At 48.3% G+C, this 69985-nt stretch overlaps 3 protein-coding genes across 11 annotated transcripts in view; 2 read left to right on the forward strand and 1 right to left on the reverse strand.

Moving 5' to 3' along the window:
• The first annotated feature begins 1185 nt into the window (after positions 1 to 1185).
• Positions 1186 to 16208, forward strand: IL23R (interleukin 23 receptor). The gene is made up of 15 exons (XM_050901398.1): positions 1186 to 1243; positions 2038 to 2331; positions 2494 to 2617; positions 2684 to 2690; positions 3586 to 3745; positions 3925 to 4070; positions 4977 to 5136; positions 6119 to 6201; positions 6490 to 6697; positions 7680 to 7877; positions 8617 to 8700; positions 12773 to 12823; positions 13667 to 13763; positions 15038 to 15128; positions 15588 to 16208. Exons 1-15 carry the CDS (start codon positions 1186 to 1188, stop codon positions 16206 to 16208), a joined length of 2382 nt encoding a protein of 793 aa, XP_050757355.1.
• A 14618-nt stretch (positions 16209 to 30826) lies between these two features.
• On the forward strand, positions 30827 to 49137 carry IL12RB2 (interleukin 12 receptor subunit beta 2). Its single transcript, XM_050901317.1, has 15 exons — positions 30827 to 30884; positions 31949 to 32275; positions 32954 to 33068; positions 34817 to 34992; positions 35197 to 35336; positions 36016 to 36160; positions 38782 to 38861; positions 42097 to 42316; positions 43595 to 43795; positions 44817 to 44918; positions 44999 to 45154; positions 45991 to 46128; positions 47481 to 47568; positions 48208 to 48307; positions 48616 to 49137. Exons 1-15 carry the CDS (start codon positions 30827 to 30829, stop codon positions 49135 to 49137), a joined length of 2568 nt encoding a protein of 855 aa, XP_050757274.1.
• A 4736-nt stretch (positions 49138 to 53873) lies between these two features.
• Positions 53874 to 69985, reverse strand: part of SERBP1 (SERPINE1 mRNA binding protein 1) — a 19771-nt gene continuing 3659 nt past the window's right edge. Inside the window, exons 2-10 of one of the 9 annotated variants that reach the window (XM_050900508.1) lie at positions 69711 to 69873; positions 68625 to 68762; positions 68412 to 68507; positions 67741 to 67815; positions 65224 to 65401; positions 61928 to 61975; positions 59205 to 59378; positions 58148 to 58186; positions 53874 to 56898 (exon numbers count right to left, since the gene is read on the reverse strand). In XM_050900508.1, coding sequence (XP_050756465.1) covers positions 56842 to 56898; positions 58148 to 58186; positions 59205 to 59378; positions 61928 to 61975; positions 65224 to 65401; positions 67741 to 67815; positions 68412 to 68507; positions 68625 to 68762; positions 69711 to 69873 — 968 coding nt within the window. In that variant the 3' untranslated portion in view covers positions 53874 to 56841. Of the gene's footprint in view, positions 56899 to 58147; positions 58187 to 59204; positions 59379 to 61927; positions 61976 to 65223; positions 65402 to 67740; positions 67816 to 68378; positions 68508 to 68624; positions 68763 to 69710; positions 69874 to 69985 lie in introns of all 9 variants that reach the window. The other 8 variants (XM_050900509.1, XM_050900513.1, XM_050900510.1 and 5 more) reach the window with 8 other exon arrangements.

Consider the following 69985-nt stretch of genomic DNA (forward strand, 5'->3'; position numbering starts at 1 on the left):
TGGGGGCTGTTTCGGGGCGGGGGGGGGGATAGCGCTGCCAGGAAGAGGCATTGCTTGGCTCGGGCGGGACCCGCCACAGCAAGGGGGTGAGAAAGATGTTACGGAAACAGGGGAAGTTTCTGTCCCGCGAAACCGTGTCTGGTCGGGTCTGAGCATCTCCAGGGATGGAGACTGCAGGGCAAGCCCTCAGGGCAGCCGGCCCCGTGCACGGTCACCCTTAAGGTGCTTTTTCTTATGTTTAACTGGAATTTCCTGATTGTCAGTGTGAGCCCATTGCCTCCTGTCCTGTCCCTGGGCAGCGCTGAGATGGGTCTGGCTCCCTCATCTCTACCCCCTCCATCGGACATCAGACCCCCCCCCTCCCAAACCCCCTCCTCTCCAGGCTGCACAGCCCCAGCTCTCCCAGCCCTTCCTCACATCTCGGGTGCTCCAGACCCTCAGGCATCTTTGCAGCCTTTGCCGGACTCAGTCCAGTCGGTCCCTGTCTCTCTTGTCTCCGGGGGGAGCCCAGCCCTGGACCCAGCGCTCCAGATGTGCCTCCCCAGGGCTGAGCAGAGGGGCAGGATGAAAACAAGCAGCATCCCCTGCATCCCCCTCACCCACCGTGCCAGTCTTCCTCGAGGAAGGCTCTCGAGCTGCTCAAGCAGGATTTCTCTTTTGTAAATCCACGCTGGCAGCTCCCATCGCTTCCCAGTCCTCCCGCATGTACTGGGAGTTGGTTTCCAGGAGGGTTTGCCCCGTCACCTGCCCGGGGGTGGAGGTGAGGCTGTCCAGCCTGTGGGTTACCAAAAACTGCACGCACGTCCATATAAGGAAAGGATTGGAGAAAATTCATGGATATGAAAACTAAGAGAAACGTCACCAGAGGTGGAAGCTTGGGGAAAGTGGCCTCAGGGCTGCTCACCTGGGGCTGGACACTGAGCTTTGCTGATGGGGTGCCTGTTACCCCAAAATGCTGAGTCCCGTGTGCCCGCGGGCCTGTCCCCCTGTGCTCCCACTGCTGGCACGATCCGGCCTGACCCCAAATCCCCAGCGAAACCCTCGCCGTGCATCCCTATTGCCACCCCCCCCGGGGCGGTCCCCGAGCATCCCCGGGGCGAGGGCGGCGGTGCGGCCGGTGGGACAACTCACACCTTTCCTCCCCGCAGACTATGCCACGCGCGGGCAGCGACCGCAACCCACGCCATGGCGGGGTCCGGCGAGGCTTTGGTGCTCCATGTCCTGCTCTGCTGCCTGTGCAGAGGTAAGCGGCAGCGCGGCGCGGCTCGGCACGGCGTGGCATGGCCGCCACGGCATCACCCTTGCTGACCACCGGAGCAAACACCTTGGCCCTGCCAGGGAATCGGAGTGGGAGTAGGGAAATTATAGGGCTACAGCTATGGATTTTGGGGGGAGCGCTTCGTTAGCGTCGCAGGGGGCTCCCACACCCCGCGGCACCCTCTCCTCCCTGCTTGCTTCCTTGGACCGGGGCTGTATCCAGCTGCGTTGAAGCACGCTGGCATTTCGGCAGCCGTGACAAGCAGTGTGATCCTGCCTCCGCACAGACGAAGCCGGAGCGCAGCTGCACCCTTTCCAGGAAGGCCAGATCGAGCCCGATACCGATTGCGAGCCGGGTTTGCTGGGGCTGGTGCAGAGCCCTCATCCATCTGATAGCGAAGGGCAGCGCGCACGCCTCTGCGCGGGGGCTGCCGCCCTAATCTCGGGGGATCAGCGCTCTCAAGACTAGGGGTTATTTCCCCGCAGTCATTTAAGCATTAGAGCAAAACCTAAAATTGATGAAACTAGCTGTTTCCGATCTGAGGGGATGAGTCACCGGGTGCCAGGTCGCTGCTGAAGGCAGGGGAGTTTATCCCTGTCCTTGGGGGGGAGCAAGGGGGCCGGGAGGCACCGGCAGCCCCTCGCCGCGGGGTCCTGCCACGCTGCTGCCCGCATCCCGGCAAAGCAGCCGCCCGTGCGGAGCGGTGCAGCCCACGGGCATCATCTCCTCCCGTGGGACACCCACCCGGAGCCGCCCTGACCCGACGGGTGTTGGCGCAGGTGTTGCAAACATCACGTGCTCGGGGCACGTCTGGATCGAGCCCGCGCCGGTGGTGCGGATGGGTTCCAACATCTCCATCAACTGCCTCTCCACCCTCGGCTGCCCCTGGGCCAAGTTCTCCATCCTCCTCAACTACAGCCTCGCTGAGGCTCCCCTGCACCCCCTCAACAGCAGCACCGTCCAGCTCCAGCTGCGCGATTTTCGGATACCCTTCCGCACCGTCACTTGCTTCGCCCGCTGCCCCGACAGCGAAAGCGACCGGCTGGTGTGCGGCACCCAAGTCCTGGCCGGCTGTGAGTAACCCCCCCCATGGCTGTGGGGTTTCGGTGATTTTTGTTAAGCCGCCAGCACCGAGGAGGTCGGGGGCAGGAGAGGGGGGAGGTTGCAGCAGCCTGGGTTTGGCACTGCTCGGGGAGGGGGGTGTCTGCACGCTCTGCCTGACCTTACCTCCGCAGACCCTCCGGACCCCCCCAGCAACCTGACCTGCACCATCCACGAGCACTCAGGGCGCCTGGCGTGCACGTGGGACTCGGGGCGGTCGACCCACCTGTACACCCGCTACACCCTCCACCTGCGCAGGTAAGGCCCCGCGGGACACGGGGGCTGCGGGGTGGGTGATGCGACGAGCCGGATGGGGCCGGGAAGGAGCGCGGTAACCGGCAAAGCTGGGGCACGGCGGTGCGGTCAGGGCACGGCGGCCACAAATCCGGGTGACACGAGGGCTGCTCTGCTGCCAGCGGCTGTGGAGCGGGCGCTGTGCCCTAGTTACGCTTTCTAAAGCTCACGTCTTCCTGGTCTCCGGCTTGCAAACCGCACGTTAAACCACGGGTTTAATTCTGCAGGGTGGATCTTAACGTGCTCGGTGCTACTAGTGGCCCAGCAAACATTGCATCACGTTGCAACACATTGCAGCAATGCATTTTTTGCAGATGCATTGACTCTCTCGAAGTTGAAGGGCGTGCAGAGAGGGTGCAGCCAGCGGTGTGCACCTAACGCTGCCCAAACCCCGAAACTGAAACTCCAGCAGGGTACAAAAGCTTGAACCTGAAGCGAGCATGCTGGCTGCCGTGCAGCGTGCCACAGCCCTTCCTACTCAGCCCGGGATGCTTTCTGCCACATGTGACACCGAAGCCCCTGTGACACAAGACTGGCAGGCTTTAAAAGTTAATCTGACTCAATTATTAAAGTAAATGCATTAAATCCTGTCATACATAGGCTTTGTGAAGAGACGTGATTAACCGCCTGCCTAAATTTGCTTGGGTTCAAACTTTGAACCGTGCAGCCAGGAAGAATTAAGTTCCCTTCCTACAGCAAAAATGCAAATGCCCTGCAGAAATGTCAAGAACCGAAGGCAATTACTTTCTAGTTCGCTTTAGGAGTGACAAACTCAGGTTTCGGAGATGGCTGTGCCCCAGTCGCGAGCTGTGACCCCTCGAGAGCTGGCATCGCCTTTCCAGCGGGTGCATGATGCCAGGACGGGCTCTGACTGGGGCTGCCTTCTGCTTCCCAGTGTGGGGCCGGCGGCGGTGGAGGATGCTAAGGAGGAGGATGCTGAGGAGGAGGAGGAGGAAGACGTCTTCCCCGCGGGCTCGCCGGTGCCGCTGAGCGCGCTGCGCGGCAGGAGCCACTACTCGGCGTGGGTGCAGGCCAGCAACTCGCTGGGCGCTGCCTGCTCAGCCCCTCAGCGCCTCAACCTGCAGGAGCTTGGTATGTCCGTCCGTCTGTCCGTCCGTGAGCTGCACTGCGTGCAGGGCGTGCACGGCCCTACGCGCTGCCCTGAGATGTCGCGTTAGGGACACGCGTGAGCAGCGCAGCCCACGTATGCGAGGGCAGCCCCCCGTGACGTGCCAGCCCCCCGACCCACGCTTGCCCGGCTCTCCCCGCAGTGGTGCCCGCTCTACCCCTGGTCGCCGGCGCCGAGACGACGGAGACATCGCCTCCCACCACCACCATCCACTGGAGGAGGCGGACGCTGCTGGAGAACGTGTGCTGTGAGGAGCGACACAAAGCCACGGATGCCCCGGCGTGGCATGTGAGATGGCCCGGGACCCCCCAAAACCTCCCCCAAGCAGACCCCATGTGCACAAGCTGCACCCCCAGTTAGGAGATGCTCCGGTCCTGGTCCTGCTGCAGACCCCTAAGCACCCACGGGCAATGGGAGCATTTGGGGTCATTCAAAACCCACCCCTTTGCTTCGGCGCCGGTGGGGGGCATGCACCCCCGGCCGCGGGCAGCCCCCCCGCCTTTTGGGGGGCAGGATAGCTGATGGCCTCCGAGAGGGCAGGCAGCCTGTCGGGCAGGGTTATCTCTGCTTTTTAAGCAAAAGGGCAAAATTCAAAATATTTCCAAACGTCATCTAGCTCTGCAAGGACAAGGCAAAAAAAGCCTCTAGGGACGCTCGGCGCGCGCGAGCTTCGTCGGCCGCCCCTGCACACTCGCAGACACAACTACACTTGGGGCAGCTCCACCCGGGTCCCTGTCGGAAACCTCCCTGGGTGCTGGCAGGGGCTGAGGCTGGATCCCAGCACCCACCAGAGCCCCCCAAATTGCCATGGTGTCAGAAACCCAGTGTGGCAGCGGGCCGGGGGCTCTCGCTGCACACTCCCCCCCCCCCTCAGCTTGCCCGGTGCATTAGCAGAGGGGACTGTGTGTGCACCGTCTCTTGCAACAGCACCAGTCTCAAAAACACATGCTGGAGCACCGTGGGAGGCACAGCAGCGATGGGGACCCCCTTGGCAGGCAGTCCCCCGGGGTGGGCTGTGTCCCAAGGCTTAGCCAGCCCCATGTGCTTGGGGAGGACCTTCCCCGTCCCCATCCATGCAGGCAAGGAAGGCAGCGACCGCCGCGTGCTCCCGCTCCGTGCGGGGGGCTGGCGGCGGTGGCGGGGGGCTGGCTGGGTCCCGCTCCCAACCTCCCCAGCACCCTGCTTCCCTTGCAGGTGGAGGCATGGGATGGTGCGGCGCAGCCCGGGCCCCGCTCGCGGCACGACCTGCAGAGTAATACCCAGTACGTGTTTCAGGTGAGGTGCCGGCTCAGCTCTGCTGCCAGCCCCTGGAGCACCTGGAGCCCCCCCTTTCTCTACAGCACCCCCGAAGCAGGTAAGCTCAGCCTCGGCACTGCTCTCGCTGCGTTTTCCCAAGCAGCCTCTCGGCTCCTGGAGATGCTCTGTGGGGACCCGGCCCGAGCTCCGGCTGCTGGGCAGCTCGAGTTAGCCAGCGACACGCGTGTGTGTGGCACGCACATGGCACGTGCGTGGCATGCACACGGCATGGGAGCCTGCACGTCCCCGCGCTGCCGGAGACCGCTGCTGGCAGACATCGGGCATGATGCTGTGGCCCGGGAGGCACTGCCACCACGCCACCATCCCCATGCTGCAGCCGAGGGCTGAGCACTGTCGCAAGCTGGCAACTCATCTCATGTCCCCACGGCAGGTTGCGGGTCGTGGTGATTTTGGCAGGCTGCTGCAGTATGGTGGGAGCTGGAGAGAAACCAAGGGGGCTTTGCGGGCACATGGTTTTCCATAAAGAAAGAGGGAAGGGATATGCTTATCCATCTTTGGTAGCTTGCTTGCTCCCCGGCAGCAGGGAGCACCTCTTGCCCTAGGTGGAAAAGCCATATCAGCCAAGGTGTCCCACCTTGGCCAGAAATACCTGTCATCTTGGGTCAGCTTCCCCTCTTTGCATCCCGGTTGCTAACACCAGGATGAGCTTAGACACAGCCGGCTCCGTTATCTCAGCCGGCAGCGGGCCGAGACGCCCGAGGAGCGATGCCCTCGCTTACGTCCCGGTTGCAGTGAGGAAGTCGGGGACGCGCTTGCCCTAAAAAGCAGCACCGTCTGCTGTTTGAAGTCTGGGCCGTTTCCTCTCGGCAGCGGCAGAGCCGCGCAGCAGCGAGCCTGCCCGCCGGGCTTCGGCGCTGCCGCCGGCTGCATGGGAACCAGCCCGCTGCCCCGCATGGAGCCGCCGGCCAAGCGGGGCTTTCTGCAAAGGCTGCGTGTGGGTGGGAGCCACGTGCGTGGGTGGGAGGCCCGGCCGGTTCCCCTTTGGGAGCTCATGCCACATCCCACGCTTCCTCCCGCAGCCCCCGCCGCGGCGCCCGACGTCTGGCGGCGCCTGGGCCCGGCGTTCCCGAACGGCAGCCGCGAGGTGACGGTCTTGATCAAGGTAAAGTCTTTTTTGGCAGCTCCTGTGAAATTTTTGCACGGTCTGCTCCTCCCCGAGAACAGCCCCTGCCGAGAGGCAGTGGAAGGTGATGCCCTTCCTAAAGAGCCCTTTCACCAAAGAGATGGGGAGAAGATGAGACCCCAAGGTGTCCTTGGGGCAAAATCTCTTCATCCTTGCAAAATCCATCCATGTGTCGCCCAGCCAAGGGGACGTCTGTCCCGCACTGGGGCTGCTCAGTGTCGGACCCTGCGCCCGTCCCCACGGGGCTGTCTGTCTCACCGTTCGCAGCCCCTGCCACCCCGGGATGCCCGCGGGAGGATCCTGGGCTATGCCGTGGCCACCGAGAGCTCCGAGGGAGCGCTGGTCCTTTGCAACACCTCCAGCACGGCGTGCAGCATCCTGGTGCCCCCGGGAACCCGCGCCCTCCACGTCACTGCTTACAACTCCAGGGGGGCTTCCAGCCCTGCCAACATCACCCTCGGCCGGGACACCGGTGGCCGGAAGGTAGGATCTCGCATGCATCAATTGCAGCTTTAACGGAGACTGGCTTTTATCAGGATTGCAGGGGAAAAATGCTAGCTTGTGCATGCATGGCTGTAAAGCAAGGGAAAAGCCCCGGCGGAGCTCTGCCCGCTCTGCCAAGGGAACACAACGTCCTCCAGACAAGGCCAGCGTCCCCCGGAGATGGAGATGCTCCGCAGCCGCCTATCTCAGCCCTTGGCCTCTGAAGGCTGCAGCGACAAGCTGAAAAATAAGTTTGTCCTGCCTGCGTTGGCTGGCAGGGCCGTGCTGTGCAGCGGGCTCGGGGCAAGGGTGCGCTTCTGCTCCGTGCTCCCAAAAATAGCTCCCGCTGCCTCTGGCAGGGAGACAGCCCCAGCTGCGAGCTGGCTCCTTGCAAACAGAAAGGGAGGGGAAGAAAAAAAAAAAATCCTTTCTGGGCCACCTTAGGTTCCCTGCGCCACAGGTTGTGGTTTTCCCCACAACCACACTTTCCTATTTTTGAAAAATGTCTCTTTTAGTGAGCAATGGGAGGGGAAAGTCCCGTTCAAATTGAGGACAAATATATGACTAAAAAGAAACTGAAGAGAAATAAGGTGGAAAAAATTCTCTAATCTCTCATACTTATCAGAATCACGCGCCTTTCTTGTAAGAAATGACAGGTAAAGCATTTCAGACGAGACATGACAAAGCTGAAGATGTGCTTTTGTGATACGTGTGTGTGAGTACAGATATATAGATAAAAATTCATATATCAAAATCTGTATTTATATATATAAATATAGATTTCAATATATAAATATTTGTGTGCATATATATATAAAAAACCCCACCACATTCTAGAATTTCTTGTTCCCTCTTCAGTCCTTAAACACTTTCAGGAAAGACACATTTTGCCTGGGCTTAGCTGACCCTTCCAAGTCTCCCGCTCTTCGAAGATGAGGTTGGGGTGACAGCTCCCTTGCCATCTCTTTCCACAGAATTCCCGGCGCCGGCGGCTGTGGAGGTCAAGCCGGAGAACCGGAGCAGGGTCTCGGTGGCCTGGCAGCCCCCCCGCCGTAGCGGCGGGTCCCCGCTCTGGTTCATAGTGGAGTGGGTTTCCACCGCCCGGTATAGCCAAGAGGAACAGTATTTTTGGAAGAAAGTCCCGTACCAGGAAACACGCACGTACATCAGAGGTAAGATTTTCCAGGAGTCCTTTTGCTATTTGGTCCAGTTCATCAGGATATTAGAAAGCCAAAATATGTTATAAAGGCAGAGTTTCCTTTGAAACCGAGCCCCTGCCCACTTGTTTTTGGAGAGTGGGACCATGAAGAGCCCTTAGGGAGCAAGGAGGAGTGAAGCAATAGGAGACAGGAGGGCAGTCAGTGGGATTCGGTCCCCCAGGTGAAGGGAAAGAAGGGACAGGGAAAGAGAATGAAGTGACAAGTGAGCTGGCAGGCAGGGGAGCCACGCTAGACCTCTGGAGGCCTGTCCAAGCGCAGGAGATGCACGTGTGTATTTAAAGGATGCTGAGAGAGAAGGCACAACACTTGATGCACCAAGGCTGGTGCCTTAGCACCTCTCCTCCCGCCGTGCCCAGAGAGACAAGCCTGCGGGTCCTTACCGATGCAGCCTGAGCCCAGCAGCATGAACATCTCAGGACCCGTCCCACTCCATTCCTGCTTCCCACATTAATTCTGGTGTTTTGGGTTCTTCCTAGCCAGTTACCTGACCAAGCTTTTGCTCCTCCACGTGTGTTTTTGGGAACGGCTCGTGCAGTGGCTTTCCCCAGGGGAGGGAAGGTGTGCAGCGGGCTTAGAGCTGGGGACCCCCCCCACACACACCTCCGTCTACTTTCACTGCTCAGTAACAAGCCCTAGAGCTTTCATGGCAGCTTACAAATACATTTTAAAGGCAAATCTTGCTACTTTCCAGAAGAGGCCGTAACAGGAGGTCGCATCAACGTGTCGGTATACGCAGTTTACCCCGATGGAGTCAGCAAACCAAGCTCCGGCCAAGGTAAGCCCAGTTGGGTGGAGAAGTTGCTGCTTGCTGCAATGGAGCTGCGGAGCTCGGCTTGCTGTTTCATTCTTGATGTTCCCACCATCTGCCAGTTTTATAGAATTACTTAGTTTTAGAAAGCAGATGTAAAAACCTCCCATTGACCAGAGGAAAGCAGGGCTCTAGATGGAAACCTCTCGGCTGCAGGACATGAAAACAGAGATTTTTATCAATGCATCTGCATGAAAGCCTTCTCTAGTCGATCTTTGCTCCTGTGCACAGATCTAATGCACATGAGAACCGCATCTTACTTCACAAGATACACCAATGGAGTCATTCTCCCTTTTTGTGAAAGATGAGGTTGCTGCTTTGCACATTTGACAACAAAATGTTATCGATAAAACATAGAAAACAACTTTTACAGAGACCAACTGGCTGAGCTGCAGCCTGCCCTTTCTTACCTGGAGTGGGAAGCAGGCAGGCTTCAGTTCTGGAAACTGTTTTAATTAAGAGCATGGGCCAATTTACAAAGGAAAGTAAGGACAGTTGTCGTCTCCAGCACTGTGTGCGTTGGCTTTGGTTGTCCTCAAGAGCTGGGCATACTGAGCTCCCCGAGCTGTTCCATCCTGCTGCTGGTCCTCACCCAGGTGAACCAGGATAACCCATGCACAGCTCCCCATCTGAGCACTGAGGACACCTCCCAGCACCACCATACCTGCTTCGTGGACACCACAGCGCAGCCAAAACCTCTGCCTTTATGGATGCTGCATCCAGTGGTGGCTGGGCAGGTCCGTGGAGACGAGGGAAGGCTGAGGGTCAAGTCATGAAGTCAACCCATGGGTCAGGGTTTGGACCTCCAGAGCTCCTCCAGCATAGCCCAGGTAGGGGCTGAGGGCCCAGGGCTGAGCTTAAATAGAGCCCCCGGGCAGGGGGTGTGGGTGGAGGCCCCAAGTGAGGCCGGTCAGGGCCATTAAGACCTGTTAGTGCCCTCCGTGCCCTGACAGAGCTGGCTGTAGCCGCAGGCAACGGTAACACCTGAGGATGTCACCAGTTCACCGTCCCGTGCTGTGATGCCATTTTAGGTGGGTTATTTGAAGCCGCTCAGATACTTTCCCTATGACAAACCGGCTCTGTGTTTCTGGTTGGCACCCCTCGGGGCTTTGAGAAGGGCAGTTATTCAATTTTTTCCCAAGAAATGGAAACAAATATTCCTGATCGGTTCATCCCGGGCTGTTCACGGCTGTTAGCCCTGGCTATTACGTGTTATCCTCACGGACACCCTGACAGCCTTCGGCTGTGGGCAGGTCGGGATCTGGGCACCCCCAGCTCTGGTGACATGAATTTCCAGGGTCCTGATCCTCAAGTGGGCTTAAACCTCGGCAGCAGGTCTCCGTCTGTGCAGAAGCGGGAAGAGCTGGATGACAAAAGGAGGATGCTCTAACCTTTGCACTAGCAAATGGCTTAGAAATGTGTTAAATGCTTAAAAATAGAGACTGCATCCTTAGTCGTCGCACAGACTCCTTTAACAAAGCTTGGGGGTTCATGTGGGGAAGTACCAACGTGAGGCAGCAGTGAAACTCGTGTCTGTGACAAGGTTTGCTTCCAAAGCACCAACACAACCCGCAGCTGACACCCACAGTAAAGTCCTCCAGCTTGACCCCAGCTCGTTCTTCATCTTCTTTATGCAGATTAAGCCTGTCCATCGTCAGTAAGGCATCACTGTAATCATATGAATTTTTCTTAATTTATACAAGTTCAATGTGCCCCCCAAAACTGCTGAATTCCCGGGCTGCAGAATAATGTGCTCCCTCACTTGCCTTCCACAGTCCCATGTGTTCGAGAGGTGCTTTGCAGTGCCTGCAGCGCACTCCAGCTGAGTGGGCTTGTACTGCAAACGCACTCTACTTACTTAGGGAACTGAAATACTTGAACTCCAGGAGCTCTGCTAGGAGACGCGTATGCTTCAAATGCACAAAATCAAAGACAGTACCTTTTCTGGGACTTTTTTTTTTTTTTTTTTTTTGGCCCTTTGAAGAGGAAGAAATTGCATTTGGCCTTGGGTTTGCGTTGGTCTTTGCAAAGCAAGTACCAAACAGAAGTGGAACGGGGCTTGCTCCACCAGGCTTGGATAAGCTCCGTCCTTTGACTGCTGCTGTTTCATTCATTAAAGGCTGTGAATTCCAAAAGGTTTTCACTCATTTTCATCTGACCCAGTCTCAACTGACGGGTTACTAACTCTGTTGCAGAAGTCACTGGCTGAAATCAGGTGGCCCATGTTGTTTAGGATATTATAATATATATTATATATATATATATAGGATATATTATGCTGGGTATCCTTAATTGTCTCAGCCAGTTGAAGCTCTGTGATTGTAGATAAGGATGCTAGCTGCTATTCTTATTAATGCTGATCCTCTGCTGAAATGCATTCAGCCCTGTGCTGCCCTGAGCAGAGGTTTGCCTTCAGGCAGGCGATGGCCCCACTCTGCAGAGGAGGTGGCTTCTCGTCCCTGCCCCGCTGGGACAGCCGGCTCTCGGGGACACAGAGGCAAACATGGGGAGCAGCAGGATTTTTCCTAAAGCAGTCAGCCAACTGAAGAGTACGGAGGCGTTTTCAGACGTGCAAATGAGGGGGTTCATAAAGCACCGGGATCCTTGTACTTCTAAAGATGCTCTTGCGAGTCTGCCCTTCCCAAATTTCCCAGTATTGGCAATTTGCTGTCTTGGGAAAATCCTGCTGCCAGCATGAGCTGTGCTTGCACGGATGACTCTGCAAAAGGGGCCCTTTATGTTGCCAGCCGCTTTGGGGGCATTTCCCTTTCTTCAAACACAACACGGACCCACAACCACATCATCAGCAACATTCACCGCCATTGAAAGACACAGGAGAATCATAGGGAACAGGGGTGGAAAGGAGGATTACCCCATCCCAAGGGAAGATGAGCTGTATTGCTTTCATTCCTGACAGATGTTTGCTGAAACTGCTCTTGGATTCCCAGGAAAAGGCAACCTACCCCCAGTGCTCCTCATCCTTGCTGCTAGAGCGGTTGTCCTCTTTCATGACCCGTGCTTTAACTGCTGCAGTCCAAGACGACGATTCTCGTCCTGCCCTCAGTGAAAGGGGACCGACTACTTTCCTTGTCCTTGCAGCAGCGCTGGCTTGCCACCCCGGCACGTCTCCCCCCTGCATGCTCTGCCCGGGATGCTCCGGCGGGACACGTTCTCCCGAGGGCGAGCGTGCACACCGTGCACGTCCCAGCAGAGCCCCTTTTTCTTGCAGGGTGGCCCCGACCCCAGCAGATCACTCGAGCTGAGGTCTCACTGCAGGGCACGGTGGTTCCTTCCCTCTCTGGTCGGCCGTGCTGCTCAAGCCTGGCCCGGGGTGATGGCCCCGGTCCCCGTGCAAGGAGGTGACCCCGAGGAGATGCGGTGGGTGGCTTGTCCTGACCGCAGAGCTGTGGTTCTGGTCCAGGCTACAGGTTCAGTCCAACACCCAGCCCAGCGGTGGGATCACCCTTGGCCTGGACCCTCACCCCTTTTCTGTAGCAGCAACGGCACCACGTATTTGTTTAGGAGAAGAGATCCCACGGGAATTGCTGAATTTGGCCGGGAAGAAAGCTTGCTGCTTATTTTAGCAAAAATACACCTCTTGCCATGGCAGGCTCTTTAGCTGCAGATCTTCCCTCACCGCACAGCCCATCACACAAACAGATCTTATCAGAAAATTCTGGGGTTCAGGCACTTTGGGAAATAATCTGTAGGGGCTCATGAAAAATGAGGTACAATTCCTCAGAAGGACTAAATTCTTGTTTCAGGTGCTGAGGGGAGCAGTGTGTATAGAAGGGGTTTTGTAATTGGTGTTATGTGTTCATCATCATCTCGTTTAATCGCATCTCTGAGAAACTGGAGATTGTGTAGAGTCTGGCCAGAGCTGGAGTTACTAATTACTTTAGGGGGCTTTATTTTTCTCGTTATACCATTATTTATTTTTCTAAATAATATTAACAAAATAAAAATAAGCCATAGCTTCTGTGTCACCCGCTGTCCTCTAAATGAAATTATGGACATTTTTTTCCTCTCTCTGTTTAAGTCCCTTCAGAGGACCAGCTCCTGAGCAGCACCTACAGCGAGATCTCCCATGGTAAGAAGATAGTAGCTCAGACTTGGTAAGCCAGACTTTCTCCTTAATGAGAAGTGGAAGTTTAAGCCCGAGCAGCGCCTACAGCATCTAGTGATGGGGAAGCGAAAGCTCCCTTACACTTTGGAGAGGTCAGGGCCAGAAAAGCAACTTTTCACTTGATGGGGACAGGAGCCACGTGGCAGGAAAGGCTGCAGTGCTCTCACGGATGAATAGCACCCGCATAATGCATGCCTTAAGTTTTGCTTTCTTATGAGACTTATAATATAATGTACATTACAACAAGTAGGAGATAAGAAAACAAGGAAAATACAAGGTAATGTTAACATATAGCATAACAGTGATAGACTGTTTCGACCTTGCAGTTTGAACCGAAGACTCATTGAAACGTTTCCCATCCATTTTTCTAACTTCGGTTATGCTCTGGTTTGCACATCTTCTGGTAAAGGTTACGTTATGGTCTGTTGCGGTACTTAAACCAAAAGCAAAACCAATGTAAGCTGAAGAATTCACTTCAGTGTTTCTGGATGGTAAGGCTGCGTAGGAAATGGTTAAATACAGTGACCCCACTTCTTCGAATTACTTGGCTGAACCCCCCACCCCGGCCCGGGCACGGCGATTGCGAGGGGCGATGCTCTGATCACGGCACGGCGCGGATGGGACAGCGGTTTCGGTTTTGCTTTTGTTAACGGTTTTGCTTCGTTCATCGAGGAGCAAAAGGGCAAGTGAAAGGCTGGAGGCTGTTTTAGCAAAAAGATCTGCCCTTTACATCAACGCACGTCATGGCAGGTGGGGCGGCGGAGCAGGGCCGCCCGATCGACCTTTTTCCTCTCTGTCCTTTTTCAGATGATGACATCGGAGTTTTCCTGGGACTGGGCGTCAGCATGGTCATATTATCCGTTGTTTTTGTAATTCTGATGTTTAAAAAATCAGCCAGAAAAAGGTATTACTTTCTCCCCCACAATTTTTTCCTTATTTCCAACTCATCCTTTTCTTCCAGGGTATTTGAAAATTAACTACAGAAACCAGTCCTTTTCCCTGCAGCCTGCTCTTACTGAGGGTAACTTCACCCATTAATCAGACGCCTGTCTGAAAAGACATTTGTGTGCTCTGCAGTAAGGCAGAGACCAACAAAAAAACTAAAAAATCGTTCCTCTGTAAAGGCCAGCCTTAGGGACACACGATATTATTACAGAGATATAAGGGCGGGGGTAGAAAAAGAGAGGAAAAACATAACCTCTGTAGGTAAGTTGTATCCTAGGACTTGTTAGTCCCAGTTTTGACTGAGGAGGGGATGCTGAAGCCCCTCACGCCTGGACCCTGAGGGAGAGGCAGAGACCGGAGAGCGGAGCAGCTGGAAAACTCCACGGGGAGGATCTTAATACCGGTTTTTAACACCGACTGCTGTTCGCTAGGCACCCTCGCAAACCAGTGCTCGTCTATCCCAGTTTGCCATTTAACTGGAATGGGGATGTCCAGGAGTCCGGGCACTGCTGTCCCCGACACAAATCCAGGGGAACGAGTGACCTCTGTGGCACAGAGCTACTGGTTGGATCTTCCCGACAAAACAAGAAATAGGGGAGAGGAGACGTGGGGCAGAGGGTGTCGAGGGGCTGCCTCTTTCAGTTCCTGAACCCAGCCTAATTCTTCTGCTCTCGATGTAATTGTGAAAGATGGGCATTTCAGCAACAGCAGGGACTCTGTGTTTTCCCAGAAACACAGCAGCACACCAGAACATCAGTGAAGCTCAGCGAAATGAAAATCTCTTGCAAATGATTTTCATTTCTGCAGCAGCTTTGGCTGTAGGAAAATCAACTTTCATTACTGCTGCGTATTTGATTTCATCAGTTCAGGGCACACTTGCCTCCTCTGGTTCATACACATAGCTTGGTCCTTCCCCACCCCCCAGTTTAGCAACATTTTCACATACGGACAAGGTTTATGTAAGGGATTTACCTAGAGTGATTTAGCTTCCAGGCTTGCACCGCCACGAATCAAACCTGGGGGAACAAGGCTGAAAGATGAAGAGCTAGAGTTCAGACGGGGAAACCCACCCGTACGGGTAAACCATGGAGTTTCCAAGCCATCCTTGAAGGATGGATGCACTTTGTGTGCCCCTCCCGCCAAGGGACAGTTTCATCCTGCATGAAGAATAAGTGACTGATAAAATGGACTAACATCTTGGGTTGTTTTGGGTTTTTTTTCTTTTTGGGAAAGAATTAACGCCACCGTTGTGTCGGTCTTGCCAAAATGGCTGTTTGAAGACTTTCCCCACATGGAAAACAGCAACGTGGTCAAGTCACTCCAGGTAATTGCACCGTTATCTCCCAGCTTTTCTTCACGTGTCTCCCCTTAGATTAAAGCTTGCTCCAGAGCTGTGAGAAACACGGATGGGAAGAGGATTAAGCTCTAAGGGACCAGGAACTGATCAGGAATCATTTCCCAGGCATTTGCAAGGTGCATGGGAGCCCAGCTTAGCTGAGGTCTTTAAACTTTGCCTCAATATACTCTTTATTCAGTGGCCACAGTTGACTCAAGCTGCCCTTGAAGTGCGTGCAGAAGCATGGAGACAGGCATAGCTGCTCCCCGTCTTCTCTTGTCCACCTCGCTTCAGTCTATTTGACCGGGGGGATTGGATGAGAGAGGTGGGAAGGAAAACGAGATGAAGACAAGTCATTGCCCCATTTCTTCCTTGGGATGCTCTAATGATAGCTCACCCGTTGGTAAAATTTGCCAGTTTGTTACTACACTCGTCTTTTTTTTCCAGGAAAAGAGTGATTTCACGAGTAACACTTTCCGTGAGCCGTTCTTGGACACCAGTGACCCCACAGTTATGGAAATCGAGGAGGTGCCGGTGCACGAGGAGTACAAGCACGTGGCCACCAGAAAGAAGCCCAGCAGAGAGGTCCCCAAGGACGGGGAGCGCCTGGGGAGCACGGTGCCCGCCAGCATCACGACCCCCAAGCAGATCAGTGACTACAAACCTCAGGTGTCCGATGGGAACCCACTGGGCTACGTAGCTGCCAATATTTACCAAACTCAGCCCCCCGTGCCCCTCCCAGAACCGGAGATGAACGTCTTCTTCAGAGACTACACGAGCCCCGTTCCCCACTTGTGGGATGGGGAGGGAGGGGGGCACCCCGTCTGTCTGCTGGAGAAGATCAACCTCATCTTAAACAACAGCCGGAGCGGGCAAAGCCACGCGTTCGGCTCAGCCCAGGGGGGACACGGTTCCCTCCTGGAGAACCAGTGGGGACCAGTGCTGGCCAGCGATGTTCAAGAGCAAACGCTGGTCCCCGATGAGCTGGTCTCCTGCCTGAAAGCCATGAATGGGGAGTCGGTGGAGATAAAGACCTGCTTTCCGCAAAGCGTCGGCAGATTATTTTGAGAGAAATTGTGGCTGTGATGGATTAAAAACACCGAAGCGATGACCACGGCACATATCAGCCTTTGAGATTGCAAACAGCAGAACTGGAGCAAAACTCCAAATCTGAAATTTGCCCTCTTAATCGACTACAAATTCTTGTGGCTGCCTGGAACGCTTTGGCCCGTAAATCACAATTTTAAACTTACCTCATATTGCCACAAGCATAAAAACCATAAAACTTGGATTCCTGTAAGAACTGAAATACAGAGCAGGTGATTTTTGCAGGATGCAATATGCTTCAATTATTATTCAAAATCATTCTCTTGTTAAATGCTTGGAGCATTTCATCCCTGGCGCTGATTGCAGTTAAGATGGATAAAACGAACCCTTAAACATCCTGACAGAAGTGTGTAAAATATCTTGGGATCACTCCTAATGAAGAGACACTACACCGAGGAGGATTTATATATCATACAGCATACCTGGGTACCAAGAACATGGAATTTTTCTGTATGACAGAATAACCCAATTTCATTTTCCCTCCCATTCAATAATAAAAACCACATCAGGTAAGAACAAGCCTTCATCGTCTGCCAGGCTGATTTAAAATCTCTCTAAATTGGTCACTGGACAGATTCTTCGCTTTGGGTGAGGGATTTATCATCTCGCAGCAGCTTGTCGGCGCCTCAGCCTTGCTGGGTAAAGCACAATGTGGCACAGCGAAATGGCATTTATTAGGCACGTGACAGGGAATTTGGGTCTTCTGACACCCAGAAAATGAAATACAGGAGTCTCCTTCCTGCTGAGCAGTCGCGAAATCATTTACCAGTGTTCCCGGGACTTACAAAATGTTCCAAAGCAACCAGAAGCTCCCTGGAAATGTGAGAGGTTGGATTACGTATCTATTCACTGATCGCCCACACCTTTTCAAGGAAACACTCCAAATGCTTTTAAGGAATACAAGCATGAAAGAAGTTTACGATACTCTGTAAAATGCCTGAGCACTCAACGCTCTCCGCGAGGTTTGCTCTGCCGGTCCTTTTCTCCTACCTCTTGTGTCCCAGCAGAGACTGGTTTTGGTCTGGAGCTGCAGGCGGCGGAGGTGACACTGCGTGTGGCTGGGTGGGGAGGGGTGCTGGTGCCAGAGCCGCACGCCCGTGCACACCCATGCACGCCCGTGCACACCCGTGCACGCCCGTGCACGCCCACGGCTGCGTGGGAGCGCTGCAGAGCTCCCCACCGAGCGGCTGGGGAGGGCAGGAGGGCTCTGCGCTCGCTGCCGTGGGTCGCTGGGGGGCCAGCTCTTTCACCAGCCCCTCAAGCCTCCGCAGGCCAGCAAAGCCGTGTTCCTCCAGCTCATACCCGTGCTGTTTTGGGGCTGTCTACAGCAGCACATGGGAACTCTGCGTGTAAAACTCCCGTTAGAGACAGCCCGGAGCGGCCTGCTGCAGGCGGTGCCTTCCCCACCTCGCATCCAGCCGAAAAAGCAAAGAGCACACGGCTCCCGTCATCGCTAACAGGAGGGACCAGGGGCTTCGTGTACCCTGCTAGCAGCTCGGCGTGCTCGCAAGAAGCCCATCATATTTGCTTGTAGCTTTGAGTCTCCATTTACAATAAGTAGCACAAAGAGGCTCTGAACTATATAGCCGTACGTGTGAATTCTGCTCACTGAGGAGCCTGGGTGGCTCACAGGGTGCTGGGTGACGGAGCTGGCCATGCATAGCGCTGGGAATATTTGCAGGGAACGTGTCTCGTAAGAATGACGTTAACACCAGCACATTAAACGGCGAAAGGATCGTCTGACTGTGCATTACCAAACCAAACTCTGTAAAATAGTGAGAGCAAGACTTGACAAATTTTTGTAAGACTTAAAAGTTACAAAGCTAATGTAAATGCTAACGTAGCTATAATTACCTATCTAGGGTTACCCACTTTATTATTATGAAATCACTTTTTGCAGTAGGACTGCTAAACCTGGAGATTATAATCTTTCTTTCAATTTTTGCTAGGCACTGCATGCGTTTCTCTAAAAGCTGTTGCACAAATGGATCGATTTTGTTGTTTGCTCCTGGATACCTTCAAACCAGCACTGTTGTGCACTGTACTTGTTTCCTTTTAACAACCCAAGAGATCTGTCACTTAAATGTACGGAGTAGCAGTTACCTGGCAAGATGGGGTAGGATTCTTCTTTAGAAGCAGCAAACTGTTTCCAAGCCAGAAATGTGACTTCTACGTGTAAGCGAGTCTAAAATTAGTGATTGCTGCCTGTGCAGGAAGGAAATTGTAAAAGAACAGCCACATACTATCAGCAGCCCAAATGTGAGATGGGGAAGGTTTTTTTTTTTTTCAATGTCCACATCCTGAGACTCATGCTGGCTGTATCACCTGAACTGCCAAACCCCGTGGGTGAAAATGCTCGTCTTGTCAGAAAACAAGGCTGAAAGCCTGGTCTTACGTTTCAGGTACCTGCTGGTTGAGTTTCCAGCCCTGCTAACTCACTCCAGGACGGATACCTGCAAATATACCTGTGGCCAGAGGAGCACAGCTCCTCTCCTGCTCAGCAGCTCTCAGCACGCCGCGGTGCAGGGATGAAACGTTGTCCTGCTCTCACCGTGCACGCGTGCTTCATCAGTGGCAAAGCTCCCCACTGATTTCTCGGGGGCCGAAGGAAATATTTCTCCTTTACATGGGTGCGTGGATGCATCTGGTAAATACGGACTGGTTACTGGAGAAAATGGAAAGAGATGGGCACAAATATATGTGTATATATATGTGTGTGTATATATACTTTCCAACTGAACTATTCTATTCTAATATACAATACAGCTCCCCCTCTCCCTCCCTTCTAACCCATTTGGACAGTGCTTTTATCTACCAATGGTTTAAAAGAGGTGACAGGCTTGATCTGGGATGGCTACCCGTGATGCTCACCTCTGGCAATGAATGCACCGGTGGGTAAATTGACGGGTGCATGAAGACAGCAGGAATTTTGATACTAGTCCAATACCCCGATGCCACATCGTGTCCTCGGTTTCAGATTTTTACTTGTCGGATGTGCTCTTTGCTCTGCTGCTTGTCTTCGCCTGCTTTGCCCTTCGCATCCCGCCTGTGCCTTCTTTCCACCAAGTGCGGTGTTTAGGGATGTAAACCGGCATTCTGAGTGACGGGGATCGAACTATAGGCGTGCAAGCCCAACAACGAGACCCTCATAGGGAGGATATATGGATATATGTCCTCCTCATAGGGAGGATATAGGGGAACATATGGATGGCCCAGTGTTTTGAATCAAATCATGATGTCGTTTTAGTCTCCCTCCCTCAAATATTACACGCTTTCTAATTCTTGATATTGGTATTTTCTAAACTTTTTCTAAGTTTGGTTACATTCTTGGCAGCCATATCGTGTGCTAGCGACTTCAACAGGTTATTTATCGGTTTGGCAATGAGTTTCATGGGCTGTTCAGCTTCATTGTAACATGGGGTTATATAACCTTGGAGGCACGTAAAGGAAGTATACGCTGAGTAATGTCTCTACCCACAGACAGCATGCACCAAAAAGCGTTGATCTCTTGAGTAACTCTCACTCAGCCTGCGCGAGATTGCGAACTCATCCGCGCGTTATCCCATGCGAGTGAAATCTGTACGTAATTATTTTATGACAAGACATCTTCTTTTCGTGCCGAACGAGTAACATGGAGAAAGCGGCTGCTGCCGAAGTTGGGGGGGGGGGGGGGCGCTTTGCACAAGGCAGGCTTTTTTGGCGTGCAGAAGTGGTGACCCCGTGTCCTTGATGTAAAGGAGTGGTGACCCCACGTCCCTTGATCACGGTGTCCCAGTCCCTCAAGAGCCTGGGGAAGAGCTCAGCGAGAGGAGTATTGGTACAAGGCAGCAGCTGCCCGCTCATCTAAGCGTAACGTAATTAAATATCAAAGCAGAACAGCTCATGACCCACGGAGATGCGCCACGACGCTGTGTCTCATTGCTATTCACAGGTCTAACACAACCTCAGTAAAAAGGACCTTTTTCTGTAAATGGAAGGAGAGAACAAGTTAAAAAGAAATAAGAAATTGGGTGTAGTCTCTTCAAAGCTTCAGCGGGCTCAGAGAACATCAGAGCCATCCACTGCCTGCTCTTATCTCCATCCCGTCGCATCAGTACAGGGTGTATCAGGTGTGAGCTTGTGATCTTGCTCGGGCATGGGCCCTCAGCTCAGCCGGCGGAGTTACCAACAGCATGATGCAGATCAGCCAGACACTTTCCCTTTGGGACTTGTTTACCACCCTTCTTCGAAAAGTATGCTTGAAAATTAATTAAACAAAATGCATAATAAAGAAATAATAAATAAACTTAACACATAGTAAATGACGCATTAGATATGCATCAATAGCTACAGTCTTAAATCATTTACGCTGCTGCGCTGCCACCGTTACCATGCTTTCTGCAGGAGGACATAGCATTCATTCCGGTTTAGTGTTTGACGCACAGGAAAGCTGGGTTTTAGTCTCAGCTCAGTCACCAGCTGGCTGCGTGACCTTCACCAAGTCTCTTTGCCTCCGTTTCTTATCCACAGAGTCTGGATAGTAACAATTACTACCAATTACTATCCTGGCAAAGCCTCAGGATCTAAAGTCCGAAAGCACCCTGTAGCGTTTGGTAACAGGAACAGTACAAGACTATGAAGATAATAGAAACGTTTTCTGAGTAATCTTGCGCTGCTCGGTTTTATTCTGCATATGCATTTGCCAGACTACTCCATGCTGAAATGTTTGTAAGCGTTTGGTTGTCAGTAAATTGTGGAAGAGATTTAGTGGCAGATAAACATGCTGCAGAGACTAAAATCGGATTTAAAACTTTAATGTTTCACAAAGCTAAATAACAACAGTAGACCTCTGGGGATGCCTAAACGCACAGACAAAAGATCAAAGCCCAGATTGCGACCAACACTTGTGAGCAAAGCTGCAAATAAATGCCTGGATCGGCAAAAGCCTTCTGGAAATGCGGCAATGGAAAAATGACAGCAGATGAAACGGCCACACAACGAAAGCAGGAATATTCATTAAAAATTATGCTATTTATTTGGTATAGCCTCTTACATTCCTTAGCCTTCAGGAGGATTAATTCTTTAAGAGGGAAGATGAGGAGTTACTCACAGGGTAGAAAGGCTGAGCACAACAGCAGAGACTGAAACCAAACCTGCATTTCGTAGAAGAGGATGTGAGAAGTGAGGCTGTGGTTTGTGTCTTGACTGGCTGCACTGCATGTCAGCTTCACAGAGTCCAATCCCATGAACATATCACTTGTGAAGCAATGGGAGCAGGATTCGGATAAAAGATCAAAGCAAGCATTGAACACAATGAATAGAAAACAAACTATAGAAGGGATTTATTAAAGGAGATTTCAGGATTGCTGCTTACCAAACCAGCCAAGCCTTTCCTTAACAGAGAGGAATTAATCTTGCCACCAGAATATTAGAAAAACCCACAATTCTTAACCTCTTAAAGGATGCAGGGTGACGCTGTGTCTTGCACATCGTCTGTATGATTTTCTAGAATGGCACTGTTGGACCCATGCTCTCCCCGTGAATTCAGCCTTCCTTGGCTTGGTTATGCATTGAAGAGGAGGCAGAGCAATTGCATTTGCCAAACTAACTGATTTCATCCTGCTGGGTCAAGGCAAATTCAATGAGAATCACTGGCATACACGGTGGATGTAAAACTAACGGAGCCAGCGCCCAGACTACCTGCAATATTGCAGACAGACAAACACGCAGTGAATTATTGCCTATTCTAGTGCTGTAGCAGTAACTTCAATACGACTGCAGTGCTGTGGACCAAAACTCCGCCGTCCAGCCTGCAAGGAACCGGACATCCGAGCAGCTGAAAGTCCTTGAAGCAGCTGAAGCCGTGGCAGCAAGAAAGGCAGCAGGAATGAGCAGACCGAGCTCGGTTCCTGGAGGCAGAGCTGCGTGTGCTTGGGCTGTGGTTTGGCATTCAGCAGCCGTGCTGGTCCTACCAGCCTGAGCTGCCGTGTCCCCTCAACCACGTCCAGTGGTCCCACCTCTTCCGCGGTGCTGACGTGAGTCACCATCCTGCTCAGTAAATCGGATCAAAGAACTGGTCGTAATTCCAAATCGCAACGCCTGCGATTTGGTTTTGTCTATTCCTGTATTCAACGCTGAATTAATGTTACCTTCTTTCAGCTTCTCAAGTGTTACGATGGCTTTGGTGTTGGTGCTGCACGCTGGGTTTTTGACCGCGGAGGGCTGATGTGCCACGTGTTGGTGTTGCTGGCTCTGGCTGCTCCAGAAGTCCCTGTCCTCAGCCATCCGTGGTGGCCCTGCTATTGAGAAGGCTCTTCCCTGCTGCCCTGCTTATCAACTGTTGAAATCGGCAGCTAAAGCTCACCATCAAAGAACCGGAGAGACCGTCTCGTCCGTAGGGAGAGTGGCTGGTGATGGAGGGTTGGCAGCATCGCAAAAAAACACAGACTAAATACGAAACTGCAACAAAATGTGACCGCAGTTTTGACAGTAAGATCAACGCCGTGCTCACGGCGTGGCCAGAGACCTCTCATTTAGTGCAGTGCTGCTGTACAACCTCGCCTGTGTGGTCCCTGGTACAATCAGATCTAGAAACTGTACTCTCTTCTGGAACCTGGTCATCAAAACCAGCGAGAAACCAACAGATATTCAGAGAAATTAGAAAAAAGAGCAGGCTGGAAGGAGTGAGGCTCCTACGGGGTGAGAGAGGCCAGTCTGAAAGCAGTCTATGAACCTCTGAAGTCTCCAAGCAGGCAGAAAAAAAATTTGTTTTTTTTAATAATTGTTTGTCTTTGCTGACACAAGAAAATGACATTATGTCGAACACAAACCGAAGACAAAAAATCGTGGCATACCTTTGAAAGAACGGGGATGCAAACACTGTCACAACAGCTCTTCCTAAGCTGGACGAGGCAATGTGGTAAAATCAAGAACTCCAGAGAATATTATGGAGGAAATACATTGTATTGGGTTTGCGTGGCAAGGTTTCGGTAGCGGGGGGGCTACAGGGGTGGCTTCTGTGAGAAGCTGCCAGAAGCTTCCCCCATGTCCAATAGAGCCGATGCCAGCCGGCTCCAAGTCGGACCCGCCGCTGGCCAAGGCCGAGCCCATCGATGATGGTGGTAGCACCTGTGGGATAACGTATTTAAGAAGGGAAAGAAGTTACTGTGCAGCAGCAATTGCAGCGGAGAGAGGAGTGAGACTATGTGAGAGGAACAACTCTGCAGACACCAAGGTCAGTGAAGAAGGAGGGGAGGAGGTGCTCCAGGCGCTGGAGCAGAGATTCCCCTGCAGCCCGTGGGGAAGACCATGGTGAGGCAGGCTGTCCCCCGGCAGCCCATGGAGGTCCACGGTGGAGCAGATATCCACCTGCAGCCCGTGGAGGACCCCACGCCGGAGCAGGGGGATGCCCTAAGGAGGCTGTGACCCCGTGGGAAGCCCGTGCTGGAGCAGGCTCCTGGCAGGAGCTGTGGCCCCGTGGAGAGAGGAGCCCAGGCTGGAGCAGGTTTGCTGGCAGGGCTTGTGACCCCGCGGGGGACCCAGCTGGAGCAGTCTGTTCCTGAGGACTGCACCCCGTGGAAGGGATCCATGCTGGAGCAGTTCGTGAAGAACTGCAGCCCATGGGAAGGACTCATGTTGGAGAAATTCATGGAGGACTGTCTCCCTGGGAGGGACCCCACGCAGGAGCAGAGGAAGAGTGTGAGTCCTCCTCCCCCTGAGGAGGAAGGAGCGGCAGAGACAACGTGTGATGAACTGACCCAAACCCCCATTCCCCATCCCCCTGCGCCGCTGCGGGGAGGAGGTAGAGAATTCAGGAGTAAAGTTAAGCCTGGGAAGAAGGGAGGGGTGGGGAGAAGCTGTTTTTAAGAATTGGCTTTATTTCTCATTATCCTACTCTGATTTGACTGGTAATAAATTAAATTAATTTTTTCCCCAAGTCAAGTCTGTTTTGCCCATGACGGTAATTGCTGAGTGATCTCCCTGTCCTTATCTCGACCCACGAGCCTTTTGTTTTATTTTCTCTCCCCTGTCCAGTTGAGGAGGGGGAGTGATAGAGCGGCTTTAGTGGGCACCTGGCCTCCAGCCAGGGTCACCCCACCACATACATTAAATGAACAAACACTACTCCTGACTGACTGACCACTGATGACAACCACAGCAGGGTTTTTGGATATATTCACATTGTCTTGCATGGATTTTTACGCACCCAATAATTAACTCCCAGTGCTCTGTCACTCTTGTCATTTCGACGTTGATGACTCACCACCATTCCTTCACAATTCTTCTTTCTCAAGGTTATTTCCAGACCTACAACCTGACAAAACCAGAGAGCGTAAGGGCTGCACCTGCTGATTTCACTTTTGAATTTGAATTCCGTTTCCTCCAGAAGTATTTTTAACGTTAGCACTTGCCTATTTTCTGACGGGGCTCCAGCCTTCTTCTGTCATCAGCTTTAACTTCGATTCTCATTAAAACAGTTGGAAAAAAAGGCAGCTTTGCACCATTTGAAACTTCCTACATTTTTAGATATAGAAATTTTTTTCCTTACAAAGCCAATGAGTACAATGGCTGAATAAGCCATTCCCAGTCTTCTGTTTTGGTTTGGTTTGCTTTAGAAGTCTCCTTTTATGTGCACTTTTGATCCCAGAGAAATTATTTTGTTGTTCACTTCCAGAAGCTGAGCATGCATTGCCACAACAGTATACCTTCACGTTTCACTACATCATTTACATCCACTTTATTTTCACTGTCTATAAGGAAAGCCTATATTCTTTACTCATTCTTCATCTTATTCCAGCATTCATCGTGTTATGAGGGTGAGTTGAAGCAGAAAGCATCTTGACCTCAATACATTGAGGGCATCTACCAATGGAGATTCCTTCCGGATTTGTATCACTGGAAGCTCTGCAGAAATAAGAAGGTGAGGTAACGGCAGGCACCCGTACCTCATGTCCCACGGGTGAGAGAAGCGCTCCCTGCCTCCCTTGCTGTGACCACCATCATCTGCTGTTGGCGGCAAAGGTCTGCTAGGAGAGAGTTTGTAATCCTCCTCCTGCAAGCAAGCTCCACCCGAGGTAGCTGGTATTGCTTGAAGTGCACGCTCAACAAGCTACCTTAGGTCTTGCATTTACAGCTACGCATTGGCATATGCTCAGCTGACCATATAGGCTTCACCCCGTGAGAGCCAGGCTACTGGAAGAGCACGGCTGCTGCTGGTGGGGCTCAGACAGCACAGCTTCGCCTGAGGTGTACGGGATTACACTGCAACCACTAACAGCCTCCTTCTTTGTCCTCCTCTGCTGCAGCCCTCCCTGCTTCGCTACAAGTGCTCCTCAGGAGCTGGCCGCTGTCACCACCAAACATCACACGTTCTCATGTCAACTGCTGCTGGTGCTTTCCCGAGCTTCGTTTTCAGAATCGCAGCCACCTCCTCCTCTCAGAGAACTGATGACTCCGTAGTTTCCTTGACATCATCCCCTGCCTGGTGGAGCAGGGAGGTTGGCCCAACATCCTCTCAGCACCGGCAGCTCCGTTTGCAGCAGGACCTGGTGCTTCAGCTCTTCTGTTGCAGTCAAGCATGGGGCAGAGGTTCTGGTGAGACATCCGACTGCAGGGAGCACACTGTGTTCTTTATGATTCGTAAGTACCACGTGCTTTCTCCTGGAGCTTTGGGCTCAACACAAGTCAATGAAGAAAGAATCGTACGAAAAAGCAGACTTTGGTGCTAAAAAATAAGCAAAGAGAAAAAAGAAAGCAACTGCGTTTTATGAAAGGTAATGGATCGGTGTTTTTCAGTTTAGTTTCCTGTCACCAGGACACAAAACTCCGATCACGTGGGCCGCCCGATGGGCATCTTCCCTTAACTGTATCATCGATGAGTAAAATACTACTCAAGGTCTGCTAACGCCAGTTGAGCACATCATGTAATGGCTGCTGCCGCATTTTTTCCAAGGAGGAGAAGTAAATACACGCAGCGAGGGGTAGCGATGAACAAGGCCTCGATAAGAAACACGAGATAAGATTCCATATAAACTCCTAACGGTGTCCTGGTTTAAACTTATATGAATCCGGGTTTTGCAGAGTGTAGATCAAGCCTGTGCTGGGAAGCAGTACTGTGAAAAGTGAAAATGTAGTGTGAACTAAAAGAAGACAGAGGGGAAACAAGCTATATACTTAAAAAGAAACTGTTGATATTTGGAGTTTCATAGGGGACAGACTTGCACGGTTTACACATGCTATTTTAATGAACTTTGGCAGCTCTCTAGAAAGAAGCACCAATGTTACGCTGGGCTTTGGAAGAGCGAGGAAGGGGACTGGAGGTTCAACTGCAAATCTCTGGACTCTTGGAGGCTGCAAACTTTGTGCTTCCTCCACCCGTTCATTTCAATGCCTGCCCCCAAGATACCTTTGCTGCAGTCTTCAAGCTAGAAAAAGTGAATCGCATCAGGGAGACGCTGTCAGGAAAACCGAGTTTATGTTACCGATGTCCAGAAAAGAGAAGGAACAATAGTAACAAGAGACTTCTTCATTGAAAGCGCTTTTAAATATGGAGGTAGTTTGTGGGAGCGCTGAAAACATGAGAGAAAGCGAGAATCCGTTAAAGAGAAGATAAGAATCACAGTGGATGTATCTCAGGACAAGCCCCTCTCTCCCAGCACGGGAGGCTAGGGTGGTGGGTTTTTTTTCATTCTAATTGCGCTTCTTGTTCCTTCCAGTTTAAGAGGCATCACGCAGGTAGCGAGAGTTATGCTTGGGAGTTTCACAAACTTTTTTCTGGTAATCATCTCATCCTTTTCTCATACCTGGGCTTTACTGGCGTTAAAATTTCCTGTCCGTTACCTTCCCAGCGAGAAAACCCCGGCGCCGGGCAGGCGGGGGGGGGGGGACGGGGGGGGCGGACGGACCGTCAGCCATGCCCTTGCAGCCGGCCGCTGCCTTTCTGCTGCCCTTGTTCCTGCCTGCAACCAGCTGCTCGCACGGGGCCGGATTAAAAATTGCCGGCTGATGGAAAAGCCCCCCTCCTTTTCAGCATTCCCCCCGCCACCCCCGTGTTCCCCCGCAGGGCTGCCGGGGGGAGCGGGGCCGGACCGGGGGCGGGCAGGTACCGCCGCCGCCACCGCGCACACGCGGGAGGCTGCCGGAGCCTTCCCGGCGGCTCCGGGGCTCCGGGGTGAGTAACCCCGGCTCGCGGGGGGGTTGAGGCGGGGGGGGGGAAGCCCGGGCTGCCCTCCGCCTCCCGTTCGGGTCGGGCGGGCCGTGGGGGCGAGGGGGCGGCGGGAGGGGGGCTGCCGGGGAGCATCCTCCCCCCCCCCCCCCCGACCTCCGCGGCTTTTCGGTCCTGAGGAGCGATTCCCGGGGCGCTGGCGTCGCGGGCAGCAAGTTAGCGGGGCGCTGGGAAGGGCAGCATCCCACGGGTGGGCGCCCCGGGATGCTGCCTGCCCCGGGATGCTGCCTGCCTCGGGATGCTGCCTGCCTCGGGATGCTGGCCGCCCCGGGATGCTGCCTGCCCCGGGATGCTGGTTGCCTGCCCCGGGATGCTGCCTGCCCGGATGCTGCCTGCCCGGGATGCTGCCTGCCCCGGGATGCTGCCTGCCCCGGGATGCTGGTTGCCTGCCCCGGGATGCTGCCTGCCCCGGAATGCTGGTTGCCTGCCCCGGGATGCTCCCTGCCCCGGGATGCTGGTTGCCTGCCCCGGGATGCTGGTTGCCTGCCTCGGGATGCTCCCTGCCTCGGGATGCTCGTTGCCTGCCCTGGGATGCTCATTCGCTGCCTTGGGGTGCTGCCTGCCCCGGGATGCTGGCCACCCCGGGATGCTCGTTTGCTGCCTTGGGGTGCTGCCTGCCTCGGGATGCTGCCTGCCCTGGGATGCTGCCTGCCCCACAATGCCGGCTGCGCCTTGGGACAGAGCTGCCTAAGGGAGCGCAGGGCTGAAGAGCCCTCCTCGTTAAATAACGCCATCCCTTTCCTCCATACGGTGAGGTCTTATTAAATACCTCGCCCTCGGTAGCTCTGGTGAAGAGTCACTGACCTCGGGCGGGATGTGGCTTCCCCAGCCCGAGAGCGCGGGGTGCTACTGTCCTCGCTGGGCCTGCGGCAGCCAGGGCAGCCCGAGCAGCCCCGGCAGCCTGCCGATGGTGGGAAGTTTCCCTAAAAACGCAGCTAGGGTGATTAGCCGTATGTAAGCAACAGCACAATTTGGGCACAAGTAGCGTTTTTTTTCTGGGCGAAATGTAACAGTGAGAAATGTTCCTCTTTCCACCGGCATTCGGGCGGTTGTCCCGGCGCGTTCCGTGTGAGGCCCTTAGAACAGACACTTGCTTTGCGTGGAGCTTTTTTAGGGAGAAGCTGGGGCAGAGGCATAAAAAGTTGGTTAAAAGCGAACTACAGAGCTTTTGTGCTTTACGAGTGATTTCGTTGAAGAACTTGACTGCTGTAAACAGCCGATGCCATTATGGTGAATCCATAGGTAAATACAATGTATGGTCTTTAGCCCTTGTGTTTTCAACTGAGATTTCACAGAGATAAGTATGCATAAACAGGCATGATCTCATACTCTGTGACCACCTTCTATACTTCCTCTACCTTGTACTTACCAGGACAATGTCCTTTATATTTTCTTTAACCTATGCACAGCAATACTATTTTCCCTCATTGATGTGGAATCTTGAGATGTTTTCTTGTTAAATTTTTTTTTTCCTGAAGGTTATTTCTCATTCTTTTCTCGTATTTTACTCTGATCACAGTTTATATGCTCTGCTGCACTCATATGAAGCTGCGTAAGTTGTCTAGCACTTACCTAACTAAGCCACTGATTAAAATTATTTGAAGCGAGGCTATTTTTGTCTGTTGACTCAAGTATTTTGGGTACAGTTTTGCTGTCAGAAAGCAAGCTGTCTGAAGGATGTTTACACAGTCACTGGGCAATTTCAGTTTATTGGAAGGCAGAGCATTTACTTGAAGAACCTTGGTGCAGTGATTGCTCATCCTTGCAGTTACTAATCACCTACGGAAGGCACCGCATGAAGTGTCTTTGTGTAAAGCTGAGGCACTGCGGCAAGGCTTAACATTTCAGTCTGAAGAACATCTGGATTTAAATAAAGCAAGGTCTTAATATGCATTTTGGCAAATCTTAGGTATTTCACATCCACATCAGGTATCGGTTCACTTTTAAAACATGGAATGGGTCCCATCTCGCTATATAAAAACAACCTGGAATAACTTTTTTGTTTGTTTTTATATTAATATACATGTAGCAAAGACTATATTGTGCATTGCATCCCCATGGAAGTGCCCCTCCATCCAAGACGGCGTGAAAAGCAGTCAGGATTTAAAGTTTCGCTTTACAGTAGTTTGTTTCCAATAGGGCATCACGTTATTAAAATAGCTGCGTCTCTGTGACAGGTCAGGAGTTATAGAAAGTGCTTGTTGGTGTATTCACTTCTGAAGTATCTAATATATTCTCACTGTTCCTGTAGTTCTGCAGGGGAAGGGTAAAAAAGGAAATAGTTGTTAATACTGGTTGCAAAATGTATGGGAAAATACTGAGCTGCGTTCAGGCTGACCTTGAATAATTTGTGTAAAATGTTTGTATTCATAACTTCCAGTAATGGAGTGTGGGTTTAATCGAGTAACTCTAGACATGGCATAAGGTTTGCATTTGAACAGAAGTTTTGAGCAATCCTGTGGAGTTTAAACCATTTCAAAAGCTGTTTTGCTTGGCTGTGTCGTAAACAGCGTGCTTACTGCGTGTGTCTGCAGCTTTGTCCGTCAGCGTAGAGTTAAATAGGCATCAATCGGGTTGGAACCAGATGATCTTTAAGGTCCCTTCCAACCCAAACCATTCTATGATTCCATGATTCTATAAATAAGCTGTGTGCGATGGCTTTCCTTTTGGAAAGCAGTCAAAAGAAATTGTAAGATTGCTAGTTCCCAAGGTCTTATCCAAAATTTTATGTGTAATACTCAGGTCTGGGAATCTTGAGACTGTGTTAGTCATCCGGGATGAGATCAGCTCGTTTGGATTTGGGTCATCTGCACAAAGTCTGAGCACAGACGGGCTGAAGAGCACGCGAGGGTCCTCGTGGGGTTCATAAACGGGGCCGCTCCATCCAAAAGAGAGCGCGGGATTTTGGGAGAGTGTGGGCTGTGCCAGAGCGGGGCATGCGAACCGTATCTTGGGGAGAAATAGCATGAGGGGTACTGATGGTTTGTTCTTGTCCTTCACAGAAAGAGTTTCGGTTCTGGGCTTGCAGGGGGTCTTTGGGAGGCTATTATAAATAATATGAATATTTATATTTTTCTAAAGCACAGAGGCGTCTGGTTTTGAAGTACAGAGTTTTAAAGTACCCACAACTCTGCCATTCCCCAAGCTCTTGTGCTGTCTCTAGGGAGAACCATCTGAAAATCAGCTGCTGCTTCGGATAGGGTCTCAAGAGTCACAACTTAGCAATGCTAGCAGAGAATGTTGATTCGAAAGCTCTCGCGAAATAAGCATTTTGGATTTTCTGACGTTGTAAAATAGTAAAATACAAATATCTGTAAATTATTTCCTCACTTTTTAGGAACTGGTAAAAGGTATTCGTTTCTCTATAGGGAGCAAAATGCTATTTGCATGGATCGTGCCCGCAGCAATTTGGTTGTTGGTGCACCTCACAGCAGGTAAGATATATTTTTTTTCCTCCCTAGCAATTATCACTTAAAAGAAGCACTCGGGCTAATTAAGTTTTTTTTTCCCAGCCTCCGCGTGGCGTGCTGGTAAACATCTTTCTTATTGGAGAGAGCAAAAATGTGATGCTTGATCAGGTTCACGCTGTAGTTTCTGTAAGAACTCCCGGCTCCGCTGCTACTGCTGAGCGTCCTCCCATTCTCCGCAGCAATGCCCCTTTGTCCTTGGTAGTCTGGGCAGGCTGCGGGCAGCAGTGTCCGGTCCGGCAGCGCTCCGCACGCTGGCTGCACGGCTGCGGAGCGGCGGTGGGCAGGGGTACAGCCTCAGCTCGCAGCAGAAGCAGCCAATCTGTTTATACGTTGTATGCACCACGGGCGCTGCAAGGCTGTTTCTTTCGTGCGTTCAAGGTAGCGTATAGCAAATAGCTGCTAGTAAGTTTTGCAGGGAGGTTGTTTGGTTTAGTTCAAGGCAGAGCTGTTGGTTACATGAGAAAACACCTCTACGGTTAGCTTCCACAGAGGCTGGCAGAACTCACAAGGAAGGAGAAACGGTGCTCCAGCATTTTCCCTTACCTCCTGCCGCTGCTCGGCTTGTTTGCCCCCAGCACAAGCGTCCTGGAGTCTGCCAGCCAGTGCGTGCTCTGCTACGCTGAGCGCAGGATCGCCGGGCCCCCGTCTGTGTAAAAGACAGTAACAGGCACGGGGATTTCCCTGCAAGTCAGGGAAAATCTTGCTTGTCTCTTCAGTAGAGACACGCCTGCCACCGCTTTACTGAAACACAGATATTTCCTTAAAGCACAATGAAAGAAAAAGGAGTTCTGGTAGATTTTGCCTGGAGTTGTGCTTTTTTGTGTGACGGCTGGTAGCTAGCCCTTGGTTTCTGACCCCAGTTAATCAGATCGGTGAAGAGCGGGCACAGCAATATCCCATGAGTTACCACGCAGAGGCAGGAATTCTTGCATTACAAATGTGAGGAGAGTCTCTCCCTCGAGCACAGCGTGTTGTACCAGATGAGTGACGTATTTGTGTTAAAGGTTTGTTTTCCCGTTCTGTTGCAGAAGCATGCAGTAAAGGGAACGTGCCTGCTAGCAAACTTCCCCACGGCACTGCAGAAATATGTGACAAAGGGAGTATGACTGCTAACACGGCTTCTCATGTCCAGCCTGGAACCAGTATCACCCTCTCATGCCAGCTGAAACCCCTGCGATACACCGAGCAGTGCAGGATAGCTATTTTCTTTAACAGCTCTGAACTAATTAGCAATTACAGCAGTTCAGTAAGCACCAAGTTTCTAGTCCATACATATGGCAAACACATGTTTACGTGCAAAATAGTTTGTGAATACAAGAAAAAACTCATTTGTGGAATCGATATAGAATCTGGAAGTAAGGAGAATTTAATTATTCCTTGTTCTTAAACGTTTCCTGTGGTACCTCTGAGACGTGTTAGAAACTAGCAGTGGGTGGCCTTTTCCAGAAAAGGTGCCGCCTTTCAGTGGCTCTTCGTATTTAAAATATTCCTGGGTGGGACTGTGCAACTCCGTTCTTGATGACCAGAGAGATGCTAAATAAAACTGCCCACTCAGAGCAAATGTCATACTCCCTCCTGTTCTGCCCCTGACACCCACCAGTCTCTCCAGGACACAGGGGACTTGCAAGAAGAATTCTAAGGAAGTTCCAGATTTTCATCTAGCCTGATAAGCTGATGCTGCTGCAGCAGTCGTCTGCTGTATCAGTGCTGCTTTTTTTTTTTGAAAAAAATAAGAATAATGGTTGGTTGCTTCAAGCAAAGCTTGGGGTGCCCAGTCCGGAGAGCTGTTAAGCACTTGTACTCATCTGGCACCCTTGTAAAGTCACTGGGGTTTCGCTCGAGTGTCAGAGGTCTCAACAGGCTGCGGAGATCACAGACTCAGCTGCTTCCACATATAGAAATTATTAGCCCGAATATTTTGTCTGTAAATTCTTTAAAAAACCCAAAACAATCAAAAAGCCAAACCTCGCATTTCTTAAAATGTCTCCTATCAACATCTTTAAGGAAGAAACTGATAAGAATATCTGTTTAAGATCCTCCAGATGAGCCAAGAAATGTGTCGTGTATCCAGTACGGGACAGACGGCCATCCCATCTGCACCTGGGATAAAGGAAGGCTCACGTACATCAACACTACATACGTAATACAGTAAGTAACGCAGGGACGTGGTTCTTTAATACCTATAATCGTATCTTAGAGTTGGTTGTTTTTTTTTTTTTTTATTTTTACACCGTTTATTGAAGATTTACCCTTATCACAGCACACGAAAGAGTTGGTTTATGAATAAGTCAGTCCAAGGCTGCCATGATCACAGAAGCTCGGAGCAGTTAAAACCCCTTTTCTGGTCACATCTGTGTGTGCTGCACCGCGGTAGGTTGGCTCCTTCTGGGTTCAGCAGGTGAAGAGGGGATGCCAAGACATGGCTCCCTTTTGGAAAGGGAAGGTTAGGAGGGGAAGGGGTCTGCAAACGGCGGCTCAAACCTGCTGCTTTCCCGTGGTGGATCTCCTCTACTTAGTGATTCTGTGGTTAGCAGCGCCTGCCGCAGAAATCCTATGATCTGAGCTGCTCACTCTGTCTCGGAGTTTAGCTAAGGAGAAGGAGAGGGACTTTGCTTGGAAATGGGTTATTTTGGCTTCCCGGTTTAGACCCAACCTGTATTTTTGCTCGCTCCGGTTTTGCTGAGCCTTCGCTGAAAAAGATTGTGGAGGCTTCTGCAGCAAACTGGGGGGAAAGAGCAAAGGCTCCCTAGAGCCCGTCAAGGTGCCTTAGGAGACCTTTGGATTTCGGGAATCACCGTGCATAGGAGGAATCTTATTAAAAACCTCTATTCAAGCAAACATCTGGGCAGAGTGAATTCATTTTGCCCTTCGCAAACAGCTGGGTAGGCTGAACTACTCCCCATTTGTTTCCGAGGTGCTGCATGTTGACCATGTCCTTGCTCTGCAATGCTCACACTTCTTCACCTCCGTCTTCTTCACTCCGTCTTCTTCTTCACCTCCTTCTTCTTCTTCACCTCATTCTTCTTCTTCACCTGCTTCTGTTGGCCGAGGTAGCAGCAACTTTCTTAGTAGCTTGTAGAAACCTGTCACTGCTCTTTAAGCAGAAGGAGAATATATGGGTAATGTGCAGAAGGGTAGGGAAGTGTGGATAACGAGTCCAGTAGTCGTTGTAACACAGAGATATAGCAGTGCTTGCTCGTAACTGATTAAATATATTACAAAATACAAAAGGTCAGCCTGAAGCAACATTATATAAACATCTCTGATTCAGGTGGAAGAAAATACACAGAGAAGCTAAATGAGTTACCCAAGGCAATGGGTTGAATGACAGATTGAGAATTAAAAGTTGTGTTTGAAGTCATGCGGTCTGACCGTTAGACTGCAGATAAATTACATTTTTAGTCACTAACTTATGTAAAAAACAACCACCCCCCCAAATTAATCATGCCCCCTCCCCCCAGATTCTGTGTACCAACACCTATGCTCATTCGTAGAGAAATATTAGGTAACCAATATTAGGTAATCATTACGCTATTAAAAGGAACCTACTCACATACTTGCAGCTCAGTGGAAATCCAGAAGCATTTCCTTTGTCTGCAATTAAACCCAAAAAGCAGTATAACACCTTTACTACCGATTTAGCTGGAGGAGTATTTACTGTAACCGCTGTATTTAAGCCGATAGATCTTTCAAGGGGCAGATGACGTACGTGGCTGTCAGTGCCGTGGTCCTCCTTTGAAAGCTAACCTGCAGGGAACCTGCTGAAAGAGCCGCAGCCCCAAGGGACCCGGAGCAGCACAACTGTACGGGGACGTGAGCCGTGCCCCGACGCACCCAGGGTTTAGCTTTCTGGGTGTACAGGAGAGTATTAACCAAGCGTTTTCTTTCTGTTCCAGGCTGTCAAATGGGACAGGCGTCTTATGTGTTTCAGAAGAAAGTCTGAATAAGAAGTTTGGCTCGCTGGCTCTGAGCAAGTTGAATTTTGACTCTACTTACACCGTTGTGGTTGCCGCCTCCAATGAGCTAGGAAGTGCTTTTTCACAGCCACTCATGTTCATGTTAATAGACATAGGTGAATGCATTACTTACCGCCTTTCAGTTAGTCCCAGCCCTTTAGAAAGACGTGAAAACCTTTTGAGAGCTTTCTTGTTTAAACCTCCCGGAAAAAGCCTCCATCCAGTCTAAACCAGTAATTCTATTTTCCATGCAACCCCCCCCATTTCGAGCTGTGCTGCGTATCTAAGCGCTGTTTGCTTCTTTCTGTTTTTGCTGCTAGTGAAACCACATCCTCCCAACTTTTTAGTGGAATTTGAAAATTCTTCTGCGACCAATTGCACCTGGTTTTGGCACGATGAAGCACAAGCGCAGCACTGCAGGCTGAGATACCGTCCACTTGCCAGGCACACCTGGAGCACGGTAATCCTCTTCTGAAGAGTAAAGGAAATTATGATCCTTGGCGGTTGCTTGGATTATTTTTTCATTATTTCTCACTAGAATCAGTTTGTCCAAATTTGCCTCTCTCTGCTCTCTAACATCGTATTTAAGAAAAACTATTGCCTACGGGTCAAAAACGATCATTGGTCTAAAACTGAATGAAGGTAAAACACCGATCCTGTAAAAAAGCGTGGGCATGAATAGTTCCCCGTATGTCGAGTGCCTATATGATGCACTGAAGAATCAGAGGTTACGTTTGACCCGCCACTTTATTGGAATATGGTCCTATCTGCTCATTGTAGCGCACGGCTACAGGCGTGCAATTTCCCAACGTTCGTGCCTTCCCTAATGTCGATAGGAAGTCTTTGCTTTTGTTTTAATTGGTAAAAGAAATGTATTGCTTGAAGTTGAGTAAAACACGTGAGCAGAAAATTTGTTATCTTCACATAATTAAATGAGGGATTTGTCAGATGAAGACCTGCAAGCCTGATGATTCATTGCATCATTCTTTGAGTTATTAAAGTTGCCTCAGAGCAGGGGTTTCCCCATTGTTTTTTAAAGTCATGTTTTGGCTGGCTGGGCTTCCTTTGGGCATTAGTAATTCAGCCTGTCACTGCCCTCAACCTTTATTAATGTCACGTGTCCTTTATCTTCCTTAAAGGTTGAAAGCTTAAAGAGTGAAAAATGCAGTCTTTATGGTCTGGAGCCTCATACAGCCTACGAGTTTCAGGTCAGCTGTAAAATTCACCCCGAGCGAGGACTGTGGAGCAACTGGCGCACGTACCGAACCTGGACTCCAGAAGCAGGTAACACAAGACGGCGTCTCCTGCACTAAGCCTGTGTCTAATGTTCGCGTACGAGTGGAAACTTTAGCTAATGAAGTCAAAATGCTGCTGGGTTTTCGTTAGTTGGTTTGCAGAGAGTCTCTGTAGATCCAGAGCCAACAGGGAAGTAACTTCGGTAAGAGAATTGCTTCTTCCATGAACAAAAACTGAAGCGGTTCAAGTTTCTTGCAAAACAGGAATTTCAGGAGTTCACTGAGAAGGTCTGAAGGATATATTCATCTGATGTTGTTGAAGGTTGGGGGAATTTTCCCGGAGCCGTAATGGCCTGCTGCATTGCGACACATCTGGAAAAGGCAGACAATTTGTGCAGCTTAGCTGGGGAAAGAAAACTATTTCGTATTGGTTCATATCTAAGCGTTTTACTGAATTCCTGCAACAACCCCGTAACTCAAGTCAGGATGACTGCTGTGTCACCCTCTGGTGCTAATGAGCCGCAGCTTGGGCAGCACGCTCTGGGATCTTGAGCTTGCTCAACCGTTTGCAGAAGAGTTGAATGGATTGGCTGGGAAAGTGCCTGGACTCTCTCAGTTCTGCTGATGCTGGGAGGTTTTAACAGAAGAGTTGAATTTTGCCAAGTCATCTTTTCCCCAGTAGAGAAGTTATTTCACTTGCAGCCGCCCCAGTGACCCCTCCACCACACCGTGGAGTCACTGGAGACCTCTATAAGCTTCAGCAGAGCAGAACCTGGCCAGGCGTTCGGGAGAGATCCCACCAGGAATTAGGTGAGCAAAGAGCCGTTCTGCCCCAGAGGACGGCGCAGCAGACGCCAGGGACGCGCGGCACCAACCCGAGGGCAATTCTGCTAGTTTCCGTCAGCTCTAATATTGGCTGCCTTGGGCTGGCCACAGGCTCGCATACCTGCCTGCCTGCCTGCCTTCACCCTGAGCTGCAAGCTCACATGCTGCAAAACTTCCAGTTCTTATGAGAGAAGAAAGCTTCTCAGAAGTTTGTGTTTCAAAAAAGATGTGTAGGCTGCTTTGGCATCCCCTCCTTTCATCTCCTACTTGGCTTTCGTTGCTCTTTTTTGTGAATTACTATAAGCTCTTCAGGGTAGTGCCATTATTACTCATGCTATTTACCACTACTGACAGCATCAGTTTCTGTAAGAAGCATTGATTGATGCAAAAGGTGTGAACTTTTCCTTCTCTTCCTCGCCTTCCTCTCAACAGCTTTCTCAACCTTCTCGATGCACCCTGGCTTGCTACGGCATTTGTGGTCATCACCCCTCCACCCAGCCGGTGCTATAAAATGAGAATCTTTTTAGGTAGTCAAGGAGCATTTTCTGTCCTCAGACTAGGTGACAGCAAGGGGAGGTTGCAGACGAGAAGCTCTGGGTACATCATGGTTGCCCTTCTTTGAAGGAGCTGAAGTTCTACACATGAGTTTGGCCTTTTGCAAATTCAGGAGTATACCTTTTCAATGAGATCATTTTTTTGCTGTTTCTCTAAGCCTGACCTGCCACAAAACTTGCTTTATGCAAGCACTGTTCATAAGTGAGCATATTTTCTTTTTTCCCCCAGCTAATTTGTGTGGTTCACATGTGAAATGAACTTTAAAATCTGGGCTGGAGTCCAACAGATGCAATCTTGTATTTTATTTTTTCCTGCTTTGAGCTTGCCCCTTCCTTCCTTCCTTGCTCACAGTGAGTGTGCTCCGCTTTTATTTCTTCCATCGGTCCTGCTGCTTGTTTCTATTCCAGTCACTATTTGCAGTTAATACAGGACAGGTAGCTCTCAACGTTGCTGGCACTGAGGATTTTTTCTGTCTTTGAACATAGGAAATAGCAGGCAGCCCCATTCGAGCCGGGGTTGTGCAACAGCTGCCTGCTGCTTAGGTTATTAGCAACAATTATTATTTGAATTTGATGGGTTTATTTTGGTCAGAGACCTTGAGGAACCAAGCTTTGTCACCTTTTGTCACACTGGCTTTCTTTATGTGTCTCTGATTCTGAACTCTTGGAGCACGTTGTTCACCAGTTTCTGCAGCCAGAAGTTTGCTTTAGTGTTCTTTTGGAAGGTTCATTCAAAACATCAAGGGTTTCCAGTCACTCTGTCACTATGAGGAGAATCGTGGAAAGAAAGAGGGTTTTAAGGTACCTCTGACGAGGTCCTGCCCAGCTAGCTGTTGAAGACATTTCTTGCCTAAAGCCAGACAGCGAAATCCTACAGATCCTACAAACCCTATCGCCTGAGGCTGTCCGTTGTTTTGGATTGATGTAGCCAACCCCAAGGACCTTCACTAGCCTCAACTTTTACGCAAAGATGAGAGCTAATACTGTCACTTTGGTGTGTAGGCTTCCTCGGGAGCCATCCTGATTACCGAGTGCAGGATCAAGTCACCAGCAGAGCAAAACCCTCTCTTGGGTTTATGGCTTGTTCTCTTCACGAGTACCATCACCAATGCGGCCGAACTCCAGCTGCAATAGCAAATATGGGCTATTACGTATCGCATCCTTTCAAGGACATTTTAAATCTTAAATTTTAATTGTCTCAGGATTTTTCCCTCCTTCGCCTACTTAATGTCTTGTTCGTTTGCTTCAAAACACAGCCGTTAACGCTGCTCACCTTTTCCTTCCACACCAGTGCCGACCGGGCTGCTGGACGTCTGGTACCGACAGCAGGACGTGGACTCCCAAAGACAAAACTTCTCTCTTTTTTGGAAGGTAAGTTAAGTGAAACCCGAGCAGATGAGGGGGAACTCCGGTTTATGTGTTCGCAGGAAAGGCCTGAGCCCAAGGAGAGCACAGGGCTTTTTCCAGTGCCCAGCGACAGGGACACAGACCAGCTCTGCTACCCAAGGCTTGCCTCCCCTGGGAGATTCAGCAACTCTTTTCTACCTACAATTTCCCTTTTACAGTTCCCCCAAACCTTCTGTCGTGCTGGAAGGATGACGCATTCCCCGCACATCGCATCCATGAAGAGAAGCGGAGGTGTCACAGCTCCGTTAGCACCTTCCAAAGATACACGTTCCCTCCCCGTTCCGCAAGGCGACCTGTGTCCCTGATGATATATCTAAAGGGACAGATAACAACCATACAGACTTCCTAATTTGTTTTCTAATTAATATCTCCCGCTCCTCGTTCTCCGCCTGGTTGGTGTTTGCCGTGGTTGCCATACGCGGTCAGGAGAGGAGCCGGGAGGACGCCGTGCCCCACGTTCTCCATATGCGCGCACCTTGAGTGTCAGCTTTGGGATAGGAGCTTCCTTCAGAGGTGTTTCTGCTCTGCTTTGCTTATATGGAGAACAGAGCAATGAAGAACGGGGGAGGCAGAAGGGGCGATTTATTGTAATAGCCCTTTAAGGTGACCAAACTCTAAAAAATTTAAGAGCTGGATGCAGTTTGGGCAACTGAAAGGGTCCTGTCCGTGTCGCTGCTGTGTGGACGGACGGACGGTCGGTCGAGGCTCTTGTCACACAGCAGCAGCAGGAAGAAATTGGTTTTGTCTACAGTTGTGAAGCAGGTGATGGGCAAACCGCATGCAAAAGGCTTTGCTAATAATAAAGCTGCAGATCTGAAATGGGGCAAACTCAGAGGCGAAAAAAGCCGGTTGTTTGGGCCTGCCGAGCAACGCCTCCTGTGAGCTGAGACCCTGCAAGGGAAATTTCAAAAAGAATTCAGATTAAAACCCAGCTTAGGGTACAAATTCCACATTACCGTGCATTGCCATCCAGCTCAGGGGAAAAGGCTTACGCCAGGTCTGCTATACCAACATTCCCAGTGAAACCAAGCCCTGTTACCGGTGCCGGGTGCTGAGTGTCTCCAGTATTACCGACCCAGCACTTAAAGCCAGGTCCAAGAGGAATTTTTGGATTGTGGGGCGTTTTGCTGTGGTGGTTTTATTTCAAAGCCAGTAAGGTTATTTTTTTTAAGCATAAACTATCCTTAACTTCCAGTTTGCAATCTCTAGTTAACCTACCAATTAACGCTATATCTTCTCCCCACGCCAACAAGCACTGCGCTGTAAGTGAAAGCAGAAATTCTCATGTGATTATGTGACTCCAGCCGTTGTGGCTTTAAGACATTCAACTGTAAGACGTTGAACTTGCAATAGCGAGCTGGCGACACTTTCTGTATCGAAGCAGACTTCCTGCAGCATCATTCATAAAATGGGTGCAAGACGTTGCTTTTACAGTTTTCACGACAGCTACAAAGCAAAAGACTCGGACTCAGCGCAATGTACCACCAATATATATTCTCGTATTTTCGCACAAATACCAAAGAAAGGATCGCCAATTTAACTTCAGCAGGCTTGCAGAGTGGTTTCAGCACTGCGTTTGTCCCGAGCCGCTGCCAAAGCGACGGTAGCACTGCAAACATTTTCCTATTTTTAAAAGTGGGTTTTTTTTCCCCCCTCTTCCTTTTTTTGTTTGGTTATGACGAAAAACCAGCCAAACAAAATGAACTCGCTGCATAGGAACTGCAGGAAACTGTGAAACCCATAGTACAACTGCAGACACCTGGGGTGGAAAAACCAGCGAGAGGTGTTACACGGGACAGCACGGGCTGACTTGTCAGAGACGCGTATTCTAAGTGGTTGAATTGAAATAATTATTTATCGTGGCTTTAAGTAAAAATCTGGATTTTCCCCAAATCAAAAATTGCTCATTTTTACAAATCCAGCTGTGCGGTTAATACTCTTTTTTTTTTTCCCCCCTTGTGAAAAGCATGGCTTGAATTCGGACTCAAGGAAGGAGGAGGCTGCGCGTTTCACTGTCCCCAGCTGTATCGCTGCTTGGAAAATCGGCAGCTCACAGCAAAAGAGCTTCACTAAACTGGAATTAAACAGGAAAAAATAAATAAGAAATAAAAAGAAAGATATGCAACCTTAAGAGAGACTCTCGGGTAAATGCATGCTCTTGGCCCTGCCATTAGGGAATTAACTCATTTCATGTGGCTAGATACCACAGATTCCCAAGAGCAGAGCAGTGACGGAGCTGGGATAAGGCTTGGGAATGGAGAGCACGGGTCACAGGGCTGGGCAGCAGCAAAATCAAAGGGAAAAATCAGAATAGGCTGTCCCATCGTACAGGTTTTACACAACCATGCAAAATCATGGTGGAAAAGGGAAATTCTGCAGCAAGGACACTGGCTTTCCAGTGGAAAAATACATTATATTTTTAGCAATAAAAGCGCGCGTTCACTTATGAACATGTATTCTGAGGTTGGTACTGATGGGGAAACTACGCTGCCTTTGAAATGCATTAGCTGTACTTCAGGCCAACAGATCTTAAGTTAATTAAGGAAAAAGAAAAAAAAAGTGTTACAGAAGAAAGCAGTCTCAACAAGTGAGCGAGCAATCTCTGTAGCACTGCTCCTTCCCTCCGGCTTTTAGAAGAGAAGAAAGTAAAAACTGATAATTGGCTACTAAAGAACATTAGCTGGTACGTGCTGTCGTCCAGCAAGTAACGCCGTCGCTGTAAATAACCTCTTTACTATCGGAACAGAAAAGGAAGAGAAGGAATTACCTTCGAGTCGAAGTTCCTCACTTAAATGGGGCAGCTTGAGGACCTGGGTTAGGGGGATGCTCTGCTGCTGCCGGGCAGGAGGGCTGATAACAAGGCTCCCCACCTCTGCCCAGCGTGGGGAAGGGGCTGCGGCTCCACGGGAATCACAGCACGGGTGGGCAAACTGCAGTCCCGCGTGAGCGCGCGGGCTTGCTAAAGCCTCCTTCGGGAGGGCTTACGGGTGTGACGCAAAAAATCCCCTTCGTGGCAGAAGGTTCATTTAAAAGCAGGTGAAATATTTGGTTCACAACTGGCCAACCACCCCTTCCTCCACGAGCAGGTCTGAAACCTTCCCGGGCAGCCTGCCGCCGCACCCTGGTTTGGTACCGTCAGCTTTCTGCAGGCTTTGCTCGTCGGAAGGAGAAAAGAGTAACAAATGCCCTTTCCTCGCAGGCTTTGAGCAAGTCGGAGGCGAGAGGAAGAATCCTGCGGTACACAGTGACCTTCGAAGCCCTGGACCAGCGGAGCCGCGCAGCAGGAGAAGCACACCTTACCACCCAAACCAGCTACGCCAGGGTCATGCCGAGGGTGGGCTACAAGATCACGGTCACCGCCGAGAACTCAAGGGGCAGTTCCCCCCCTGCGTCCCTCGTGACCAACCTGGGCACCCAGGGTAAGGGCTTCTGCTGGGTCTGGACCACTGGGAATAACACCGGTGCCCTGCTTTGTGCTACGCACCGTGGAAGCGTTCAGGTCGCACCACCTTGTGCTCGTCGAGGTCCAGCTCAGTGAATCTTCAGGGATCTGCAGATCCAGTTTGCAATGTGGTCGGGGGTGCAGATTCGTGACACGTTAATTTGCCCTGCGTTTGTACGGCTATAATTTCACCTCAACCCCGTTCTGCCGACACAGGCGTGAGCCCCGCCACGCCGTCAGCCATCCAGGCACCTGACACAACAGAAAATTAACCATGCCAAAAAAGAAAGAAAAAAGGGCGGTTTTCTTGCATGAGAGAGGTGGTAGGACTGACGGGAAGGTGACGGTGAGGGGAAATCACACAAGCTTTATCTCCTGTGAAATTGCACTCTGTTGTACCCGCGCAGCAAAATTAACGAGCGTTCCCTGAACTCGCCCAGCCCCGAATTTCCTGTGCCGGTACTGGGCACGACGGAGCCTTGCAGTCTCAGGTGGTTTGTTCAAAGGCGGCAGTTCTCTGTTTGCACTTGTCCTGGTGTAACGTCAGTAAAACAGTGACAAAGCCATTGCTAAGGATTTCACCTTTTCCCAGCGCTGCATCCAACGCGAGCGGGATGCTCTCCTGCTTCGGGGGCGGATGCACAGCTCCTCAGCCCACAGGCTGCATTGATTATGTGAGCCCTTCGTTAAGTAGAGATAGGATTGGTGCAGAAATATCGCTGGTATCGGATTATTTGGAGGCAGTAGGACAAGAACTGCTTCGTGGGCTCAGTTCAATCGTATTTGTTAGAAAAACTGTTCAGCAAAGATGCTGGTTTTATACTACAGATAAAAAAAAAAAAAATCAACGACTTTCCCAACATTTTCTCCTGCAGGAAAAAGTAACCTGGCCCTGGCTGTGAAAGCAGTAGCTTTGGTCTTGTGGAGATGATGTGCGTTTGGGAGCAGGGTGTTAGTATGTGCCGTGACAGCGTCTTCTCAGGGTTTGGGGATGGTACGAACAAGCAGTGCTCAAACTGCTGCACCATGAGACAAGACAAGAACGTGGCTCTCTTCCTATCAGCGTAGAGATCACCCTCCTATAAAGACCTTTTCTTTCAATTGCAGTTCATTTTTATACTTCACATGGCGCCAAACTGGATGAGACACGGTAAAAAAACCGTCTGTCAAACTTACCGAGTCCACCTGAGGTTAAGGCAAGTTTGTGCTGACGGTGTCTTTTTTGTTTGCTTGCTCTTTCTTTCTCCCCGGTAAGATCTACCTCCTCCTCAGAAGGTTTCTGCCGTAGCCATGGGAAACGGCAGCATCTTCGTCAGCTGGCAACCGCCCGTCGGGCCGGCTGCATCCCTCAGCGGCTACGTAGTGGAGTGGGCAGACGCACAGAGGAACACGCGCCTGCAGCCCCATCCAGCCTGGGTGAAGCTGCCCGCATCCAACCTGTCCACGGTGATAGCAGGTAACTGCCACCTCGGGGTAGGATACGACTGCGGTACCGTTTTCTTTTGAAAGCTTTTTAAGGAACAAGTCAGATTCTAATTTTTACTAATTCAGCATAAGAAATGGTGGTATTTAAAGCTCTCTGTATAGGAGGGGGGGAAATAAAAAAAAAATCCGTGGCTGCTCTGGGCTCAGCTCTGCAGTCACTCTCAGCTGAGATTTATATCTGATAAGTAATATGTCTCCGAAAAAACCCAGTCCCTCCAAAATGAAACAAGCCAGCTAGAGGTACGAGAGATCAAAGGCTTAAGAGAAGACTATTTCCTTTCTACTAGTTGTTGGTTACTAATCCCAACCAGTACTATGTGTCAGTGTTCTGCACACCGGACAGCCATGAAGTTACGACGGGGGTGACAGCGAGTATTACCCTCGTTAGTCTTTCCTATCCTCTGTCCTAGTGCTGTGCCTCCGAGGCGTTTACCTCCCCGCTCTCGAATGAGCTGGAAAAAGCAGCGTATTCACGCCATCGCTTTGTGCTCCGCTTCGGAAAGGAGCGAAGCGAGTTCCTGTCGACCTCCCCTATCCCGCAGGAACAGCCCGGAGGAGGATGCTCACATGAAGTCACGGGGAAGAAATAAATAGGGTGTGAGAATCTCATGCCTCCTCAGTGTCCTCACGCATAGCCAAACCCTGCGCCTCATATCTTAGAGCGATAAGCTGGGCAACAGCTATTCACCTCCTCCCTTGACCTGGAGCACAAAATGCAGTGCCAGGTTTCCTTTGGAGGGTGCAGGTCTGCCGGCTTCATGAGGAAACAAAGGACGTCACCCTTTAGGAGTGCTAACAGCGCTTGCTTAATGCACAGTAAGGTTCTGCCAAGCTGAAAAGGAGATCACAGAGATATTTTTTTTTCCTGCTTTATGAAAGATGCATTAAGAATCAGAAGCCTCATCTCAGATTTAAGCAGCTGATGTAAATAATTTAGCCGTGACTGTAAATACTTTCACTAGTAACCGTCCACTTTTAATTTCTTTATTTAGAGCACATAAAAGATAACGTGTGCTATCAGATCAGCGTATTTGCACTCTATCGGGACAGAGCTGGACAAGCGGCATCAGTTAGGGGATACTCAAGAGCAAAAGGTAAATCACAGTAATACTCTTCCAGATATTTTTAAGCTAGCTTAAGTTCAGCTTTAATAGTCAAGTCTTATGTTTTGCAGCACCATCAGCTGGGCCCCAGGTGCATACGACGCCACAGGCAAACGGCATCTTGGTTGCATGGGAAGAAATCCCTGCCCACCAGCAAAGGGGCTGCATCACAGGGTACCGCATATACCTGCAGAAAAAGGACGGGCAGGTAGCCCCAGTTGTCTACAGTAGGTATCTGGTGAGGACCGACGTGATGTGCACGCGCTGCGGGCAGAGGGGAGGGCGAGGGAGATGCCTTCAGAAAGCTCGGTGTAGTCAAGGAGTCGCAGGCAGCTGGCCTGCCACGGGGGCTAGCAGGCAGATTCAGTCAGCCCCTCTGCTACAGCTGCCCATCAACAGGACTGCCTGTCCCCAGCTTCCAGCTTCGACTCAGATCATTCTAAGTCATTCTGAGTGCGGAACTATCAGATTTCTCGCCGCCTTTTTTTTTTTTAAATCATTATTTTCTTCAGTCATAACTAATGCAAAGCCTTGTAATTATTGGCAGGGTAAAATAACAGACTTTCTAAAAGTCCTATCCAACAAATACATACTCTGCACCTGAGACACGCTCGGCAGGCAGCACCCACTGCGTTCCCACACCCGTGTGCTTCTCCCACCCAAGCCCTCTCTCACTCCGTCTGCGTAACTCCCAGGCTTCCACCCCAGAAATATTGGCGTTTTTTAACTTTATGCAGAAGTTGCATGACAGTTTCTAATGGATGTTTCATAGTTCCACCATACAAACCTCATTTTAGATTGAAACATTAACTCATCAAGCAACAGTAGTCAGCGAACAGGATATGCAATCCTGGGTGTCCGGTCTATACGATGGCACAGCTCACCCCTACAGCCTAAGATCTTTTACAGCCCTTCCAAAGATTCTGTAACATAGAAAAGGAAATTAATTAAAGTAACAGATACCTCTCCATGCTCCGAGCTCTGGAAACCCAGTTCATTCGAGTTAAAGGCGGTAAAAACCTGCGCTAGGTGCTTCATGGGCTTCTCCCCCTTTTCCTTCCAGCCGTTTCCAACGTGACTGCCCAACGCTCGTTGTACATCCCCGACCTGCAGCCCGGTGAGCACTACGCCCTGTGGATGACAGCATCGACGGCTGCCGGAGAGGGGCCCTGGGGCAACAGCGAGCTCCTCTGCTTGGAAAGTAATGACTCTCTGCCGGGGTGGGGGGCCAGGAGAGGTCCTAGCCCTTGGTCCCCTGTTTTCCACAGACTGGAAATGCTTTTCCCCCTCCTCTTTAATTACTGAAGATCTCTAGTTGTTCTTTAATTGCTGAAGATTTCTAGTTTCAGCTGGGTTGAAGATGTAGCATCTCTTTGTCTTCAAGCTCCCAGTTGTGCGCCAAGATGTTAGCTGTATGGCTTAACAGTAGTTGAATGCAGCAGGATGGTTTTGTCACAGAGAGGGAAGGAAGGGTTTGGTCCCTTCGAGTTGCCAGCCCAGGTATCCGTGTGCTTCAAGCTCTGGCACAGGTATCCATGCAGAAAGTCCTGCTGACCTCCATGTCTCCCGCGTGTTGGTGGCTCTCTGAGGACCCATGGTCACTGAAGCAGCTGGGACCTCAGAGCCTTCTTGAGGAGCACAGCATCCCTGGGCTCCTGCAGCACACGCATCCGTCTCGTGTGGTCCCTGTTCCTGTGCCTCCCATGGGATGCAAAAGCAAGACCTTCTCCCAAAGACTTCTGAGCACAGCTAACGGCAGTAATCAGGGTTTCTGTCCTGCAAGACGGATTGGTTTGATCAAACTTGCTTTGAGCCCAGATCAAGACAGATGGTCACTAAACCCCGAGAAGGGAGTTGATAAAATTTGTGCTTTAAGTATTGCCAGAAAGTTTGTTTTGCTGCGTTTCCTCCCCAGCAACGTGCCACAACAACTTTAAGCTCCCAAGTCACGTACATTAGGAAATTCATCTCCGCAGCGAGGGAGCAGGGCTCCTCCGGAGGCAGGTTTCTCCCATGGACTGCGGGAGAAAGCCAGGGAGGTGAGCAGGAGAGGAAATTAAAGCAATCCAGACCAGTTAAAAGCTTTCCTGGTATAAAATCTGGATTTGCGAAAACTACCTTTTAAGCAGATAGTGCAAGCACAGTGAAGCCAAGGTGTTCGCTAAGAAACAGTTCAGGCACTGACAGTTTATTAAAGATCCACTGAATTTTGCAAGATCTTTCCTACTTCACAGCTCTCTGCTGCAGGCACCACCCCAAGTTTATGCCCTCTGTCAATGGTTGGTTCAGTACTGGAAGAGACATCAGCAATTGCGTATTTCAAGTCATGGACTGCGTATCTCAAGAGACATTGGTAGACATCTTTACGTTATCAAGTAGTGTTATCCCCAACAGTCCATCCAGATTCCTGATTTTAAACCAAAAAATGTTAGTATGTTTTATGAGTGCAAACACTAGTCAGGCCACAACTGTTGTCCAACTTGAACAAGCATATATAAATTTTGTATTTTTTTTTTTTAAATACTGATGAATGATGGGTGTTCCCTATTTCAGGTGCTGGGGACTGGATGACTGTTGTGCTCACCTGCAGCTTCTTCATCTTCTCAGCCTGCATTTGTTCCGTACCTCCGGCAAGAAAAGTGTGAGTGGATCCATCTGTTATGTTCCAATAAACCACGGTATCGTTATTAGAAGGGAGGGTCAGGACACCTCAGGGAACAGCGAGGATTGTTCTGAATAAAGGTTTCAGAGTACACAAATGATAAGAACACCACCCATTGAGCTTAAAATGTAGCCTTATTTCACATATATTGCGAATTTTTAGCCTAGAGCTTAAGGTCTGCTTCTGCTGAAACAAAACTGAAGGGGCACAATCCTTGGCAATTAACCTGGGAGCGAAGTTAAACCCCGAGATTAAAAACTGTTTTCCTTTAGAACACCACGCACACATCCCCAGCCAGATTTTCCAGGACTGGGGCTCACAGCTGTATCCAGCAAGCTCTGGCCCCAGGGCTGCTCTTAAGTCATCGCGGGCAAACATCAGGCAGGGGCTGGCAGGAGGAGGATGCCGGGCAGCACTTCCCTCTGCCCGAGAGCTGCACTGCCCCGTCAGCCGACGCCAACGGGCTCCCCCCGCAGCCGGGGTCTCTGCAGGTCCCTACTAAGGCAAACTCACAGCTACACCGAGCTCTTTGGTGACCGCATGCACAAAGAGCCCGTCCCAGCTCAGTGCCGCAGGCATCAGCGTTCACGCTTTTAATTGCACTTATTCAATCTGCAGGTTATGCTCGCTCCTCTCTGCGCTTATGCCGCAGTGGCAGAGCAAAGCCATTCCAGACCCAGCTAACGCAACATGGGCTAAGAACTACACGGCTATGAAGGTAAACTGTACTTTTATTTTTTTCTTCTGATCCCACCACCTTCAGAAGAAAAAGCAACTGGAGCCATGCAAGTCAGTAATCTCTTAATGCAGCAAATCCAGCAATCCCTGATAGTGGATAAGCTCTGTTCCCATACCCTGTTAGACTGTAGGATGTATCAGGCAAATTAAATGCAAGAACAACGCAGAGATCTTTCAGTTTTAGCAGTATTAGCTGCTGTGTGGAGAGATGCTTGCATTGCAGGGGTGGGAGGTCGCAGGATATCCATCACGTCATTAATCACCGCTGCCACGTGTGCTCCTCCGCAGGCCGAGCTGAGCTTGTCCTCCAGCCTGTTCCTGCACACCCCCGGCAGCTTTGAAGAGCCCGAAACAACACAAGTAGAAGAAGCCTTCGTGAAGACAGACCCCTTCGTGAAGACAGACCCCCTGGCCCTCCGGGACAAGCTCCTCTTCGGCAGCGTTGGCAGCAGGGGGAACGGTGACTGGCCGCTGGAGAGCGGCTTGGGGCACGAGGAGCCGGAGTACAAGCCTCTCCCCAGCACGGCAGACGGAGAGGTTTATGAGCAGCAGCTTCCCGAGCTCTACAAGAGGATAGCGGTGGAGGTGACGGAGCACACGCAGACCGTTTCCGAGTACATCGCCAACCCCGTCGCCGACACAGCCACCGCATACCTGTCCCCGGTTACAGGCACTACTGAAGACCACCCTGAACTCGAGTGCAGTCCGCTCTCCGTCTTCCCAACACCTTTTTTGACACCCGTACTTTCCTATGAAGGGAATCTGACTTTGGATATGGTGAAAATAAACTGCAGGTCTTTCACAAGGTAGGTGGTCAGGGCGATGCAAGCCTGGCCTGATTTTGTTGCACTTTACTGAAGTATTTCAGTGTGTTTCAGTACAGCCAGTCCAGTAACTTGCATGTGACACCTTTAAGTGATAAAAAAACAACTCACCAACCTCTCCAGCACTGCAAGTCACCCCTCACTGTACCTCATCCACAAAACACGCTCAGGTAGAATTAAAGACGGAAGATCAGGAATGCCAGGGCTGCGTGACCCAGCTTTTGGAGAGGTTAATTACTTAACTCAGGTTGCCTTCATGCAGCCTGCGCTGCCTCAGGCCCCTGTCCCACTGCCTGATCACGAGCGGCTCAGCCTGGCTTGGTTCACCCCAGGAATCAGAGCCACGCTAATCATCATTTCAACCGCCGCTTGACCAGGAAGAGCAAGGAATTACGCCAGGGTCAGACCTCAGGATCCCAGCCCCGGCAGGACCACGGCTGCAGCACAGCCGGTTAGCGACGCAACACGGGGACATCTGCAGCCACTGGTGCTAAACTTAATGCCCGCCAGCTCACAGAGGCTATTCCTCACTGGCAGCCCCAGTACTGGCACGAAGTCGCATTGTTCCCAGTGACGCCGGTGCTCCAGCCTGCGTGGGTAGCGAGGGACACGGCTGCAGCAGGGCCGGCAGCTCAGCCAGGGCCAGCCTGCCTTCGTGGCTCAGTTCAGGAAAGGAGAAATCCTCACCAGAAATAAAAGCAACAGGCAGCGCATGTACGCAGTAAGTCAAATGGACTGGTGAGAAGAATTTAAATCATTTATTGAAGTATTCTAATTACAGGTTTGAAGTGTGTGTGTTACACATTTAATGACTTTGTTTACTATATGTGTATATGTAAATAAAGCGTTGGAAACCTGAAATTTGTTTCCTGTTGTTTCCTCCGGTCAAGCTCAAGTGCTACGCTACAGCTACACACAGAACGAAGTGTCTTTAAAAATAAAGCCGAAGCGTTGCTGCTAGAGATGAGGTAGTCCAGATCTGAACTTACCTGGAGCATCCTCCTCCTTCCTGCCTAGGATCAGTTGGCCGCTCTCCATCCACAGCTGGCTACACAAGCTGTTGAGCAGTGGCATAAGCTGGGGATGAAACCCTCCCGTGATACCAGCATCTCAGAGCACCTCCGTGAACAGCCGCTACCCAACTCGGTGAGGGAACGGCCCTCAGCAGCCCTGCAAAGGTCTGCTTGCAGAGCAGCGACGAGAGATGCACCTCCATCGCAAGGCTGCTACCTCAAGGCCAGGGCTTTCCCCACTGCCTTTCGCTTGAAGCGAAAAGCGAAACCGAAGCGCTGGGTTAGGGAGATCTCTGCTGGCTTGTTGCCCCGGCTTTCATTCCAGCTGTGGCTGTGTTACCTTCTACAGGAGGCCCACACATTCCGGCGCTCCGAAGCAGGACAAGTCTGACTGCTACGAACCGGGCACACACTGCCTTCCGAGCCAGTGCCAGACAGGCTGGGCTTATTCGCATCACCCGGTTTGCCAAGGTCTGTACCTCCACCCGCGCTGTGAAAAACACCTCTGGCAATAGGCAGGAGCCTACGAAAATAGTAGTGTGCGCATTAGTTTTAAGCTTTTTTTTTTTTTAGGAATGTGAAATCCAAGCCCTGGCACCAGCTCTCCACGTGTTCAGCTTTCAGTGACTTCTCTCTGCCCTTCCCGCAATGCCCAGGGGCATTTGCACAAGCAATCAGCAAGTACCCGGGCTATTCTCAAGCCTTAGCTTTCCCCTCTTCTGCTTCTGTGTATTGAAAACAAAACCATCAGCAACGATTTAGCTGTCGTTAGCCCACAGCCGCATGTATTCCTAGGAAGGAGATGCATCCTGGTAAAGGCTGAGCAGCCAGCAGCCCGGCGATCTCACAGCGTGCCCTTGAGGGCTCCTCTGCAGCACACAGACCGCTTCTGACACGCACGTTCTTGCTACAGCACTCGCACGGCCAACCTGCGCTGGGCACGCACGCCAGCCAGCCGTTCCCCCGCCACCCCAGCGCAGAGAGCGCAGTCCCTGCACCGACCCCTCAAGCTCACCTCTCCCAGACGTGCCAAGAGATCCTTCTCCTCTCACGGCCGCGGCAAAGCTCATTCTTTCCGCCAGGTAACTCGGCAGTCGCTGGAGGACGAGAATTACTTACCCTTACTGCCCGTCCGCTCGGCGCGAGCTCACCACATTCACGGCAGAAATGGTGCACTGAAGAAAAACGATGCCCAGACGTGCCAGTAAACGCGCATGGCACAGCCGCTCGCTCGAGAGAGGTGCACGTACTCGTATTAAGACGCAGCACACAGCCTGCCTCGCCACGGTACCAATGCAAGCGATGTATGCTCCCCCCCTTCCACCCACGCTTTCAATGGGGGTGTCAAAGCCGGCAGGATTTTTTGATCTGCAGGCTCCCAATAAAACCACGTGCGAGGAGGCTTTGCAGCAACTCTGCAATGCAGCCCTACTCGTGTAGTTACCAGAAATTTAGGTTTGAGTGGTATTTTGGGATAAGATTTCAACCCTGGGACTTGTTTGCATCCTCACTGCCACCTCCAAACTGGCCCAGGACCTCCGTGCTCAAGGTCACAGCTCGGACACGGACGTGCTCAGACAGGACAGCAGGGGAAGATGCACTTCCACATAAAACCAGCTTTTAACAGCAGTCCACAAGCGATCTGCAGAGCAGCCGCCCCTTTTAGCACCTTCATCCAAGTCTGACAACGTTAAACAGTGGTCCACTGTTAAAAGGAACTGCTGCATCAAAAAGCACCTAAGTAGCAATGGCCACCTCGTCCCGACACGCTTCCCTCCTGCTCCGCATCGCTGCCCTGCAAGTGCCACGCCATCTCACCGAGCCAGACCCACCTTCAGGCACTTTCTTAGGACAAAGGGCAGAAGCAAGCCTTCTCCTTGTCCTCCACACAGGACAAGGAAAACCCTGCAGTTTGTCGAGTACAAATCCCAAACACAACCGGGCACGCTGGGTGTGGGCCGATTCAAGCTGCTGAACTGAAAGATTGCAGGAAAACCAATCCCATATCTGATTTACCTTCACTCCGCCCAGCAAAGAACGCGCGAGTAAAATAAAGCTCCGTCACCTCTTGGTGTTATGACGACCTTTGTAGCAACGTCTCACAGGTGAAGATCAAACAGCTCAAGCACACTTACCGGTAACTACGGGCAAGCTCACACCCTAGGGCAGTGAACCAACACAAACCGAAGCAGCCTCGGCTCGCACTGAACTGTCCGCAAACGAGCATCACCGCCGGCCCAGCTCACCTCCTCCTCTCCTGCAGCGCACCCCAGCAAGGCGACGGGTTTACCGCTCCCTGCCAACACGAAAGACACGTCAACGGCTGTACGACTACCCGGAGCTGAGACACTGCACGCAGGTGACAGCTACGTAGCACACCTCAAGTCCTCACATTTATTTTCTTACTTTGAAGTTGTCAGCGTTGCTGAAATATAGGAAAAAAAAAACCCGCAATGCTGTAAGCTCCTACTTGCTTTCTCTCTTCTGGGGAATGAAGTGACAGCATGCTCCCAACTCATCCGTCAGGCAGTTCTGCACACCCTCCAACTTGAGCCAAAGCGCATTAACCCCTGCAGCCCTGCAAGCTTCAGTCCCGGAGGAGAAGCGACAGCCTGCGAGCTCCGGCCACAGCCCAGCAAAGCCGGGGCAGCCACCACTGCACTCCGCTGCTGGGAACAAACCCAAAGCTCCCTTTCTCAGTAAGAGTTATGTCCTCCTCTTGCACTGCCCCTTTTTCATTCCTGTCAGGTATTTCACCTGTGAAAATAACGTACGTAAGGCAGACAAATAAAACTCCACCCAGACCGGTCCCTGGGAAGGCAGCGAAGCACTGTTCCCCACCTCGGAGCGAGGCCACTCGCACTGCCAGCTACACAGAAAGTGCGCAAGATTTTCTTTAGCAAAGTACCAGCTCTGCAGTTTTGCATTTTGGGTTTAGCAGCTGCTTCCAAGGTTTTGTCTCCAGCCTGGTACACACACATCTTCCCCCTGTGAGGGCTGGCCTGGTGTCGCTCAAAGGCAAACGTTTCACCCTGGCTTGGGTCAGGCATCCAAGATAACGGAACTCCCATTTTCGTGCTCTCCATCCCCCATCTGGCAACCACCCTGGCAAGAGGATTCTGGCTGGGCATCACAGACAAATCAGTACCTCAAGTCAGCTGCATACAACCAAATCAGAGACCTATTACCAAAGAAAGGTATTTAAAAAAAGAAAAAAAAAGGCAAAAAAAGCACTATTTTGTCATTCATCTATTTCTGCATATTGACCTTCAACCTACGGACAACAGAACACTAGAGTGCATTTTCTCCTTGCTCTTGAAGTCTCTAAATTCCCACATGGGGCTCCCCAGAAAACCTTACTCCAACTTGAAGAGACGAACAGCATCATTAGCAGGACAACCACCAAACTTTTTCACTCCTACCTGAAAGTCTCCCAGTAAGAGCAAATGAACCGTTTCCCCCTCCCCAGTCAGGTTACACCCCCCTCAGCAAGAACATTACGTTTGGTTTTCCTAGCCCAGCACCCAGCGCAGCGGGGGACTTCGCCGACCGCTGCGCTGGGGCACTCGGCGCTTGCTCAAACACAGCCTGAGCCTGGCCGGGAGGCTGTTACCTGGCGAAGGCAGACCAGAACAGGAATACAAAATGAAGGTAACACGGCCCTTGTAATGATTTTAGAAAAGAAGCAGGTTAGCAAATGCTGGAAGTGTCAGCTTTAGGCATATGTCCTGCGTTTATTAAAACAAGAGGCGTGGCTATGCAAACCGATCTCCACGGGCAAAGAGTCATTACAGTTAAGAGCGGTCTCAACTCCTCGAACTGCAAACACCATATATTCACACTGACTTCTGATGTTTCAGAAGAATTTATGCCCTTTCCCACACAGCTAACACTTGCATTTCTTAATCAGTCTTGTTTCCTCCCAGCATCAGTGGCATTCAATCCGTAAGATGAACTTTCATGCTCAAACCTGGCCATCGTCACATTCAAAAGCCAATTTGCACCATGTGCTTCTCTCCGTTTCTCTCCAACTTTTTCTGCTGACCATCATTTTCAAATTGTTCAGATTTTAAAAGGTCTAAGTCCTCTGGATTTGGCGTGACAGCAAAAGTAGCAAGCAAGAGGACAGAAAATGTTACTAAAGAGCAAGCTCAATCGTAAGCAAGCTACTCGGGAGACATTTTCCCAAGGCAAAGTCCGTTCCTGGCAATGGAAATGCCCGGGCACCATTACCACAGGCAGACTGGACCTCCTGGGGCAGAACCTAGATGAGACGCTATTTACCTAAGTGGTTTCATTTCCATGTGTTTTCATGACATTTTTAAAAGAGCATGAAAATAAACCTTTATTTCAGTTAACACCCACCAATATTAAAGATATATGTTCACAGTTTTAGTTCTCGACACAAATGGACTGAAAGAGGCAAATTTACATCTATCAGAACAGCAGACGGACCAGTTGTAAGTACAAGCTGTCTTGAAAATCATACGTGACGTGCCATTCGGGAAACTGCTCTATGCTTTAAAGCAGGAGAAGGGAAAGCTTCTGACCAAGTCCGGCTAGCAGGGCCCCAAACGACTGACTGGCTGGCCCAGAAGTCATCTGGAAAAAAGGCCGAGTGGCAACTGAAACAGCAAATATACAGTTTGGATAAGGGGAGGAAGGTTTATGTTACAGAGAAAGCTTTTCCCTAAGTGTGTTCCTGCGTATCAAGGCATCGGTTTAAATGTATTATCCAAGGTGTCCCTAACGCTGGAACTGCCACACATTCTACCCAACCACAAAGGGAGAGGGAAGAGGAACAACTCAGTGCTGGACCTGCAACAGCCCCCACGCCGAGCACCTCTGCAAGATCAGCTCAGGGTCAGGAGAAATGAACCAAGAGATTTTACCATCCACTGTTTGAAAACTTGCCTCCTTCTCACAGCCTGGTACTTTTAAACTATAGGTGAGTGCACTAGAAGTCTAATCCAATGATATTAACAGTGGTTTACAACAAAAACTTTTGTAGAAAATAGTTCAGATAAAGCAAGCCAGCTAAACACCACAATTAAGGAGTCTGATATTTCATATTCAAAGGTCTCCAATACTTTTTGCCTGTCCTGTACAGCTTTTAAAAAAATAGGGCGTTACCTTTTGTTTTCTATCTACCTAGTTAAGAAACTACAAATATGTTATAAGCTGTCCAAAGTGTAAAACATCAAATAAAATGAGAAACCTGTTTCTAGGCTCCTAACAAATGCTGCAGATAAAAACCCTAAGAAACCCTCTTTATTAGTCATTCTCTCAACTCCTTTTGTGTCCTGAAGTGGTAATGTTCCTGTTCACAGGGATTAAATTAAACCTACAGCGAATTTCTGCGGGGGTAGAAAGGGTTTCTTACAATCGCTCTCTGAAAAAACATTCATTTGTCAGCTAGCAATCAGATCTCAAACACTGCACAAATCCAGAACAAAACTTTGACGGAAAGGTTAAGTGTTGGGGTTTTGTTTTGCATCTTTTTGTTGTATGGCGCACAGACTGCAATGTCCCCGTCTGAAACGGTTAAGCCAAAACTCCCTCCTGCCAGACCCAGCCAAGGCCTGTGGTTTCTTCTTCAGAAGCCCCGCCGCTGTCGGAGCAGTGCTGTGGCTACATCAGGTACTGATGTACTTGTGTCAAGAGGCTGTGCTGCTAAATTCCACATCCCAACCGGAGTCCAGACGGACTACCGGAGCAACAGCTACCACCTTCCCCCACCTCCCAGCTCCAACAACAGGAAAGGTTACTCCCGTCTACAGGGTACCCTCTCAAAGAAAAAGCATAGGTAATTTAAAAACGCCTTTTTTTTTTTTTTTGCCAACAAAGCATCTTCTTCTGTTGAAGGGAGGAGGAGGGAATAAAGGTAAAAAGGGCGAGTGAAAGGTGTAATACATTAATTTTAAAAAACTGTTTAGACCAATTATCCACACATCATTGCTGGATCAATACACAGGTATTTAACTATAAACCAATGTGCTTTGAATCTTTTTCAAGTATCTGGTATCAATTTTGTATAAAGATTTTGTGTAAACAAACTACCAAATATAGATGAAAAATGACTGTTTTTCCAAGTCTGAAATTAAGCATTAAAACTAAAGTACTCCAGGAGTTAGTATTCCATACAGCACTAACAGTCTGCCAAATTAAAATTTCACATATTCCAAAAGACCATGGGCTGATAAAAATCTGCTAAACAGGAATTAAGGAAACGGAAATAGTGTGCAATAATTAAAACCCAGTTTGTAGTTTGGGGAAAATGTCTAAAATCCTCAATTAAAAAAAAACCACAAATGAAGTGAAAGCTTTTAACTGGTACACACTGTTCACACCTATATTTCAAGTTTGGAAACGCATATTTTCAAGCAGCAATACAAAAAAGTATCCATGAAGAATGCATAATCTCTGAAAAAATTATGAAAACATCCCTGCTACCATTACATTTCTAAATACAAAACTGACTACCATATTGTTGCTTCTGTGTAGCGAGAGAAGTTCATTTTCAAAACAGATAAAATTCAGTCTTTAGGTGTGAATGGTATGAATGACAGTCTCCTCTTTTTTTTTTTTTTAAATTTCTTAGTTGTTTAGGATCCTTAAGCATGCAAGCCTCGGAGAGGAAGGCCCGACGAGGGCAGGGTTGGCTTATGACATCCAGTTTAGGACAGAGCTGGGAAAGCCTCTGGGTCATCTACATCAGGAGCAGAAGCACTTGACTGAAAGAGAAACATCAGAAAGTTATTACCTTCAGCGGCATCAAGCCCTACTGCGTTTCTAATTCTTCACACATTACCAAGTCCTTCCATTCGCCAGGCAGACACGGGCTCAGCGCACAGCTGAGCTGGGCAGCGTGAGATGTTAGCACCCCTCAACTGCGGGCACACGCTGGGGCCCCGCCAGCGGGCACGGGGACAAGGTTAAGGCTCCGTCCCTGTGCAGGCAGGCTGGGCGGCACTTCCACGGGGCAGGGGCAGCTGCAGGCAGGAGGACTCCCTGCACCCCAGACAAACAGGGGTGGGAATTCTGCCTTTTTAAAACTACTTTAACCCAAACCCTATTCAATTGGGAAATACTGGGATTCAAAGAGGTATACAGTACAGCAGAGTAAGCAGTCTAGTGCTGGACAAATTACTACAAGAGCAACTTCCCCCCCATGTTAAGCAATTTTTTTTTTTTTATTCCAAGGACTAGAAAGTCTCTTATACTACTTTTTGAATCAAAGCTTTCTGAAGAGGCATTACAGGCAAACAGACCATGTTTGCACATGATTACCGCACAAGGTTATGTCTTTTTCCATTCTTAAAGAGATCCCTACATGTGGGCTTACACTATTCTACTAGCACATAACCATCAACTCTTACCGAGGGACATGACTGAAGTGTTAGAGAAAAGGTCTATTTTTAGCACAAATTAAGTTTCACACGTTTAATTTTTCCCCAGTCACAACCTAGCTGTCGATAAAAAGAATTTTTGTGCCAACCTAGCCGTAGAAATTCATACATTAACCACGAATCTCCTCAGTACTTCCCAACAGTTTTTTAAAAGGCTCTGTACCACACCTAAAAACTAGTGCTGCAGTGAAATGCAGAAATTAAGTATTTTAGAATACTCTTCACTTTGTCCATCAAGGATGCAGAAGAGAAAAAGAGTAGGAAGAGCCAGGATAGTGGAATTTCCTGTAAACATACTCATTTATCAAGAGATATATTTAAATCATTCCAATAGAAGTTGTATCAACACCTATAGGCAAGACTAAGACACTCCAGAAGTGCCCAGCCCACACAAACTAGAGTTAAAAAGTAATAGCAGGGTCTTAAGCCTGCAGCCTTAGTATCTCCGGTTGTCCATTACAGAAAAGCAGAAAGCAAGCCAAAAAAGCCAATCCACTGCAGGAGGGGAGCTACAGCCCCTGCAGCAGAAGGGCCTCGTTCATAGGTAATGCAAGTGCCAGCAGAGATCACCAACCTGGTTGGGTGTGTGGATCACGTCAAACTCCTTAACCAACTGGAAGGAAATAAACAAAGTCAACATAAAATAAGCTGCAGAAGAGTTTTTAACTACTTTATGACAGCATTCTTGAAAAGCAAGATGCCATATTAGTGAAACAACTCAGAGCAAACACCACTACCATTTGATTTCAATTCCTTAAAATTTTCTTGTATTGATATCAGGAGAGAGTTTTGCAACTAATAAACCTAAAACTTAAAGTGATCCAGTGTAAAAGAGAAAACAAAGTCTGTCCTAGAAGAGACACAAATGAGCAAGTCTGGTCTATGTGAAGAAAGCCACACCACACAGACTGAACTCACTTTCTAGTGAGTAACAATTTGATTAGATGCATTTAATCCGAGTAAGTGATCCATATTAAATCAAATCTTTACTGTAGCTATACTACAGTACTTCAATTTTACATGTTCTCTCCCCAGCCCCATTCAGTACTTTTCCTGAGTATTTCCTTAGGGCTTTAGGACTAGACGAGGAAAAAAAAAATTACTGAAGATTAGAAAAAAAGCCCAGTAAGAGTCCTATTTCCACATGAAAACTCTAAATTCCTCAAATTCAAGATATAACATGCAGCCGTAAAATCAGTCTTCACCCCCAACAGGTCGCAATGCAGATATACCGTCCTGACTGCGTCTGAAAATAACTGCTCTAGCACTTATGGCTCTGTTCTGGCACAAAAACAGAAGCGTCTCGCAGTACATTCAGATCTGTCCATGCTGAAGAGTCATTTTTCAGGTTTAGATACAAAGACGGGCACTTTTTTTTTTAATCTAACCTACTCCCCACCCTCCCTTTTTTGTGTTTAATATAGAACACTGCTAAAACAGTCATCCTTTTGTCCTAACAGTAGCCTAGTTTAAAGTAAACCTGTAAGAATAGACGCTAGGTTTTAAAACGCAGTGTTTGTTGTCAGAGCAACTCCCCCAGAAATAAGGAAGACACCTAAAACTATCCGTATGAAAATCCTAGTAACAACTGAAACTAAACTCCTTTGTAGATGAAAGCTGTAGCTACTTACCTTGTCAGTTCTGCCTCCACGGCTGGCCCTGCCACCACGTCCTCGGCCACCCCGTCCCCCTCTGCCACCACGTCCGGGGCGGCCAAGGTCTCCAAAGTTGATCTCCAGCTGGGATGTGATATCGTTTGCTGGCTTGCGGAAGTGATGATCCATTACAGAGTCCTCAGCATGAGCCTGAAATGAGCGTTTCTTCATGAGTAAGAAAAACCACCAAAGAAACCTTTTCATCTGTAGTTGCACTCTTACCACCACAGCATATGTGTTCACCTCCAAATGCACTCCCAAATTGATGATTGGTTACCTTGATTGATTCAAGTTAAAAGACAGTGCAGGAATTGTTAGGAATCAAGTTATACCACTTGTGCAGACAACAAAACCACATACAGGTAATCAAATAAGCACTTGAGCAAACAAAGGTATTTTGCATTTCCAAGGTAATTCAGGGAAGCTCTGGAGTTCCTTCAGAGGAACATGTTTAGGCTTATCCGAGACCAAACTGGCTATCACCAAGCCAGTACAGAACCTCATTTTCTAGCATTTCTCTTCTTCTCACTTCGTATCCTGAGAAATCTTCAGGTTCTATCAATTCATTTCATTCTTTTTAAATACTTACTTGGTAACCCATCTTTATTTTGCTCAATCAGTACTTTACACTTTCTCATTTGCTTAGTCCTGTATAAATATTTAAAACAAGGGAGATGGTAAGAACCCTTTATTGGGTTGCATTAGCCGTAACAAACAGCAAACGAGGCATAAACAGTTCAAACACAATGTAACTGAAGTAGCTAAAACATTAATGCTAGAACAGAGAACCAGTCTCACCAATTACGCTGAAAAATATGACTCTCACAGCCTTTGCCATGATACAACATTCTCTTACAGCTGATGGGTTCCCAGTGAGAAACCTGAGCCTCGAGGAGCAAGGCATTCACCGAAGAGTTACGTCTAACACCATAAATGCTACTATCCAGCACATTCGAGTATTTGAAATTATTACATACTGAACACAAGTGTTTTTAAAGTTTTATTTTTCTATCTTGTACAAATAATTTTTCCATGTGGTAAGTCAGTTTTTGGCACCTATGGCACACACAAAATGTAAAACTGACCACACTGGATCAGACCAAGGGCTTAGTCCAGCACTCTGCCTATTACAAGGCCCAATCATCATGTTTTGGATACATGACAACATACAATGCTTTCTTTTCCTCTAACCCCTTAACTTCTGGCACAGCAATTATCAGTTTGCTTGGTTTTTCCTACAGAAGTGCCATGTGCAAGCTTAAGCCTCCTGACTCTAACTTACTTTTCTTGTGGTGTAATTACACAATGTGCTGACTTTCAAAGGCAACATATTGTGCAATTAAGCCCTCTACCCTTTAATTACCATTTGTGGATCCTTCATAAGGCAGCCAATGGATACACAGAAGTCTGCAGTCAAAAGGCTGAAAGCTGCTTTCAGGGATTCCTTGAGTCAGTCACAAACACCACAATGTACAGAGCCATAGAGAGCCTTCTCCCCCACCAACCTAATCACCCCTTTCCGTGCCCAACTGTACGTTTGGCCTCCACAACGTCCTGCAGTCAAGGGCGTTAATTAGACACAATGAGAAATACCCCTCCATGCTGCCTTATTGCAAACATACTTCACCGGGATGTATTCCATGGAACAACTGGTCCCCATCCCACACTCCTGATTTTATAGATTTGAATTGTACACCCTTCCCTCAGAGACCTCTTTCCCAAACTTAGGAAGTTAGCCTAAGCACTTATTTTTCAGAGAAAAGTCATTCCACATCTCAGCCTGACATGGCACCACTCAAATGTAAGTACACCAACAATTTGCGAAACAGTTCACGATCCCTTTTGTTATGCTTTTGATTCCTTTCTTACTACTTAATATTTTATCTACAGTTTTGATCACTGCAGGGTATGAGATTATATTCTCAACTTATTGGTAGTCATATGACATTCTCTTTTGTGAGAGGTAGTATCAGTGGATTTGTACAATAATCCTGTGCATTTCCTTCCCTACACTGTTATTGCTTAAAAAAGAAACACTACAGTCTACCAAAACCATTGTATTTTCACAACTTAACTTTGGTTTAACCACTAAACCAACAAATAGCAAATTCTGTATGTAACCCGATGATTTCTTTATCCAAAGTAACTAAAGCTAATTTAAAATACCAATAAAAGACTTGGCATATTCTCCTCATCCTCTTCTATCACTTAGGTGACAACATACAGTCATAGACATACCGTACAGATTGCTTATTCTGAATCACCTTCGAAGCATTTAATTTATATGTATTGGCAACTCTCAATACTGCTCTGATCTAATAACTGATAGCTTCTTGAAGGCATTGCTGCACTTACGGGTCTTGGGGAAGGCTGTCAAAAATTAAGAACAAGCTACTAACAGAAAGGGGGCCAAAGCAGACAGTGAGATATGGAAAAATAACAGCAACAACAAAAAATAAAAAGACTCATGATAGAAGTGCTTATGATAAGGTTTGAATTCAGCTGAATTAGGAGCAAGGGTGCTAATTATGAAGGGTCCTATATGGTGCATAGTTAGACAACAGGCATGGACAGAAGAGCTCCGTATTGTATCTACTTGTATTCTCTCTTTTTGTGACTTCTTAATATCCAGACCTTCATTTTAGAAGGGGCTCATATTAAAAAACAGGTATTACCAGTTAGATATAAAGGATCAGTACCTCATTTGACTCCAGCAGACTCCCCTGCATTTCTGTCATCGCCTTTGTCTGATGAAAGTTGCGTGTCCACGCCAAAGTGACAAAAGGAACAAAGGGAGAAAACAAAAGGAAGAAATGAGACTCAACTACATACAGAAACAACAGGTAATAAGGTCACATGAACTTGCTGGATACAGATGTCACTGAGCACATGGAGCAGCAAAAGGATGAGATCAACAGCTGTGCAAGCATCCAGAAAGACTAGAGGATGGGCTACACCACAGGCGTGGAGACAAGAGAAATCTCAGATCGATACCAAAAAAGTTTAACACAAGCTGCTGGAAACTCCAGTAGAGACCACGCATGCAGGCTGATCTCTAGCACACCTCAGACACACTGCGTACAGAACTAGACAGATAAGAAGGTGGGATGTTTAAAATTGCTGTTAATGAGAAAAGGTTTCTGCACAGCCTTGATTCAAGAGTCATTCCTCCAAATGTTGAGAAGATGAACTATTCTTTTCCAAAACATATTTCTCAGTCTCCCTTTGCAACCTCCTCTAAGGAAGCGATTAGATTAGCAAGAAAGTTTGAAGGCATAGGAAAGAGGCACAGCACAGCAGATACATAGAGTAGGAACTGATCTACTAGTGTATCAATCTTTCCAGGAGACTTGCATCCAACTTTTTGAACAAATTTTCAGATCTCTCCACAACGTAACTTCTTCCCATTTTTTGTTCAGCTGCACCAGCAGAACTTAAAAGACTCAAGCCACTAAACCAGCTGCAGAGAAGGAAAAAAGAGGATCTCTATTTTATGGCATAACCCAATCTCCTGGAAAGAATCTCATTAGACTAGGGCTGCCAATACACATGGATTTCATATTAAACCAGCAAGAATCTGAGATAGTATTAAGAGTTCATTTTACACAAAGTATCACTTTCTAGTAATTGCATAGCAAATGTGAAAAAGAGGAAAGACCTCAGATAGGGCCAAGCGTTTCACCCTTCAGTTAAGAGCGCAAGTAGGAGGAAGAGGAGGACAGCTCTTTCACAAGACTAAGGCAGATGAACAGTACTAGATCCTCATACTTCCTTTTCCCAGACTCCTAGGGCATTCTCCCAGTAGTTCTCAAGCTACAGGAATGAGGATGGTCATCACAACACTTCAATCCAAATTTCTGAGAAAATCTACTGGGGCACATTGCGATTTTTCAGCCGTAAGTACAGAAGATCTGCGGCCGAAACCCAGAATTTACCTATAAACCAAGTCACTTCCACACATCAACTCCCTTCTTATCAATAAGAATCAAAGAAACGTTACATCAACCTTAATTTCACCACTCATAAGTATGTCCAAGAGGACAAAAAGAACAGCAGGTGATTGGTACGTTTTGTTCCTAACTTCCAAATATTCCACTTTCTAAACTGCTCACAAAGGAGCTGCAGTGAAGGCCTTCCTAACACCTGTATTATAGAGCTATCCTGCTGTAATACTTAGCAAAAACCCCACGCTGCTTCCCATGGGATCAGCGAACAGTGAATAAGTGAAATGGGGAGAGACATCTGCTGGACATACAATAAAAGCAGGCTAAAAGCATCTAGATTTAAAGACAGTTTTGGTAATATCTCACTTCTGTGCTTACACAGCAAGGGGCTGTTAACTTCTTATGCAATACTGTTAAAAATATCTGACTCGTTTCTTTGAAGAGAAGTTAACTGAATACATCTCTCAAATAGAACAATCTACTAATTATGTCAGTTCTTCCATGAAAGTAATTTGATTGTTCTCATTGGTTTTGTTTGGGGTTTTGGTTTTTTTTTTTTTTTGAGTTAACTACTGATGCATTTTTCGAATGGACAATACAGCATGGATCTTTCTAGCTTCTAAATTACTCAAGAGTACCACCATCTTATTTACTATCATACATGCAGGTATGTTAAAAAAGACTGTCTTCAGCTAACTAAATGTCAAATAAATCTGCTTCGGAGAGACTGAGGCTGGGGGAACTTGAAGGACTACAGGTTTAGTAAATCTTGATAAAGTACATAAATACTTCTGTTTAAATATACTCTTATAATATACAGCAACACTAAGTCTAACTCAATTTCCCTTTTCTACACAGGGAATCCAGAGAAAGAAGTATTTAATGAACACTTCAATCACCGAACAGCTTAAGGTAAACAAAAAGATATGCAATCATTTAAAGAACTGAACTACCTTACACAGCAAGAAAAGAAAATAGCATGATTGTCACGAAGTCAAACTCATTCTGAGTTCAATGAGATTAGAAATGCAGTTTTCACTAGAAAGTACTACACAGTGCCTCCCCAGCTGTATTATGCCCCCAGCCTACAAAAAAAACCCTGACAAGGTGTGAAAAAGCAGAAATACATATTAGAAGACCAAACAGCATATTACACACTATTTAGTTACTTCAAAGGGAGTCAGAACCATCTGGTACACAGTTGCAGGCCACCAGTATCTTAAGTGGGCCACTTAAGATATTACAGAATGTTAAAAACAAAGATTAAAAACAAAGATTAATGCAGCCCTGCATTAGAAAACAGAGCTCTCAGCACCTCCTTCCTGTTCTGAAATGAAAGGGTATGTCTCTCCTTGACACTCTCACTATCTTGGAACAGAATAATTAAAATTTTGCAATGACAGAAATGAGTATGCTTGAGAAACTACAATTTTAAAATAATTCTACAGCAACTATGTTGAATATCACTGAAGCATACAAATGTATTTCACCTGGTTTCTCAAAAGCTTCAAGGACAGTTGTCTGTATAATATTACAAAACGAGAAGATACCTATGTTACAAACTTAAGATACACAGTTTAGGTATTAAGGTGTCTGAAGCACGACCAGTATTCCTTCAATCTTACGTGTTTAGCAAGCACCATAAATCTGTGTACTGCATAAGACTAACAGAGATGCTAAGTAACATAAGCTTCCTTTTAAAAAAGGCAAATAAATAAATTCGATATTGACAAACTTTTTCTAAAATGCTCGCCAAGAGACAGTCCTTACAAAGTTACCTGCCCAGATGCAGTAGTACCCCAGTCTTACCTCTAGATTATGTCACAGTGTACACCAGCCTAAGGGTACAGGTCAACTGCTAAAACTAACCACAGTAAGAATGGCTACTTATGCTACTGCATAACTTCAGTTTTAAGAGAAACGTCGCTCCCGCTTCATAAACTTTTAGCTACAGGTCAGCATCTCAAAGAACAGAGGTTCCACTCCAAGAAGTGTGTATCAACAGAAAAACCTATACAGTGGATACTAGCAAATATTGAAAATCACTTTACCTCCTCGCTCTTTGACTTGTGAAGAACAAATCCTTTTTTCCATTGCCCATCAGCACCCTCATTTGGTTTACGGATGTTGAACTCAACTTTTGCACGATCCTTACTTTGAATAGCTTTCCACTCATCCAGGGTCATTTCCTTAGGACCTTCTTCCTTAACTTCTTCAACCTCATTCTCTCTGTAGTGAATTCATGGATATTATGATCATGACTTAGAACTCACATTCTAGATACAACAAATTCAAAATCAGTGGTTAATTGGCAACATTAAAAAAAAAACGTTTGTCAAGTATTTAGCAGTTGAGGCGTGTATAAAAACCCCTCACTTCCACCACTCAGAAAGCACACATGAAAACTCATCTCCTTTAGCCAGAGTGCCAAAAAAAAAAAAAATCACAGCCAGACACCTTTAAGCAACTAAATGGTGAGCACAGCAAAACATTAAAATTAACACTGACCCATACCATCTATTCACCACATTAATGACAATTTTCTTTACAAATATGAAAACTTAACTTCTGCAATGGACTGGTTTGGAGCTTCCCCCCCCTTTTTGAGACACCTCACTCCCAAAGGTTCAAGTTAAGGTAGTGAGAGCACCTGTTCTTACCACAATTTTCAAGTTTTTTAGCTTTTTAAAAACCAGAATTTAATCAGCTTTGGACAGTCTGCTTCCTTTATTGAACCAAAGACAATTATTAATTTCCCAGCTAACTGTAACAACTTCTACTTTCAGCTAACTTGAAAAAACAACAGCATACAACTTAGTTACTTGTGCAATGTCACCTCATTGTAAATCTCTGGTGCCTCTACCTTCTGCCAAGGAGCTATTTTTAAGTAAAACACACAACCACTATGCTCAATAACAGATCATGTTCCAACTACACAGGCAGTCAATCCTCTAGTTATTCTTCAGTGCGTTTATGCAACTACATTTCTGATTTATAGAAAACTAGTGCCATATATGTGCAGTAAAAAGATCATGAAAGCCTCAACTTAAGAGAAAAGGTCTTAATTTTGCAGCCATTAATTTTGATGTAATAATGCAGAGGTTTTAAGTCAAAATTACTGTATTTCGATTTTTTTCTCGTTCTGTAGGACAGAATGATTTTTGACATGGTATATATTCATTTCCATATTACCCCTCGGCATTCTGCACATTTTACTGCAGTAAAATGTCCTACAGTTCTGCTGAAACATTTAGGTTAGAGATCCACACCAAACTAGCCAACTTGAAAACTAACCCACGTAAAGATGCTTTTCTAGAAAGATAACTGATGGATTACAACAGATGTGTTATGCTTAAAACTGAGAAAAGTACACATTTTCTGCAGACTGGAGGAAGAAGAAAAAACCCATACAAATAGCCTGCAGGATTTTGCAGATAACCGATCCGCACACGCATAGGTCAGTATCTGGTCAAACACCAGGACACTGCTACTAATAAAGATCCAGGAAATACTGCAGACACAGTAAATTTAATATATCCTGATTTCCAATAATTTTTTTAAGGACTAGCTAGCTTGCTTGCATTTTCTGACCAATGCCCAAGGTGTAATTCCTTAAAAATTCTCATACTACTTCTGTATACAAGACAACCTTAACCTTGGACCACCACAACCTTGGAGAAGTAATAGCATTTAGTCTTTTTTTTAGTTAAGCTAAATCCATTTCTTATTCTCTACACAGTAACTGTACCCTCTTTACCACTAACCAAAGTTATTAATGAGGAAATCAAGCTATAGCAAACTCCACATTAGAAATCTCGTGCAAACAAGTATTTCAAAATTCTATCTCATCTGTTTGCCATTTTCTTTTGAATCCACCGTAAAGCACATTCCTCATTAAAATACAACATTTTATTGTATTACACTACCATAAAAACTTGTATCACATTTTTACATCAACTGTAAGTATCACTATTGCGCATTCTGCTTCTCTAGTTACTCTATTTCACTCATCCAGTCCCTGGTTTCTTCTGTAACAGTGTCCAAGTGGAATGAGAAGCAATCAAGTTAACCACTTTGAAAATCGCCTGCATACACAGAAGCTGGAGAATGAAAGAGATACAACCTTTCTTCTACAGGCTAGTCACACAGACTCAACAGTTGCTTTGAAAAACTAAGTTTAAAAAAAGTTGCCTTCCACTGGCAGAAGAACATTTCGTCCCTTTTGCTTGGTTGTTCTACCTAGTTATGAGCACAGAGGCTTTTGGATTCGGTACTTAGGAGTTGCAATCCCAAGACCCTAAGCATCTTAGAACTGATTATTAATAACTAAATCTGAAAGTGACCTAAGAGCCTGCATGACACTAATGAACAGTTTCACGACAACAATTTTTAGACAGGCAGTTTTTACAGAGACAGTCTTTCAGCACCACTGTGGATAATTTCACATCTACTGAAGAAAATATAATCTGAGTTTGGCAAAACAGAAGTAGGAATACATATCAGAGGTTAAACGCAAAGTAATACTACCTTTGAAGCAATCAAAGAACATTAAGAGGGGTACTACTCACTTATTTTCAGAATCAGCAGGCGGATGTTCCTCTCCCTCCGGCGTTTCCTCAGTTACAGCCGACTGATCCAATTCACTGCAATTACATAACGTTTGGAGTTTTGTTTTTTAGAAGTTCATCTCTATTTAAAGCTACATAAGATTAATGACTAAGTTCTATAGTGGATTTACACAACCCACTCTTCTTTAAAAAGAACTATTTCATTAAGGATTGGTGCTCTCTGTGCTTTTTAAATTCTAGGCTTTCCACCTTCCTCGTGGTTTTCCCCAACACTTACTAGTACCCATTCTGAAAGCCTCCCGCTGTACCTTTAGATACAAAATGGATTTGGGTATTATAAATACTGTTTTCAATGTAATACTTGTAAAAAAGCATGCTTAACCGAATGCTAAAATTGAATTGTTCTCTTTCTAGTAAAAGAATTGTTCAAAAACCAGCACAAGACCCCCCATTCCAAACTTCCCCAAAATTCTGGTTTTAACAGTGAAGCCATCTCTTACATTACAAGAAATCGCTAATTTTCTAAATCCTGCAAAGGCTGCTTCAATAGTGTAGCAAAAATTATCAAAATCAAAGGCAAAAAAGGCAGCTAAATCCTTACATTTTGCAAGCCGTAAGAATTAGGATTAACATTCTGCTAATAGTTTTCTGAGCAATTACAGATTACTAACGTTAGCTCGTCTTTGACGGTTCCCCAGTTGTGTGATCCACTGCCACCACGCTTGTCCTCATGCTTTAGGCCGCTGAAATGTGAATGTGAAACAGAACTAACAAAACTGAGTTAACATTATAGTGTCCAGATACAGAAATTCAAAGGCAAATTTTAAAACGTGTATTAATTGTAAAGAATAGCCAAAAAACAATAGAAAAAGTTAAAGACTTACGATCTATCGCTGCCACTATGTCTGTCAAATTCACGTTTGCCACGAGAGTCAAACCCATCTCCTCTGCCCATTCCACGTCCGCGTCCACGTCCTCTTCCAAGTCCACCACGGCCACGCATAGGTCGGTCAAGAATGGGTCTAGCATGGAACAGCCAAACGCGAATATTTCACCTCCAAAAATTTGCAGCATGGTTTTTAAGGTTGTTTTCTTCTCTTTTCAGAATTTTCTTTACTTACTTTTCCTTTGATAATTACTGTTTGTAACTGTGTTGACGCTCTAATTTCAATGCCAAATTATTACACTGAAAAAACCCACATATATAATGCCTGCATTTTAGAATCTGGAAACAAATGCTCAGAAGGATTACTGTTTGTTTGCATCTTCTGGCACTAAAGTCCAAAATTTAGTGTTTGCATTGTGTTACATAACTAGCTGATATCACAATTTCAATTTAACTCGCATTCATCCAACTTACTTTTAAAAGGATTTTAACTTTGGCTACTAAAATTTTAATATTTGAACATTACTTTCAGAACACGTGAATTCTGGATCCCTCATGATACTCAAGACACTTCAAATCTTGACTAGACATAAGATGGCTTCACCACTTCCAGATCTGAAGCCACTGCAGCCAAGGTGTGAACACCTACATGGACAAACTTTTATTGGCATGAAGTCAGCTGTACGGATTTAAGCAACAGCTGTAACAGCAAACAAATCTCATCCTGCAGGCAACAGCTATACTCAAGTTCCTTTCCTGAGCTATCTGCTATAGATTTACAGAGATATGATGGATATCTTAATGATTTAAACCATAATTTCAGTTACACCAATGGAACTGGTCATGTTAGATCACTCCCATTCTAAAACTTTAGTCAAGTTTGTAAACAAAATCATGGAAAAGGAAAGAAAAGTGTTATAGTCTGCATGACATACGCTCTTCTTGTGACTGTCAAAAATTTAATCCAATCAATTTAATTTTGATTCAATCAGCTGTTTGTTTTTTAACTTAGTAGCAGAAGGCAGGACAGCCCCTTTCTATCAAAGCTAGGACAGTTCTTTGTCATGCAAGACAAAATTCTTACTTATCAACAGAAAATTCTCCTCCTTCGCCTTTCTCATCAGCAGGTTTATCAAAGCGGCGCTCACGAGGAGGTCGTCTCTCCGGTCTCCTGTCAATAGGCTTGCCTTCACCCTGCTGTTGCTGCTGCTGCTGCTGATCAGGCCTCCGGCCAATACGTCTTATCCCTGAAACATTAGGCGAAACACATTAACGGAATGTGGAGCTGCTCCCGGAGAGATACTGACTCTAACGCCGTAAAACAATATTGAAGGTAAGCTGGAATTGAAGTTTTTCTTC

The sequence above is a fragment of the Gymnogyps californianus genome, chromosome 8, assembly GCF_018139145.2.
Source record: "Gymnogyps californianus isolate 813 chromosome 8, ASM1813914v2, whole genome shotgun sequence".
In the NCBI taxonomy this organism is placed as follows: Eukaryota; Metazoa; Chordata; class Aves; order Accipitriformes; family Cathartidae; genus Gymnogyps; species Gymnogyps californianus.

What these genes read in the sequence shown, in the direction of transcription:
- IL23R (XM_050901398.1), top strand. Translation starts at nt 1,186, where the DNA reads ATGGCGGGGTCCGGCGAGGCTTTGGTGCTCCATGTCCTGCTCTGCTGC. An exon ending in CACCCAAGTCCTGGCCGGCT is followed by an intron (nt 2,332 to 2,493) that starts GTGAGTAACCCC and finishes TTACCTCCGCAG; the next exon opens with ACCCTCCGGACCCCCCCAGC. An exon ending in CGGATGCCCCGGCGTGGCAT is followed by an intron (nt 4,071 to 4,976) that starts GTGAGATGGCCC and finishes CTTCCCTTGCAG; the next exon opens with GTGGAGGCATGGGATGGTGC.
- IL12RB2 (XM_050901317.1), top strand. Translation starts at nt 30,827, where the DNA reads ATGCTATTTGCATGGATCGTGCCCGCAGCAATTTGGTTGTTGGTGCAC. An exon ending in GTTGGTGCACCTCACAGCAG is followed by an intron (nt 30,885 to 31,948) that starts GTAAGATATATT and finishes GTTCTGTTGCAG; the next exon opens with AAGCATGCAGTAAAGGGAAC. An exon ending in AACACTACATACGTAATACA is followed by an intron (nt 33,069 to 34,816) that starts GTAAGTAACGCA and finishes TTTCTGTTCCAG; the next exon opens with GCTGTCAAATGGGACAGGCG.